Source organism: Heteronotia binoei, chromosome 2 (genome assembly GCF_032191835.1).
Source record: "Heteronotia binoei isolate CCM8104 ecotype False Entrance Well chromosome 2, APGP_CSIRO_Hbin_v1, whole genome shotgun sequence".
NCBI lineage: Eukaryota > Metazoa > Chordata > Lepidosauria > Squamata > Gekkonidae > Heteronotia > Heteronotia binoei.
In genome coordinates, this window is record NC_083224.1 from 187,617,337 (window position 1) to 187,677,885 (window position 60,549).

Here is a 60,549-nt window from a genome sequence, read left to right on the forward strand (position 1 = left end):
TATAAAATGGGGAAACGATGAGGCCCCAGTTATCTTGCAAGCTTATTGGCTGGGTTCTGCACAGAAAAAAAATCTGCAAGGATATAGAGACGTGGTGATTGTTCTACAGGATATTCGCATTAAAAGAAAGATACTAGCCGAAGCTAAAACAAGAGGCTTCTTTTTATACCAGGAACAACAGATCCATGTATTTCCAGATCTCTCACTTGAAGCCTTGCATCTGAGATTCATTCTAAAACCTATCGTTGCACAACTCCAACAAGCGGGTCTTTGATTTTGATGGCTTCCCTCTGGGAAGAATCAAGTCAATCATCAAGGTCATGCCAACTTTGCCAATGATCTCGAGTCGGGACACGTTCTTCTGCAAGCATTAGGAATGGAGAAGACATCGTCAGCATCGGCCACAGACGGAAGCTAGACTTCCCCAACTTGCTGGAGCAAAATCCCCGCACCTGTGAGATCTCTGCCCTGACAAACTTCATAACTAATCTGTTTATTATACCACGACCTAATTGCCTCTTTAGATGGTTTTAATACCTTTTATTTCCTTCACTTGGTCCACTATAGAATTTTTCTATTTTATTGTTTTTAAAGTATCATTGGTGGGTGGGTGGGGGTAACGGCTGGGAGTTAGGTCTACATAGCCTCCGGAACTGAGAAAACTCTACAATCGGGATTTTGTCCCATTGTTTTTTTTTCTTGGGAGTTTTTGTTTGAGTTTAGTAAGGCACTGTCTTTGGAATCCCCCCAATGAAGTAATAGGTGGGACAAAATGGCCTTTGTTTTTGACCGCAAAGTGTGTTTCTGAGAGTTTTTTCTATAGCAATGTTATGCCACAATATTGCCTGTTTTGGGAATTATGGAGAGGGGTGGGGGGTAGTTGGTTAAATAGTTTTCCTTGTTGCAATGCACTATCCCATGGCTGTGGACTATATTATAGAATTAGTAGGGTATTTTTCTCTTTGACAATGTTTCTGAAAATAATTTGCACTGTTCCCATGTCTTATGAGATGTTTTGAGATATAATTTAAAAAAAAATCATTATACAATTCTATATGCATAGTACTTTTCGTTATTTGGGTTATGATATCTTTTGGGGACTGTGTTGCACTTCCCTGTATAATCTTGTAGATTGGCAGCCAGCCTCCAGGTAGTGACTGGAGATCTTCTTGCATTACGACTGATCTCCAGGCAACAGAGATCAGTTCACATGGGGAAAATGGCCACTCTGGAAGGTGGTCTCTCCACTGAAGTCCCTCCCTTCCTCCAGCTGGCAATTCTACCCTGATCAGATTTAGATGCGTGTCGCTGCTTTGTGGCATCCTGCTTCCATTTGGATCAAGCGATGGGATGAAATCTATTTGAAGCTGATCCGAAAGATTCTGGGCCCAGAGATTTGGCCCAAAAAGATGGTTGTTTTTTGGCCCTTAAAAGAAAAAAACTCTTCCAGTTCAGTTGCATCAGACCTGCCACAGTCCTGTCTGGTCCTCTCCCAATTGGCTGTCTCCAACATCTATGCTAAAGAAGGAAACACATGTACCATATAAATCATTGGCCACCATTTGTATCATTATGCAACTCTCTTTGTCTTGGCACCAAGATTAGTAACCACAGCTCCTATAAGGGCTATGAAACTTAAGGGGATCCTTGCATTGCCCACTTTAATTCAGTCCCTCCTTCCAGTGGATCTCTTGGCTCTTGCACTTCCCCCCCCCCCCCACTCTAGGTTTCTGGGCAACCTCTGTAGTGCAAGAGAAGAGCCTACAAGGCTGCCTATTTTCCCCTCCTTCCCCACTTCACCCATGGAGGAAATAGTTGCCTACCTATGGGTCAGTGCTAAGAGACTGACTGAGGTCCCAATGCTAAGCCTGCTTGTTTGAGAATAAGCCTGCATTAAGTTCCTCGACCTCCAGTTGCCACATAATATGTGTGAAAGAGCCGCATGTGGCTCCTGAGCCACAGTTTGGCCACCCCTGTCCTAGGTTCAATCCCTTGCTTCTCCAGTTGAAAGCACCACGCAGTAAGTGACATGAAAGACCTTCGCCTAAGACCCTGGAGGGCCACTCCAGTCCAAGTAGACAATACTGGCCTTGATGGGGACCAATGGTCTGATTAAGGTAATCATGTGCCTGTTCACTGCCTCTGTGCCTGGGGGTTCTGTAGGACTGTCCTAACTAACCGTCACTGATGCTAGTTGGGGGTAGAAAGCTCACTGAATCCAGGGGATTAGAAGCTAGCTACCCTGTAAGCACTTTCTCTGGCTTGCAAGAAGGGAAACAATACTCAACTCAAATCCTATGTCTCACAAGGTGAACTTTGGAGGTACTTTTTAAATGATAGACACTAAGACCTCCTACCCACTGGGAACTATCACTTTTGTACTTCTCTGGCACACAGATATCTCCCCTTCTCCTGCTTCCTTCCTCAAAGGCTATTTCTGTTTGTGTGGGGGGGAGAACCCACCCACGTTACATGGCAAGACGCTGGCTTCATCTATTTAGTATTGACAGGCAATTTGCAAGATTATACACAGCAAAATGATTACATTCATACTATACAGATATTTACAGGAAGTGCAATGTACAGGGAGGTTCCAGATATAACAAATAAGAAGAAGAAGAAGAAGAAGATATTGGATTTATATCCCGCCCTCCACTCCGAAGAGTCTCAGAGCGGCTCACAATCTCCTTTGGTTCACTCACCAAATGGAAATCAAAGTATTTTTTTTTTAAAGTAAGGTCAGTTGCTGGCAGCTTTAGGAATCAAAGAGAATCAAGGAAGAAAGATCTACTGCTTACTCAGGGATCTGGTTTCTGGAGACCTGGGCCCGAAACGAATACACATGTGATATTTTCTCTCCAAAGGGCAGAATAAGGGCAAGGGATGAAGAGTAAAATATGGGATCCTCAAAAAATAAGGACCCAGCCCTGATCTGGATAGACCAGGCAATATGGAGGGTCTAATGATCCAAAGCCATTGATGGTCTCTTAGGAGACTCACCATCCAGCCTCTTCCCTGAGGCTTGGGGTTTGGGGGGGAGGGTAGGATAGGAGAAAAGGAGGGAAGTCTCCCCTCCTAAGGAGTTCAATGACAGCCACAGCTCCCAGCCACCATGTCATCGTACTGCTTCAAGACCACATTTTCATCGTCATCGAAATAGAGCAGATTGATGGAATAGAGTTTATCGGGCACACAGCAGGGCCCACTGACGTCCTGACTGAGCTTCAGCGCATTAATGATGGACTGGACAGTGGCGTGGTTGGTGGGCCGCATGTTCTCCCCTAGTGGGAAGGGGCAGGAACCCCTGCAGTGGAAGGCGTTGTACCCGCGGGGAGAGATGATCCAGCCGTTCCATCCGATCTCCTCAAAGTCTACCAAAAGCGGGCGTAACTGGCAAGGCAGCCGCTGCTCGTCTGCTGAGCGTGGGGCCCGTGTCCTGTTGCTTTGAGGGATTCCTACTTCCACAGGAAGGGCCGGGTTCTGCAGGGCTAAATCTAAGGAAAGGAAAGATCAGAGTTAGAATCAAAGCGAAGATTGTGAACCAGCAAAGGAGTTTTTTAGCCTGGCAAGTTGTTAATGCTCAGATACTGTAATTGTAAAATGTGGTTTTGGCTTATCCATGAGGCCAAAGTGAGGCCAGCTCTGTGGAGTAGAAAGGTAGAGATCCCAGATGTATTGAAACCCCAACCAGTGTTCCCTCTAAGCTGAGTTAGTGTGAGCTAGTTCACAGTTTTTTAGCCTCTGGCTCACACATTTTGTGTCTTAGCTAAGGAAGAATGGCCCCAGAGCAGACTAATTTATGCAGCAGCTCACAACTTTAATGCCAGCAGCTCACAAAGTAGAATTTCTGCTCACAAGACTCCACAGCTTAGAGGGAAATTGGGCCTCGACCCCCCTCAAATGACAGTGTATATTACAGAATGGATTTTGCGCGTGGCCTAATATGCAGAGGAGCTCCTGCTAGAAAAAGAGCCCTGTTCACACCATCCCTAAGAACATTTTAAGCTTGCAATCCCAGAAATATTTCCCTAGGAGTAAGCCTCAGTGAATAAAATAGGACTTACGTCTGAGAAACGTGCCTAGAATCATAGAGTTGGAAAGGGCCGAGGATGACGTAGTAAGCAAGTCCATTGGAAGGATTATTAGCTGGAGAGGGGGAGAGATCTCCAGGAATTACAACTGATCCTAGGATTGCAGAGATCAGTTCCCCTGGAGAAAACGGCTGCTTTGGAGGGTGGGTTCTGTGGCCTTATTCCCCACTGAGGTCCTTGTCCTCCCCAGGCTCCATCCCCAAATGTCCAGGAATTTCCCAGTCGGAATTGGCAACCAAATCCCGAAGGCCAATAAAGATTTCTGCTTTGTCCTCAAACAATAAATGTTGACAAATCTCAGATTGTGCCCTTGATAGTAGAAAACCTTCTGTCCTTTCCTCTGTGGCCCATAGCGAGGATGCACATTCATCCCACATTCCACGTAACGTCTGGTTTTCTGCATTCTCCCCAGTGTTTTTATTTGCTATGTGCTTTTAGAGTAATGTAGCCAGGGCTTTTTTTGAGCAGGAATGCACAGGAACACAGTTCCAGCTGGCTTGGCACCAGGGAGTGTGGCCTAATATGCAAATGAGTTCCTGCTGGGCTTTTTCCACCAAAAAAGAAGCCCTGATTGTAGCAATTCACTCCAGATTTAAAAACAGGTGGCTTCCATTTTGCTGCTAATGGGCAGAGGATTACACCTGAAGATGGACGGCAAAAGACACCCCCCTCACCTGAAAAAGGGCTTGTGGGCAACGCTGCTCCCCGCCGTCCATCATCGGTGAACAAAACCAGCATTGGTTTCTTGCTCTCATGGTGATCTCGTCCAGAAGCAAACTGCACAGCGCCGGGTTCCAGCACTGCTCCGCCAAGACCCTGCACAGTCACCAGCAAGCCCTGGTTGCTGCTTTCCTCTTCTGTCCAGTCGCGAACCTGGAATGCCACAAGAAGCTGGTGATGTTTCCCTAAAAATGACCACTGGCTCAATGATCTTTTTGCGGTCCTTACAACAGCCCTATAAGGCAGGCTATCAATCAACTCACCGCTTGTGTGATGCTGAAGACTTCCCAGCCATATCCATGCACAGCAAGTAATCTGGCAGAGAGCAGTTTCTTTCCCTCCGGGGATTCCAGGTTCTGCTGGTCCAGGACTTGGTACACGCTAACCTAGAAGAGAATGAGTCCAGGGCTAAGTAACCAACATCCCAAATGGACCATTATTGTGATCAATACTCCCTCTAAGCTGTGGGTTAGTTCCCAGATATGCCACTCTCCCTCCAGATAAGCAGCGGGGATGCTTCAAAGCAAAAGCCAGCATAGCATGCACAGCAACACCATTGTATAATTGTTAGCTAATTGGATGCAAATGGAAAGAGGAACAAAGATGGAGTGACTCTTGACATTCTGCCCCCCTTAAGGTCCTTTGCCCCTGGGCTTGTCGGGATGTTGTTGTGTGCTTTACAGTTCGTATCCATGGATTTGACCCATTCTGCTTGACTTATTGGGAAATGAGTCCATTTAATAAGGTAAAAGAGTTCACCATGTTTGAGTCTGGCATCAAGGATTTCCTGCACCTCAGGCTAGATGACTGTGAGGAAAAGCCCCCTTTCCAAACATTGTAGTTGCCAGCCCAGTTGCCAGGGCACCTGGAGAAGTAACTCACACATGTCTGGCCAGAGAGTGTGGGCATACCTATCCAGGTATACAAGGGACTCTTGTTGTACAAACAGCCATCAGTTACATAGACACTCTAAACCGGTACAGAGTGCCTATTAGCAGAATGGACGTCTTCCCGTCGTCTCATATGCCAGCCATGTTCTTATGTTCTTAAGAGACTGCGCCACCAAGGAGCTATCCAGGCGAACGATTATGAAGCCCTGACCATGGAATCCACCGTGGAGGGCTAACACCACACGCAGCCATCTTCCCGCCAGACTGGAACTCCATTTCATCGTAACAGAAGGCTCACGTACACACCAGATGTCACCTTTGGCCTACAAGCAACCCATCCACCTAAAGAATGGGTAATCGTCCAACTGCCACTTCCTTTGTCCAATGGAACCCTGCACAAAGACTAGTGCCCAGGAGAAGACAGAAGAAGAGGAAGACCATCTATAGCAAGAGCCAAGTCCTTTGTCCAAGTCGGGTGTTACCTAGGCCAACATTTGACTCTCTATCGTCACTCTTTTAAATAAGCCCATCTAATCTTAAGTGTCCCCCACCCAGTAGTCACCTCTATTCTTCTTCCCAACTGTCACTTTGGAGCCGCCCCAGGGTCCGTTTCAACCTGAAAGTTCTCTCAGGTACGCAGGATCCAGGCAAGTTCATTGGTCAAGAGCAGGCACCCAATCAGGTGCCACCAAGGAACTTTCTATTGGCTATTGCAGCCGTCCAGCCCTTATGGTCACTGCAGAGCCTCCCCTTTCTCCTCCCTTGTACCTCCCATCCCCTGAGGGCTCAAGAGAGTCCTTATAATCTGTGGACTAGCTACCCACAGTATCCCACCTTCCGCTGCATAGATCCATCCCCGATTCCTGATCAGTTTCGGGTCCCTTACCCGCGCCCTCACTCGTCGCCAATTGGAGCCTTCCTTGAAGACTACGGTAGGTAAATATTACCCTGTGTGTCTACCCTTTTTGTTCCCCTATCCATCTATCTATATTTCCTAGGACTGTATGTGTGATTGAATGAGCATTTTATCTTATATGGAAGTCTATATTTTTCCCAATAAATTATAATTGATTTTACTAAATTAGAGTCCCCATTATTTTAAGCACTACTCTCTGGTTGGTTAATCTTGTATACATTGGGGAAAAGATCCCTAGTGAGCCAGGTGCCCACCTGACTAATTCCGCAACCTCGTTTTGAGGGCATTTTGGCTTACGTGACCACCTGACAACAATGAAGAACCTGTGAATTTAGGGGGAGGTGTTTGTGAGTTTTCTGCATTGTGCAGGGGGTTGGATTAGATAACCCTAGAGGTCCCTTCCAACTCTATGATTCTATGAATCTGACCACAAACCAGAGTCGGGGCCAGCAGTTCCGTCTAGGGGTGCCATGACGGATCTGGATGCATAACTTTATTCATGTGGAATACTGTGTACGGAGGATCAGAACGAAAAGCCACAAGATCACTCGACCGTTTTGCAGATGTTATGGCCACAAGGAAGACTGTTTTCCATTATAAGAGAGGGAGAGGTGTTGTAGCCAGAGGTTCAAATGGTTTTCCCATCAGCTGGGACAGGACTAGTAAGAGGCTCCAGGGTGCCACTGTTGATTTAACTGGAGGATGAAGATGAAGGAATCCCTTTAGAAATTGCTTTGACAGTCTATGGGAGAACAGGGAACTTCCATCTACTTGGTTATGGAAAGCCGAAATTGCTGCCAGATGCACTTTTAATGAAGAAAATCCAAGACCTGAACTCTCTAATGTTACTAAATAAAAAAACGCAAACTGTAAGGGAGTAGATTCAGGAACAAGTCCTTTGTTACTCGCGAATTCAGAGAACTTTTTCCGTTTTGCTAGATAGGTACGCCTTGTACTGGGCTTTCGAGAACTGTCTAGAGCATACTGCACATGCGGTGAAAATGTTAGAGTTGAATGTGCCATGCCGTGAGGCGGAAAAACCCTGGGCTGTGATGGATGATTCTGCCCCCTTGTTGTGTCAGGAGATCTGCAACTGATGGAAATCTGTGAAAAGAGTGGTGAGACAGTCTCAGGAGGACTGGAAACCATGGTTGTCTGGGCCACCATGGTGCAATCAATATGCAGGTTGTCTGATCCTCGATGATTTTCTGAATCACACGAGGTATAAGTGGAAAGGGGGGAAACATGTAATGAAGACCTCTCTTCCACTTGTGTAAAAAGGCATTTCCTAGGGAGCCGTTTCTTGGAGCCCCTCAACTGAAGAAAACTGCACACTTGGTGTTGAGGTGTGTTGCAAATGTGTCTACTTTTGGGTGACCAAAGTGATTGAATAGTCCTGTCAAACAGGTTGGATTTAATGCCCATTCGTGATCGTTGATCTCTGTCCTGCTCAAGAGATCTGCCTTTATGTTGTCTATGCCTGGAACATGCATCGCAGTAAGAAATATCCCGTGTTGGATACACCATTTCCACAGGTTCAGGGCTAGTTTGCACAGCCTTTTTGAGGCAGTACCTCCCTGCCTGTAAGAGTAATTTGTATACTTTTGAAATTAATTTCTCATTATCTCCAAGCAGAACTCTTTCCATTTCTGTTTGCTCTTTCCTTATTCCTTCAGTTTTGATATCATTCTCCACCAAACTTTTTATTTGTTGCATTTGAAACCAATCATATTTGTAACTCAGTTCTTCTGCAGTTTTCAGTTCTATTTTTCCACTTTGTATTTTTAGTAGCTGATTGTATGATAGCCGTCTTTCTTTGGCTGTTTTAGCCATTATCTTTATCACTTCAGCTGCCACTATCCACAAAGGTCTCCTCTCATCACCATATTTCTTATACTTTATCCATGCATTTAGTAGATTACTTCTAATATAATGGTGAGAGAAAAGGCCATCCATCTTCTTTTTTCTGTAATATAAGTATGCATGCCAGCCAAATTTTTTTCCATGGCCTTCCAACACTAAAAGTTTTTTATTTAACAACGTTATCCATTCTTTCATCCATACTAAACAAACTGTTTCATGATACAATTTCAAATCTGGTAATTGGAATCCACCTCTCTCTTTTGCATCTGTCAAGATTTTCATTGTAATCCTTGGTTTCTTCCCAGCCCACACAAATTCTGAAATTTTCCTTCGCCATTTATCGAACTGTTTAGCATTTTTCACAATGGGAATAGTTTGAAACAGATACATTATCCTTGGTAGAATATTCATTTTTATTGCAGCTTTTCTGCCAGCAATGACAAATTGAGCTTGTTCCATTTTAGCACATCTTCCTCTATTCTACGCCATAACTTCTCATAATTATTCTTAAACAAATCAATATTTTTCATTGTTATCTCTACCCCTAAGTACTTTACCTTAGAAGTAACTTCACAGCCCGTTAGTCTTTGTAATTCTTGTTGTCTATTTATCTGCATATTCTTGCACAAAATTTTAGATTTTTCTTTATATAAAGTCCCGCCAACTCCCCAAACTCTTGTATTTTCATTAATAACAAAGGTGTAACTTGTATGGGGTTTTCATTTATAAACATTATGTCATCAGCAAATGCTCTGTACTTGTAGGTATATCCTTTTATTTGTAATCCTAAATTGTTTTTCTTTTCCTCCCTCGTCTACTTATTTGTCTTTCAACTGACTGTGAACTGGTAACTTGGTTTTACAAACAGAAAAAAACCGCAAATAAAAGAGCTTCGGAAAAGAGCGATCAATGAGGTATGCTAATCACGCGGCGGAAAAAACAAAACTGAGCGGGTAGGCACTCTCCTTCAGCCTCAGGCATGCGCACTGCTGCCTGCTCCCCAGGACAGAGTGAGACTGGAGCTTTGGAAACTGTGAGGTGAGCTTCTGCGTGAGCACAGAACCCAAGTGTGGGACTCCACAAAGACCACGAAGAAGATCAAGGGTGCACATGTTTAAGATTCTTTGGTAGTTTCAGTTCTACAGTCACTTTATTTATAATCCATTTGATTGGGAAAGGCCCCAAGTACTTTAGTCCCAACTTTTTACAGTTTTGGGTGTTGGGTAAGAACATAAGAGAAGCCATGTTAGATCAGGCCAATGGCCCATCCAGTCCAACACTCTGTGTCACACAGTGGCAAAATTTTTATATATATATACACACACACACACATACACACACACTGTGGCTAATAGCCACTGATGGACCTCTGCTCCATAGTTTTATCTAAATATGGTAAATGCTTAGTTGAAATATATACTTTATCCCCCACCGCCAAGTCCCATAGCTCAGAGTGTTTCTTGTCATATTGGGCTTTATAGGCCTCTTGTGCCCTCTGGAGTTGTTGCTTGATCACTGCCCACCCCCCTGCCACTTCCTTCCACCACTCCGTAAAGTCTATTGAGCCGAAGAGGGGGCGGCAAGTTCGGGGAAAGGGCTGCCTTCGTAGCCATACACTGCTTTGAACGGGCTTATTTTGGTGGCACTATGCACACTATTATTATAAGCGTATTCCGCAAAAGGTAATAAAGTCACCCAATTGTCCTGTTGAAAAGAGGTGTAACAGCGTAAGAACTGTTCCAGCACCACGTTGGTGCGTTCCATCTGTCCGTCTGTTTGGGGGTGGTAGGCGGAACTAATCCCTTGCTCTATCCCAGCCAATTCACACAGGTGCGACCAGAATTTGGCAAAAAAATTGTGGGCCGCGGTCGAAAATCACCATGCTGGGGAAGGCATGTAGCCAGAACACGTGTTGTATGAACATTTGGACTAGTTGTTTGGCTATGGGCACTTGTTTACAAGTTAGGAAGTGAGCTTGCTTTGAAAAGGTGTCTACCACCACCCAGATTGCTGTCTTCCCCATAGACCAGAGAAGGTCAGTGATAAAGTCCACTGAAATACATTCCCAGGGGCGCAAAGCAGGGGGAGAGGTTGCAGGCGCCCCCTCTTCTTTGCCATGATGCAAGTGGGGCATCCTGCCGTGTATTCCCCCACATCTTTCCTAAGCCCCGGCCACCAAAATTGCCTTTGAACTAGATGCACGGTTTTGACGAATCTGAAGTACCCCCCCAGCTTGGAGTTGTGCGACCTCTGAATCACTTGTTTGCGGAGGGGAGGGGGCACATAAAGTTTCTCTCCCTTCCACCAAAGACTATCTGTGGACTTCTCTAATTGGAGCTTCCCCCCAGGTGGATTGTCTACAACAGCTTGTTTCAGTTCCATCGCTTCCTTCCGGCTCTGCGCACGCGTGGTCACTAGAGCGCTTAGCTGGGAGGGCGTGAACTTTCTCTCTTTTGCTGTCGTGTTGAGGGAGGCGGGACAGGGCATCGGCTTAAAAATTCAACTTCCCTGGAATGTGGCCCAATTAAAATTTGAACCGCCAAAACAAGCCCGCCCAGCTCACTTGTTTGTTGTTGAGGTTGCGGGTGGCAATAAGGACGGCTAGGTTTTTGTGGTCTGTCCACAGTTTGAAAGGTTCCTTCACTCCCTCTAGGTAGTACCTCCACTTTTCTAGGGCTAGTTTAATGGCAGAGGCTTCTTTGCCCCAGACAGACCAATTGCGTTCAGCGGGGCTAAATTTCTGGGATAGATACGCGCAGGGGTGCAGTTGGCCATCCAGCCCTTCTTGGAGCAGTACAGCTGCGCGGGCGACGTCGCTTGCATCACATTGAACTACGAACCTTCCTTAAGGACTTTTATTAGGGACTTGAAAGTTATCATATTTGTCACAATTGTTGTAATATATTAGTTAATTTTTCACTAACCTGAGGGTTGTGTTTAGTTATATTTTCTGGAGTGACACACAACTTTTCCAGTTGGGGAGGGGGATGCGGGCCCCACTTTTTGTCCAAGCGGTGACTTTCGCATACCGGATCTAGGAAGTGGGTCGTGATCGGCCAGCCACTCCAAGCTGAGAACGGCTTGGAACTTGACAGCCGGGACTTTGATGAAGGTGCGGGGCTCCCAGTGTTCTCCCACCCACAGAGCGCACACCTCCGTCCCCGTGCTACATGGTTCCCCCTTCATCGGGCTTCCGTCCATTTGCTCAAATATATAAGATTCTTTAAGGGGCATAGTTCTCAGTCCTAGCGCCTCTACTAAACTAGGCGATAATAAGTCTTTCAAGCACCCCGAGTCCAGTAGGGCCCTAATACAAGTAAACTGTTTTGTGACTGGGTTCACTAAAGTTATGGGCACATAATATAAAGTCCCAGCTAATCTCACCTGTAGTGGTGTGGCCATGGCTTGGACCTGCTGTTGCGTGCTCCTCACAGCAGGTCGCTGTCATTTCCCATCAGCTGGGCCTCTCTGTCCTCCCCGTCGGACTTTTCCAGGATTGGTTCCCGAAACTGTAACACCACAGACTTGGCTTTGACAATCGGGGTCCTCGATCCCTCAGCCGTTTTCTTCGCCTCCAGCTTGATCGGCATGGAGATTCATGGCTCTTTCAACTTGCTAGGACACTTGTTGGCGATGTGGTTCTCCCCTCCACATTTGAAGCATAACTTGGCCTTAGCTCTATAGTCTTGTTCCACTCGGGAGAGTGACTCCGGGGCCTTCTTTGGTAAGCTTAGTTTCGGAGTTTTCTCCCGGCCCTCCTTGGGGGGCCCACCCAGTTGCTTTTTGTGGAGGGCGATTATCTTGTTGCGATCCTGTATCTCACAGGGTAGTTGGATCCAACCAACCAGGTCTCTCAGCTCCCCTGCCTTTAGGGCCTCTCCATAGATGTTGGAATTCAGGCCCCTCTTGAATTGTTCGATTCTTGCCCCTTCGCCTCATCGGTGGAGACTGTTGCTCTGTCAAATGTACTTGCTGGGTTTCTGAGATGAGATTTCTCCACCTGGTGCCTTATTGAAACAGCTGAGATACGTCTAGTCTTGCTTGGGATGCCCTGAACAAGGCAGGAAGAGGCAGAAAGAGCGCTGGCATTGCCAATCCTTCTGGCTCACGATTTCCATCTGCTTGTCCTGGATCTTACAAAAAGGGATTTTTTTTCTTGGCCAGGTTGGACAACATTGTATTTCTATTAGGTATCGCTCAACAATCAAACCTCATCAACAGTACAGTCACAACCAAAAGGGCTAGAGTATCTTCGATGAGGCTAGGGACTAGTAGATTGTGTCATGAGCCCTGACGAGGAGCAGCTGGAAAGGTTTACAGACCTGGAAGAGTTTCCAGTCAGTTCCTCAGCTGAACAAACAGCAGCTACAGCAGCTAGCCCATCAATCACTCTCCAGGCACCAGTGTCAGCTGTTGACAATCAATCTCCTCCAAGCTCTCCTTCTCCCATCTTAAGAGTTCGAAGCAGGCTCTGGAAAGAATTTTCAGAGCGAAGACATGAGGCATGCCGATGCTCCAGATCTCTCAGCCCTGAGTTCTAGCAGAGTCACTGCCACCCAGGGAGCAGGCTGATTAAAACTCCCATATAGCTCCCACCCAGGACCTGGTAACCTTGTGGAAGCAACAAGTCTATTCTCTGGCTTGCATCCACGCTCCTTCCTGATCCTGACCTGCTTGATTTCCTTGGCACCCTGACTTTTGGCTTTTGGACATTGACTTCTGATTCCGGTTTGTGATTCTGCATTGGTGACTTGGCTCCTGCTTGACTTTGACCTTGCACTGGCTTTGGACTCCTGCCTGCCTGCACCCTGAGAACGTGACAGACTGTGGCTATAGACTGATACAACACTACAGTGATCTAGCAATTTCTGACTTTTTAAAAGCTCCCCCCTCACCCTCTGGGAGTGTATATTGTAGGGGAGAATGGTGGCGATTGTACGTTACGCAAGGAAAATGGAGCCAGTCTGGATTATGCCTGAAAAAAATGTGCATCTTTCCATCCACACAGTGTTCAAAGGTGCTTTGGTTGCAATCTTTCCAAAAGATCGTTCCAAATCAAGTCTGGGATAGAGCCCAGCAAAATGAGATCACACTCACTAATAAATCTGGTTTGGCACCCCATGGCAGCTGTACAGTCTGTTTGCATTACATCTAGCCAGGGCTTTTTTGGTGGGAAAAGCCCAACAGGAGCTCATTTGCATGTTAGGCCACACCCCATGACACCAAGCCAGCTGGAACTGCGTTCCTGTGCATTCCTGCTCAAACCCCCCCCCCCCCCCCAAACCCCCTGCATTAAGCCCTTTTCTTTCCCCTTGAGGATACAAGTAGCAACCCAACATGAGCAAGTAATTGTTGGAGGCAGCAATCAGGGACTCTCTCCAACCGACCACACAGCTGGGTGCAGTAAGGGGGTATGGTTTTTTAGTCAAGCACAGTCATTTACATCTGCCTCTTCACAGAGGCAGCTCCAAGGCTTTTTCTGAGCAGGAACACAGTTCCAGCTGGCTTGGTGTCTAATATGTGAATGAGTTCCTGCTGGGCTTATTTGTAGGATAAAGCCCTGTGTGAAACAATGGTGACATTGGAGGTGTGGCCTAATGTGCAAATGAGTTCCTACTTTACAAAAAAAGCCCTGGGCAGCTCTGCCACTGAGCCACAGCCCCTTCACCGTATTACTGTGTTAGTGTCAGATTAGAATCTGGAAGACCTGGGTTTGAACCCCCACAATTCACAGAAGCTCACTGTGTGACCTTGGGCCAATCACATGCTCTCAGGTTAAGCTACCTCCTAGGGTTGTTGTGAGACTAAAACTGAAGGAGAACAATATCAGCTGCTTCGGGGCCCCACTGGTGAGGAAAGGCAGAGAAAGGAACGGAAGTGAGTAAATACAAAAGCTGACTTGAGCACCAGCCCGTCAAAGCATTTAAAATTATCCTCTTTCTAACTGAATAGATGGCAATGGCAAAGCTAACATCTTACTCGCACAACAGACCAGAATCTAAATTTCAAGAAAAATGGAATGTATTTTTTACATAAATGGATCAAACTTAGGTTGGAAAGCTTTAAAGATTAAAATACGAATAAAATGATAAAATCCTGAAGGATCGAGAGACAGAATTGAGCAACGTATGTTTAAAATGCTTATGTTTACAATGACCCAAGGTCAAAAATGTTAGAATTGTTGGGAATGAAAATGAATGTAGACCAGATCAATACATGTTAGTTAATAATCAGGGCTTTTTGTTAGAAAAAGTGCATTAGGAATTCATTCGCATCTTAGGCCACACCAAGCCAGTCGGAACTACATTCCTGCTCAAAAAAAGCCCCGTCAATAAGTATTTTGTACATAACTAAGATCTGTTCAACGACTTTACAGACATGTGAAGGCTTTGCTCCTGACCAATTTTCTAACTAACTCACTGGTGGACAGCAGAAATATCAGGAATTGATCTTCTGGATATGGGCCAAAATAACAGACATAAGCCTCAACCAAAAGACGCAAATTTGCAGAGCATTCAACCTCCTACACTGTCCGAAAATACCACGGCTTCCTCTGTGGCGCACAACAAGGCCCAAAACAACATGGCGACCGACATGGAGCATTCTTCTTCCTCTGATAATCTAGAGACAAAAGAAGACCTTGCCACACTCAATAAAGACCTTTCAGATACCATCACGGCAGGACAAAAACCAGTAAGTGACCAACTAGCAGCCATACAAATCACACTTTGTGAGGTCTCGCAAATGGCAGAATCCGCTGCCGAAATGGGATTAATGGCCCAAGAAGATATAAAGCATTTTTATCAACAAGAAGACTGGACTGGAGAAAAAAATCTTTACTTTAGAGCACTCTATTCAGCAACCGCACCTGAAACTATGTGGGATCCCAGAACAAGCTGAAGGGGACACTGAACTAGAAACATATATCTCTTCGTGGCTGACTAGCGTTATAAAATGGGGAAACGATGAGGCCCCAGTTATCTTGCAAACTTATCGGCTGGGTTCTGCACAGAAAAAAAATCCGCGAGTACCTAGAGACGTGGTGATTGTTCTACAGGATATTTGCATTAAAAGAAAGATATTAGCCGAAGCTAAAACAAGAGGCTTCTTTTTATACCAGGAACAACAGATCCATGTATTTCCAGATCTCTCACTTGAAGCCTTGCATCTGAGATTCATTCTAAAACCTATCGTTGCACAACTCCAACAAGCGGATGGCTTCCCTCAGGAAAGATTCAAGTCAATCATCAGGGGTCATGCCTACTTCACCAATGATCTGGAGTCGGGACATGTTCTTCTGCAAGCATCAGGACTGGAGAAGATGTTGTCAGCAACGGCCAAGAAGTCTCACAAACGGAAGCTAGACTTCCTCAACTCATCATCGCGCTGGAGCAAAATCCTGGCTCCAGTCAGATCTCTGCTCTGACAAACTTCATAACTAATCTCTGTTTATTATACCACAACCTAGTTGCCTGTTTAGATGGTTTTAATACCTTTTATTTCCATCACTTGGTCCACTATAGAATTTTTCTATTTTATTGTTTTTAAAGCATCGTTGGTGGGTGGGTTAGCGGATAACAGCTGGGAGTTAGGTCTACATAAGTTTCCGAAACTGAGAAAACTCTAGTCGGGATCTTCTCCCGTTGCTTTTTTTTCCTTTGGAATTTTTGTTTGAGTTTAGTAAGGCACTATCTTTGGAATCTCCCCTATGAAGTAATAGGTGGGACGAAATGGCCTTTGTTTTTGACTGCAAAGTTTGTTTCCGAGAGTTTTTTCCTATTGCGATGTTATGACGCAATATTGCCTGTTACAGAAACCGGAGAACAATTATGCACAAATAGACAAAGAGGGTCTGGCGATAGTGGCGGGGGTAAACAAATTCCATGATTACCTATATGGCCAGCCCTTCACCATCTTAACAGACCATAAGCCCTTGCTGGGGCTATTTGCCCCCGACCAAACGCCCCAGATGCTCTTGTCCCGGGTTTTGCGATGGTCTATTTTCCTTGCGAAATACCAATATGCCCTCCAGTACCGCCCAGGAAAGGTGATGGGCCATGCTGACGCCTGAGTTGCCTGCTTTTACCATCAGGGGACCCGGATCCAGCTCCAGCACACCAGATCCTGCTTTTCAAGTCTCTACCGAACTGCCCTGTGCACGCTAAGGACATTGCCCGCCTTTCAGCCAAGGACAAGATCCTCGCCCGCATTCTGGACTGGGTGTGGTGGCGATGGCCCACCAGTTGGGTGGGCCTCGATTTTACAGCTTATGCTTCCTGCTGGGATGAGCTCTCGGTGCATAAAGGGTGCTTGTTGGGGGGGAGTAGGGTGGTAGTGCCCCCAGCGCTGCATCAGCGAGTCCTCACCGTGTTGCATGAAACCCACCAGGGGATTGTGTGTATGAAGGCACTCACTCGCAGATATGTTTGGTGGCCCAGGATTGATGATATGATCGAATCTTGGGTCGCCCGTTACCAACCCTCCAGGAGTCCTGACCTGTACCACCCTGCGCTCCAGTGCAGCAGTGGGAGTCCACGTGCAACCCCTGGTCCCATTTGCATCTGGACTTTGCAGAGCCCTTCCAGGGACAAACTTTCTTCCTTATTGTGGACTCTTACTTGAAGTGGCTGGAGGCAGCCCCTGTGTTGTCAACCTCCTCCTGGGCCGCCATCAGCACCCTCCATCGGGCCTTTGCTACATACGGCCTGCCAGACACCCTTGTATCTTACAATGGGACTGCATTTATGTCGGGTGAGTTTCAGGACTTTTGCGTCCGCAACTTAATCTGGCACATTAGGTCAGCCCCTTTCTACCCGGCCACTAACAGCCAAGCAGAAAGGATGGTGCGGACGACTAAAGAATCCCTCCGCTGCATCATCCATGGGGAGTGGGAGTCCCACCTACCGAGTTCCTATTAGCCCTGCACTCTATCCCCTGCACTGCCACCAGCCGCAGCCCAGCAGAGCTCTTTTTTTTTATTTTTAAAAATTTATTATTCCAAACATAACATACATACATTACCACGTAATTCTAGCATACTATACAACATACATCTTCTAACTCTTGCACCCACACCTACCACCCTTCCACCCATCCATACAAGGAGTTTAAAGGGTATTGCTATTATACAGTTTCTATTTTCTCATATCAATTCCAAAGTTTCTGGCCCAGACATATATTGGTTCCCATGTCTTTCTACATTCTTGTAAATTTCCATCTCTTAACCTTGTGGTCAGTGTCTCCATTTCAGCGGCTTCAAATAATTTTAATAAAAATTCTTCTCTATCAGGTATTTTAGCGACTTTCCAGTATTTTGCATATAGAATTCTAGCGACCATAATTATATGGAGTAATAGTTTTTTCTCTGTTTTGGGAATACTCTCTTTACAAATACTCAATAAATACAGTTCCGGGTAATAGCACAAAAATATTAATTTTATTGTTTTTAGAATTTTAATGGATTTTAATTAATTGTAGTTAAAATGTTATATTATACAATGTATGTATTGAATTCTTGTTGTTAGCTGCCAAGCCTGCTTCTGCGGGGAGGGCGGGATACAAATAAAATGTGATGATGATCATGTTGGAATCTTATTTTTAACATTTATTGGCTCCAGATATTAATCTGAGTCCAGTATTTTTTGGCATGTTCGCACTGCCACCATATGTGGTATAGTGACCCCTTAATTTTTCTACATTTCCAGCATTTGTTTGAGTAGTTTGGATATATTTTAGCCAACCTTTCTGGGGTAAGATACCAGCGGTACATCATTTTGTATAAATTTTCTTTGAAAACCGAGAATTTTGTCAACTTTACATTTTGTTTCCAAAGTTTTTCCCATTCCGCCAAATCAATAGAAAATCCATAGTCTTCTAACCATTTTATCCAACTCTCTTTCACTGTTTCATCTTGCATTTTAATTTGGAGTAGCCAATTATATATTTTTGAGATAAGTTTCTGATTATCTTGAATTAATGTATCAAATTCGTTTAGAGTTTTGGAAAAACCTAATTCTTTATCCAATTGATATCTTGACTTAACCTGACATCTAACCCACCAGTCCAATTTTACGTTGTCATCTAATTTGAAGTTATTCTCCTTATCCAGCAATAGGCCACAATTATAATTAGTTCCCCAATCGTATAAATTTAGATGCGTAGAAGCCTCTACCGGAGATAACCAAGCTGGTGTATAAGTATAAAGCACATTTTTAACCTCTATCCACGCTCTGTATATCGACTTCCTTATCTCATGTTTTAAAAAAATATTGTTTCTCTAAGGAGTCTTATACCAAATATAATCATGCCAACCTTTTACTAATCCTGCCCCTTCAAGTATTAACAATCTTTTATTTTCCAATACAAGCCAATCTTTTACCCATACTAAACAGCACGCTTTGTAGTATAGTCTCCATTCAGGTAATGCAAACCCTCCTCTTAGTTTGCTTTCTTGCAAAACTTTTAATTTTATTCTCGGTTTTTTATTCTGCCAGATAAATGGCATAACCATTTTGTTGAGTTGTTGAAAAATGGTTCTTGGTAAGATAATTGGAACCATCTGAAACAGAAATAAAACTCTAGGTAATACATTCATTTTGATTGTTGCCACTCACCCCAAGAGTGAGATTTGCAGGTCTTTTCATTTCATTCCTAAACCCCGATCTCCTTTCTAATTGCTCAATTTGCTCCTTACTCATAGTTTTGGTCAAAAATTTGGTTTTTTGTACATTAACTTTGAATCCCGATACCTCTCCGTATTGTTTTAATTTTTCCTTCAGATGTCCAATAGAAGAATTGGGGTCTTCTAATATAAATAATAAATCATCTGCAAAGGCCTGAATTTTAAACTCTTCATTTTTAATTTTTGCCCAGCAGAGCTCTTAATGGGCCGGCGATTGTCCACCCTCCTCAACAGGATGCACCCAAACCGAGCCCTAGACCTACAGGAGATGGTGGAGGAGCTCTGGGCAGCCCGCGGATTTGATACGGGGGACCTGGTATTTGCTAAAAACTTTGGGGATGGCCCAAATTGGATCCCTGCCAGGGTCATCCGGGCCCTGAGGTCAGTCATGTGACCACAGAAAGCAGGTCCACCATTAGGCAGCACATTGACCGGTTACAGTTCTGAGCAAGCCCAGAGGTCAAAGGCTACAGTCTGGGTTACCAGCCAGTTGTCACCCCCTCCAACTGAGCAAGCCGAACCAGAGGCCCCGGCTCCAGCCCTCTGGGCTGAGCTGGTGGCCACCGAGGACTCCGCTATCCTGGCTGATATCCCTGCATCGATGGCTCCTCCACCTGCTGCACCGGAAGCTACAACCGCTCCCCCGCCAGCTCCAGCGCTCAGGTGGACCACAAGGGAACATCGCAAGCCAGCCTACTTGAAGGACTGTTTGCCAGGCTTGCGAACTAGGGAGAGAGGGATATTGTGTATATAAACTAATGTCATGACTTTGTAATGAGGATCCTGCCTGGCTCATTGGAGCCTTTACGCTTGAGCTTGGGGAGTGAGGAACAATGGGCAGCAGGATCCAAATCCTCACTGCCCCACTTCAATCACGCCCACCCTGCTGGTTTGAATGATCCTGTCATGGACTCTGTGGGTTGCTGCCTTACACTGCCACCACTCTGGACTGATGGTCCCTTGGGAAGGTCCAGAGTACCCTCCCAAGCCTAACCAAAATGCCCCTTTAAGCCGAGGAAAAAAAAAAACCAGGCGTGATGACCAGGCAGAAAACACTAAAAAGATAAAGGTTTATTAATACAGGGATGGGTATTTAAACAAGCCAAGGTGCTTAATAGATATAACAGTGTATAAAGGAAAATGAAAATAAACCCTAATGCGGATGCCTGTACTTCCCCTAGCCTGTTAGTCATCAGGGCCCACAGCCCTTTCCCCCCGGCTGACTGCCTGTGACTCAGTCTGTGACTTCTGAGTGAGGGAGCTTTCCCTCAGCCACAGCCCAGCCTGACTCTGTGTGAGAAAAGAATGCAGTTCCACAGCCCACAAAGTTTATGTATCAATCCCCTCACACAATCCCTGACACTGATTGGTTACAGCGGGTGCCAAGCATTGTGGGGATTGTAGGCTGTGTCTGCTTTCTACTCCCACACTGGTTTTTAGGCCCAGGCCTCCCTGGGAAGCTGGGTTTTCAGGTAGCCGGCTCGAGGATGACTCAGCCTTCCATCCTTCCGAGGTCGGTAAAATGAGTATCCAGCTTGCTGGGCGGGAAGCGTAGATGACTGGGGGAGGCAATGGCAAACCACCCCGCAAAAAGTCTGCCGTGAAAACGTTATGAAAGCAACGTCACCCTATAGTCGGAAACGACTGGTGCTTGCACAGGGGACCTTTCCTTTTCCCTCCCTAGGGCTTGTCTCCCAGTCCTGCACAGACCATGACAGATCCAATGGCAGGCTTGTGCGGGAACTTGAATGTATACGTATAGTTGGCCCCTGTGGAGACCTGTATTATGGTGTACCTAATAAAGGAGCTATGATCACTACTTCCACATCTCCTCCATGCGTTGAACCCACTGTATCGGCGTTTCCCATCCACAGTGTTGCGACCCGGCCTCATGCCACGGATATCTGGACACCGGGTCGTGGGGAGACAGCTAAGGCAGCTCCTGGGTTCCCCTCCCAACGGGGTGTTTCAATGTGGGGTGGGTGGGGAGGCAAATCATCTGCCTTTGCAGGCTCCCCATGAGGCGGGAAGACGGCAAAGGCAATTCCCGGACTTCCCTCCCAATTTAAACACCCACCGGGGTGTTAAAATGCGGCGGAGAGGGAGAAGCCTGGGAACTGCCTTTGCCCTCTCCCCACCTGGCGGGGAGATCACAAAGGCAGGCGATTCCGCCCCCCCCCCCCTTTTAAACACCCTGCTGGTGTGTTTAAAGGGGGGGGGAGCCCGGGAGCTCACTTTGCCTTCTCCCCGCCTGGCGGGGAGATCGCAAAGGCAGACCCTTTGCCTTCTCCCCAGGGAGAGGACAAAAGGAGCTCCCTGGCTCCCCCCCCCCCTTTAAACACTCCAGTGGTCACCTGCCTTTGCCCTCTCCCTGCCAGTCGGGGGGGGGGGGGCAGCAAAGGCAGTTCCTGGGCTTCCCTCCCCATTTAAACACCCCCAGCAAGGTGTTTAAATGGGGGGGGGGGCAGATCACCTGCCTTTGCAGTATCCCCGCCAGGTGGGGAGCCATCATTTCCTGTCTCCCGGCTCCACCCCCAAATTTTAGTGGGTCAGGAAAGAGCAGTGTAAACATAAACATAACCGGGCCACGGGGGGGGGGCGGGGTGGAGTTTGGGAAACCCTGCACTATATTATAGGTAGGATGCATCCGCAGGAAAGTGGGAGAAGGAGATCAAGGAGAGAAGCCAAGAGGGCAGTCCAGCCTTTCTTACCCCAATCTCAGAAACGGACAGAAAACGTTTTCCAAGTTCTGATGGAACAAGCTCCAAGAGGACCTCCACAAACTTGGGAGAGTGGGCGGCAAAGTGACACTTTAAGGTCATTCTTGGAAAGTGCGGCCTAATGCACATTGGGGGTGGGAATCCCAATTTTACCCTATCCCACTGAACTTAAACTTCTTTGTTCTTTTAGACATAGTTTCAAACATTCCATATAAACCCATGGGGGCAGGTCCTGAATTAGAGTAATAAACACTACACAGCCTAATAAAAGTCAGCATTTAAAAACCCAGCAGCAAAAAGAAGCTTCGATACTTCACAGCCAGCGCTTCAACTATAACCCTCAAAGCTGGTGCGCGGACAAAAGTGCTTTCCTCATTTCCGCTGTCAATCAATGCGTTTAACCAATCAATGGAGTCAAGTGAAGGAGAGGGTGGCAACGTTGTGCCCTCTTAGCCAATCGCTGCACCGATATCGTTTCCCAGCGAATCACGTTGTAGCTGAATGAGACGTCCCGGACTGGGACCGGGCGGGAACCTTCAAACATTGTAAACAAGATGGCGCCGTCGTTGCGGCCGTACTGCAGAGCCAGGTTGATCGGATTTTCTTGGACCTTCGCGTTGTGACGGGAGCGGCGCTCGGCCACCCGGATGCGGCTTCGCAAGGCCAAGCGCCGGCTCCTTTGTTGCACGGGGATTGGCTGAGGCCGAGTCCATATTTATCGTCACCGACTGCAAGAAGAATGCGCACGCGCAGACGGGCAGCGTGCGCGCAGATGTCTCGTGTCTCTCTACTCGCGATCGCCCCCTAATGGGAAAATGAGGCCAAGCATTTTACAGCTCTCCGCTAGCCTGTGCGAAGCGCTGCGGGGCGAGGAAACCGAGTGAGTGCGTGGGGATGTGTCTTCACGTATCTGCGCGGGGGGGGAGGGGGAACTCATTTTTCTTGCAGGTTTTTTTTTTGTGTATGATAAAGCCATTGTTCCCATCTAAAACCCCACCAAAGATTTTTAAAAAGAATATAGATATGATGACTTTTCCTCGTTTTTCATTTTGGGGGTCTTATTATAATAATTATTTTGTAAAGGAAACCTACAACTACAACTGCAAAATAAAAAAGCGCCACCCTCCCCCCATTTTTTTAGATTGCCTATTGTAGCTCTAGGGTTGCCAAGTCCAATTCAAGAAACATTGGGGACTTTGGGGGTGGAGCCAGGAGACTTTGGGGGTGGAGCCAGAAGCAAGGTTCTGACAAGCGTAACTGAACTCCAAAGGAAGGTCTGGCCATCACATTTAAGGGACCGCACACTTTTTAAATGTCTTCCCTCCATTGGATATAATGGATAGGGGCACCTTCTTTTGGGGCTCATAATCTTTTGAAAACTTAGAGGGTGTTTTGGGGAGAGGCACTGGATGCTGTGTTGCAAATTTGGTACCTCTATCTTAAAACACACACCCCCTGGAGCCCCAGATACCCACAGAACAGTTCTCCATGATATCCTATGGGAATCAGTCACCATAGGGAATAATAGAGTGCCCAGCAGACATTTCCCTCCCCCCCTGCTTTCTGATGACCCTGAAGTAGGGGGGAGGGCTTCCAAACTGGGGGATCCCCTGCCCCTACCTGCAGATTGGCAACCCTATGTATAATCCTGTGGTAGTGATTTTGAGTTGCAGAAGTGAACATTTTATTATTTTAAGAGTAAAAGTGAGATCTACATGGAGTCCAGTCCCCCTCTTCTGCAAACAGACACACACGACCCCTGCAAAGTTTGCAAAAATAAGTATTTGGGAACAACAAACTTGTTTTGCCCAAATAGTTTTCGTTTTTACATTTCTTGTGTTTTGGAGACTGAGCAAGCCCAAGCATTTCCGCTACAGTCGCCTAAACCTAAAGCCTTGGGATTCCTTTACCAGCGCAATTGGCTTGATGCACCCTGGCTCCACCCCCAGATATTTCTTGAGTCAGACCTGGCAACCCTATCTATAGTTGTTCTGTGACCAAAGCAAGTATAAAGGTAAAGGTAGTCCCCTGTGCAAGCAGCAGTCGTTTCCAACTCTGGGGTGACGTTGCTTTCACTGTTTTCATGGCAGACTTTTTATGGGGTGGTTTGCCATTGCCTTCCCCAGTCATCTATACTCCCCCCCCAGCAAGCTGGGTACTCATTTGACCGACCTCGGAAGGATGGAAGGCTGAGTCAACCTCGAGGCGGCTACCTGAACCCAGCTTCCGCCGGGATCAAACTCAAGCAAGACCTTGCCTTTGCATTCTGATTCATATCCTAAGGTGGTCTCTTTTCTTTCTTTTTTTCCGCTTGCACTGAGGCATGTCTGGGCCTGCAGGGAAAGATGTGGTTGCAGGAACGTGTCTTTTGGGGCCTGCTTGGCTTTCATTTTCAGTGTCTGGAACTTAGGCAGCTGCCATGTTTTGCCCAAATGTTACGAAAATCTAAAAATTATCTAGCAAAGTTTACAGGACTCTTTACCAAAGCCTAGAATGGAGTCCAGTTTAAGTCCATTTGGACTTGTTGAGACTGTAGGATTTAGAGAAGTGAACGTGAGGCAGAGATAAAGAATTACAGAATCATAAGATCCCTTGGGGACCAAAAGACCAGTTACCTAAATTCGGACTAGTGCAACTCTTCCTTCATCTGGCTCATTTCCCTCTATTTATTTATTTAAAATATCTGTTGGCTGCCTTCCTCCCTTGCAGAACTCAAGGCGGACTCTAATCAGGAGAACCAGGTTCGATTTCCTCCGCATGAAACCTGCTGGGTAATCTTGGGTCAGTCACAGTTCTCTCAGCCCAAAAAAACCAAACCTAGCTTGCCAGAAAAAAATCTAGAGTTTCAGGCTGCCAGACAATCTTTGGATCCCCTGACTGTTATACACCTACTGCCATTGGATGATAATTATTATTAGAACGTTATTGTCAAGCGCGCTCATTTCTGGACCACATTTTGCTATGTAGAGAGCATGTCATTAGCTCTCCAGCTCTCCCCCATTATTTACAACCCAGGGGCATGTAGCAAAAACATCTGGCCCTGGGATGTTTATACTAGAGGCTGGCTGCTGGTACTTCGAAGCCCCCCCCCCTTTGATGTGAGAAGGTTTGATGCTTTCAATTGCTTAAAATTCCTTAGTAATAAAATAGATAGTTGCTTAGTAACCTTTGAACCTGTGACTCAAGTATGCATTTGTAATGTAACCTTTGATGATATCCTGTGTAACTGTTTGAACCCCATTACTACCAAGGCTTGTGTCCTTGGCAAAGCTCCTGAGTTTCTTGCAATAAACCTATCTTTTGATTCAAAACAAAAGAACTCTGTTATTGGGAAATATCGGTGCTTGACAGTTATGAAAAACACAAGTAAAAATCTATCCCAGAACTTCCTCTTTTATGGAAAAATGGTACCCATTTCTGGATTTCAGCTTTAACACTCTGCGCTACAGGGCTCTTCCGCAAACATGATGTATCATCAATTTCTCTCCTTATAATTTGCTGGTCTATCTTCTGAACTAGCTTCAGTCTCACTCCCTTTACTTTACTATTTCTTTTCTTTTCTTTCCCTTTAAATTTTGTTTTCTTTCTGGGCTTGGGATGGCTGGGTTTTTTTAAAATCAGTTTTCTATCTAGTCAGTACAATAACTTTTGCTATTTCACTTTTCTGTTGATTATATATTTAAGTTTACGGGAAGCATAAACCTTTTGATCATTTAGACTATTGACTTCTCACCATACAATGTCTTATTTTTGCATGAGTTTCACCGGTCCTGCATGTTATTTATATGTTTCCATTTATTTATTTTGTGAATGCTTTTATTATTTAATAAAATCTTTGAAATATGGGGGGAAACCACAATTTAAAACAACAGCTATGAAACCTCTAAAAATCACAGATTAAAAGTGTGAATTAGGTCTGCTTATAATAAAAGCTAAATGAATCCAAATGCAGTCCTAAATAAAGCCGTCCTACGGGGGGGGGGGGTTGTAGTAGGAACTCCTTTGCGTATTAGACCACACCCCCTAAAGTAGCCAGTCCTCCTGTAGCTCTCATGTACCCACCAAACAAGTGTCTTTAATTGACAGGATGGTCAGGTGGGTATCTCCTGTGAGCTTGATTCCCAAGCAGGGACATATGGGGAAAAACGGCCCTTCAGAGACTCCCATCCCAAGCCATGTAGGGCTTTGAAGGACCAAGCCAATGCCTTGAATTAAGCACAGAAGCAGATCAGTAGCTGATGTTATTGCTGTAGTATAAATACATTTCTGTTGGAGTTAGAAAAGCTGTTTACCAGTGTAAACTCCTTGGGACAGGGATCTGTCTGTATAAAACGATCTATAAATTAGTGCCCAATTAATCACAGTAACTGAGATTCAGAATCACCCTCCTTTGGAGGATTTTCAGAAAACTTCCATTGAACCCCTGAAAAAGCCGATGCTCTGCAATGCTAAGCAGGGCTTTTTTGGTAGCAGGAACTCCTTTGCATATTAGGCCACACCCCCTGATGTAGCCAATCCTCCAAGAGTTTACAGGGCTCTTCTTACATGGCCTACTGTAAGCTCAGAGGATTGGCTGCATCAGGGGGGTGTAGCCTAATATGCAAAGGAGTCGCTGCTACAAAAAAAGCCCTGATGCTAAGAACTCTTCCTTGGGAGTCAGCACAGATTTACTTCTAAGTAGACCTACTCTTGATCGCTCCCTGTGTCTCAGCAAGAGGACTCACCAGTCTCTCTTGACTTCTTCCGATTCTCTCAGCTGTGCTCTTGATTTCCAGGATGGTGGAAGTTCTCCTGAAAAGGGGCGCAGACCCTAACCTGGTTCTGCCCGAGGGGATTGCTGCTGTCCACTTGGCTGCCGGCATGGAGCAGGAGAGCGGGGTTCGGTGTCTCGGCCTCATCCTGCAGTATGGCGGGGACCCCAATGTCAGGTACTCTGGAGGGGTTGCGTCTTTTGTGGGGAGAGGAGGCTCCTTTTAAATAGGCATCCGCATCACAATGTGATTCAAATTTATGTTCCACTGATAACAGGAGATGGTGGGTGCTAGTATATGCAGGGTGTTTTTTGTAGAAGGAACTCCTTTTCATATCAGGCCACACCCCCACAATGTAGCCAATCCTCCTGTAGGCCGTGTACTAAGAGCCCTGTAAGCTCTTGGAGGATTGGCTACATCAGGGGTGTGTGGCTTAATATGCAAAGGAGTTCCTGCTACAAAAAGAAGCCCTGAGTACATGGGGGAGCGGCAGCAGCAGCGAGGGCAGGGGCGGGTTAGCCATTATTGCAGGACTTTTAAAGCCAGACCTGGGGTGAGACATGAGGATTTTTGTGTTTGTGTGTGTGTGCACCTGGAAGTCATGGCGACCTCTGGTGACTGACCCCCACTAGGGGCCTGGAGGATATTCAGGGAGGTAGCTGAATCACGCCTTCCCCTGCCCTCCCGACTGCTGGTATTCCAAGGAGGTCTCCCCTCCAAGGACTTGCCAGAGTCAGCCCTGTTTGAGATCTGATGAGATCAGGCTTTCCTGGGGTATCCTGAGCCTGTCGGGGAAGGGCAGGACATAAATCTGATGAATAAATAAAATATCCAGGACAGGGTGGTCATGTGTGTGTATCTGCATCTGGAAGCCATGGCAACCTCTGGTGACTGACCCCTACTGAGGGGCTTGGAGGATATCCAGGGAGGCGGCTGAATCAAACCTGCCCCTGCCCTCCGGGCTGCTGGTATTCCAAGGAGGTCTCCCATCCATGTACTTCCCAAAGTCAGCCCTGCTTAGCTTCTGAGATCTAACAAGATTAGATTTGCCTGGGCTATTAAGGGTGGGGCATTATTGCTGGGATTTTAAAGCTAGACCTGGGTTGAGAGATGAGGATTTGTTGGGCTCTTAAGTTTTGAAGACAAGAGATGGCTCAGGATTCTCCTTTTTTTATATAGTCAGTTGGTCAGAAGACTGTAAGGTTCATTTAAGCAGGTGTCAGGCTAGCCCGAGCAAGGTCAGACCTCAGAAGCTAAGCATTAGGACACCCAGAACCCCTTTGAACTGAATTGATACCCAAGCATCCTGGCTGCTGAGTTGTGTCTGGATCGTCTTAAGCTTCTACAGAACCCAGGGGTGGGGGAGGGTGGGGAGGCTGCACTGATTTGCAGTGCTAAAGCCAGGGATCCTGCCTGCCTGAGCAGCTTAGAGCGATGTAGGTTGTAGGCTGTTACAAGCGAAAGGCTTCAGTTGGTAGCACCATTTAAAGAGGGTCTCGATCCAGTGTTGGGCATGTTTGTATATCTGCCAGGGGTTGGCTAAATGTCATCCTGAATCTTAACAGCTGTTGGGGACAAAAGGAAGGGGGGGTATGTTGCTTTTGTGCTTGTCTGTGCACTTCCCCGTAACTTCTGGCTCTGGTATTTTTTGTATTTTTGTGTGTGTGTGAGTGTGTGTGCACGCACCTGGGCATCATGACAATCTCCGGTGGCTGACCTCTACTGTGAGCACGGAGGATATTTAGAGAGGTGGCTGAATCAAGCCTGCCCCTGTCGCCTGGAACTGGGATTCCAAGGGGGTCTCCCATCCATGTACTTCCCAAAGTCAGCCCTGCTTAGCTTCTGAGATCTAACAAGATTAGATTTGCCTGGGCTATTAAGGGTGGGCGTTATTGCTGGGATTTTAAAGCTAGACCTGGGTTGAGAGATGAGGATTTGTTGGGCTTCATTTGGCAGCACCATTTAAAGAGGGTCTTGATTCAGTGTGAGTGTGTGTGCACGCACCTGGGCATCATGACAATCTCCGGTGGCTGACCTCTGCTGTGGGCACGGAGGATATTTAGAGAGGTGGCTGAATCAAGCCTGCCCCTGCCTCCCGGATGTGGGATTCCCATCCAGGTACTGTGCAGAGTTGACCCTGCTTAACTTCTGAGATCTGACAAGATCGGGCTTGCCTGGGCTATCCAGGTCAGGGCTTGGCTGACCGCACTGGATAGGAGAATGCCAGACTAGACTGGCCCTTGGTCCAACCCAGCAGGACGCTGCTTCTGAAGTGCTTCAGTGTACTGGGATTAGTTTTCTTTGATGCTCTTTTCCTGTACCCCTGTTATTTCAGGTCCATGGACGAGCTGACCCCCTTGCACGTCGCAGCTTCTTGGGGGTGCTGTACCTGCTTAAAGCTCCTGCTGATGGAAGGGGGAGACCCCAGTCTGGAAGACCAGGTGAGTTACAGTGTCTTTGGGGGTGCTGGATGTGATGGGCAGAAGGCCATCTTGCCCCTGAGAGGGAAAATTACTACTCAGCTGTGCTGAAACCTGAGCTTGTGGACGTGTTGCTCCAGCACCCAGTCTCCTTCAGAGGGAGGTCAAGGGCTGTCTGAGGGAGAGCGCAGACAGAAAAAGTAGCATTGGCTAAGCAAGCGAGTGGACAATTTTGTGCATACCTCGGCTCACAGGAGTTGAGCTCCAGAACCTCTAAATCAGGGGCATAACACATTTGTTATGAGGGCCGGATCTGACATAAATAAGACCACGTTGGGTTGGGCAATGTGTGTCATAAAATGCAATGTCAGGTAGCAGAGATATAAACTGTATAAAGGATACAGAAAAACACAATTAAGAATTTTTTGAAAGCTTAAACTAAAACATGCATAAAATAGTAGCACACGTTGGTCTTAGAATCATAGAGTTGAAAGGGACCTCTAGGGTCATCTAGTCCAACCCTCTGCACAATGCAGGAAACGCACAAACACCTCCCCCTAAATTCACAGGATCTTCATTGCTGTCAGATGGCCATCTAGCCTCTGTTTAAAAACCTCCAAGGAAAGAGAGCCCACCACCTCCCGAAGAAGCCTGTTCCACTGAGGAATCATTCTAACGGTCAGGAAGTTCTTCCTAATGTTGAGCCGGAAACTCTTTTGATTTAATTTCAACCCATTGGTTCTGGTCCAACCTTCCGGGGCCACAGAAAACAATTCCACACCATCCTCTAGATGACAGCCCTTCAAGTACTTGAAGATGGTGATCATATCACCTCTCAGCTGCCTCCTCTCCAGGCTAAACATCCCCAGCTCCTTCAACCTTTCCTCATAGGACTTGGTCTCCAGACCTCTCACCATCTTCGTCACCCTCCTTTGGTCCCGTTCCAGCTTGTCTATATCCTTCTTAAAATATGGTGCCTAAAACTGAACACAATACTCCAGGTGAGATCTTACCAGAGCAGAGTAAAGCGATATCATCACATCACGTGATCTGGACACTATACTTCGGTTGATACAGCCCAAAATTGCATTTGCCTTTTCAGCCACCGCATCACACTGTTGACTCATGTTCAGCTTATGATCCACTAAAACCCCTAGATCCTTTTCGCACATACTACTGCTAAGACAAATCTCCCCCTTTTTATAACCATGCATCGGTGAGCCAGTTTGGTGTAGTGGTTAAGTGTGCGGACTTTTATCTGGGAGAACTGGGTTTGATCCCCCACTCCTCCACTTGCACCTGCTGGCATGGCCTTGGGTCAGCCATAGCTCTGGCAGAGGTTGTCCTTGAAAGGGCAGCTGCTGGGAGAGCCCTCTCCAGCCCCACCCACCTCACAGGGTGTTTGTTGTGGGGGAGGAAGGTTAAGGAGATTGTGAGCCGCTCTGAGACTCTTCGGAGTGGAGGGCGGGATATAAATCCAATATCTTCTTCTTCATCATCTTCTTTTTCCTACCTAAATGCAGAACTTTACATTTATCCCTGTTAAAATTCATTTTATTGATTTTAGCCCAATTTTCCAGCCTGTCAAGGTGATCCTGTATCCTGTTTCTGTCTTCTTCTGTGTTTGCAACCCCTCCCAATTTAGTATCATCTGCAAATTTAATAAGCATTCCCTCTATTCCTTCATCTAAATCATTGATAAAGATGTTGAACAAAACAAGTCCCAGGACAGATCCTTGAGGCACTCCACTTGTCACTCTTCTCCAAGAGGATGAGGAATCATTCACAAGCACTCTTTGAGTGCGATCTGTCAGTCAGTTACAGATCCACATAACGGTAACAAGATCCAAACCACATTTTACCAACTTGTCAACAAGGATAGTATGTGAAACCTTATCAAAAGCCTTACTGAAATCAAGATAAACAATGTCTACAGCATTCCCCTGATCCAGCAAGGTAGTCACTTTCTCAAAAAAAAGAGATCAGGTTAGTCTGACATGACTTGTTCTTGAGAAAACCATGCTGGCTCTTAGTAATCACATCCATTCTTTCTAAATGTTCCAGGACTGACTGTTTGATGGTGCCTAAAACTGTAGTAGATGACAGCCAGTTGCTCAGGGGCCTGATAGGATGATTTGTTCTAAAACTTTTCCAGGTATAGACATCAAGCTGATGGGTCGGTAGTTATCCGGATCGTCTTTTTTCCCCTTCTTGAAGATGGGGACAACATTTGCCCACCTCCAATCTTCCAGCACCTCTCCTGTTCTCCAAGAATTCTCAAAAATAATAGCCAGAAGCTCAGAAATTAAATCTGCAAGCTCTTTTAGAACCCTTGGATGCAGTTCATCTAGCCCTGAGGACTTAGTTTCATTTTAATAAACTAGGTGTTTATGTACTACCTCTATGCTGATCCTAGATTGGAACTTCATACCCTCCTTATATGTTCTGTTTTTGCCATGTTGAGCACCGTTTCCCTCAGAACAGAAGACAGAGGAAAAGTAGGAATTGAGCAGTTCCGCCCTCTCCTCATTACCTGTTACAATTTCACTTTCTTGCCCTTGCAATGGACCTACCATGTCCTTGCTCTTTTTCTTACTCTGAACATAAAAAAAGAACCCTTTTTGTTGTTTTTAGCATCTTTGGCCAGCCTAAGCTCATACTGAGCTTTAGCTTCCCTAATCTTTTCTCTTCAAGCACTGGTGATTTTTTTTATATTCATCCTTGGTTATAAGGCCCTCCTTCCAATTCCTAAAGGAGTCTTTTTTATTTCTCAGGTCTATAGGGAGCTGTTTATGGAGTCACTTCGGCTTCTTTAGGCTTTTTCCATTTTTTCTTCTCATAGGAATTGTCTGTGATTGCGCTTTCAGTATTTCGCTTTTAAGAAACTTCCACCCCTCCTGAACCCCCTTTCTCCTAAGTATTTCTGACCATGGGATTTTACCCAGCATAGTTCTAAGTTTATTGAAGTTTGCCTTTCTGAAGTTCAACCTATAAGTCTGACTATGTATAGCTTTTCCCTTCCCTAAGACTGAAAATTCCAAAATCACATGGTCACTACTGCCCAGGGTGCCCACTATTTCCACTTCTTCAATCAATTGTTCCTTGTTGGTGAGAATCAAATCCAAGATAGCAGATCCCCTTGTTTCCTTCTTCACTTTCTGGAAAAGGAAGTTGTCAGCAAGACAAGTCAGGAATCTATATGACTTTTCATTTTTAGCAGAGTTAGACTTCCAACACATGCCCGGGTAATTGAAATCTCCCATGATCACTGTATCCCTTCTCTTGGACAACTTTGCAATCTGCGGAGGGGCGGGGCGTCGAGGCAGATGGCAGACGCCTGAACGAGCTGCTCCTTCCACAATCCAACTAAATCACCCCCCATCCGGTCCCCGGACCACTCGCTGCCACCAAGAGATGGTCAAACGGAACCAGGGTAAGTCCACTGCGAAAAAGAATTCCCAGGACTTGACCCAATACCTCAGGACAGAGGAAAGAAGTCGTCTTTCCCCCAAGGCCCGAGAAGCCTCAGAAGAAATGGCGGAGGAAAACCCCTCTCTGAGCGAGGTGAACGACGCCCTTTCCAGCAAAACCTTTCTCGAAACCATCTCTACGCTTAAAACTACTCTCCTGGCCTGCATCACCCAAGCTATCTCTCCTATTCATGAGGAACTCAAAAAAATGAACGAAACTATCTCTGAAGTGGCACAGACAGCGGACTTAGCTTATGAAATTGCCTCTCTAGCTCAAAACGACATTAAAGCCTTATCAAGAGAAGGAGCCTGGGCCAAAGAAAAAATTATGACCCTGGAAAACAAAATGCGGGAACGGAACCTCAAATTTCGCGGGATTGAAGAAAAAGCGGAAGAAAACCAGGGTGCACGTACCTTCCTGATGAACTGGTTGGCTTCAACTCTCAACAAAGAGAATGGGGTGGCCCCAAACATTGAATCAGCGTTTCGCCTGGGCCCCCCTAAACAACGCTCAACAGAATTCCCTCGAGACATCATAGCCACCTTCCCAGACGCCGGCACCAGGCAAAGCATTTTAGCCAAAGCCCGCTCTGAAAATGGACTGCTATTCAATAACAAGAGGATCGCTGTTCTCCTGGATCTGTCCCCAGAGACGCTGCAACACTGCAAAGAACTGCACCCGATCGTCTCCCGCCTGATTGAAAACAAAATCCGCTTCAGATGGTCTACTCCAGTCCAACTTCTCGTGGTGCACCAGGACCAGCGCCTGACTGCCTCCGACCTGGCTACCGGACGGGAGCTCCTTGCCGCCCTTCATCTCGAAAGGCCTGCCTTCGCCTCGCCGCCAGCGCGATTCTCTCCCGAACGGACAGACCCGGCCAGCTGGCCTGAGAGAGAACGATCGTCTCCAAGTCAACGAGGGAAACGTTAAGCCTTTTGTTCTTTAATCTCTATAGCTTCTAGCGGAACTCCTCCACTCAAATGTGTAAACACGCCGAGTTGAAATAAAGGGTGGGGTGGGGGTCTAGCACAGAGACTATTACTGGGTTGGATTGTGGGGGAGATGCTTTCCCCCTTAAGTTAAGTGTACTTAGCTGTGTAATTGATACCAACCTTCTGCTGCAGCAGCAGAAAATGATGGAAAAATTGGGATACTGGTTTTGTATGGGGTGGGAGAGGGGGGGTGGGGGAGGGAGGGGTGTGGGGGGGGGGGTAGGATGGGAGAGGGAGGGGGGGAGGGGTTCTTGGGGTGTTCTGTCACTGTTTTTGCACTACTTTTTGTTTCTTTCTTCATACTCTGCATACCCAAAATCACACTAGCTGGCATGCCTTATTTACTCTTCTTTCCCGGTGCTACCCGAGCAGCCAAAGGAAAGCCTATTTTTAAAAGACGCTACAACTCTGCCCCTAATCTGATAGGCTATCCGTTGCAGCCAATGGCGAACCGCACACCGAGCCTTTTACAGGACCGAAGTGCCTCATATTACGAGCAATCCAAAAGACAAGCCCCTGTAATTAAACTACAGCGCAGCACTGCCACCTACAGGTCTCTTGAATGTAATGCATCTTCCCAGATGGGTGTTCCCTGTAAGAACCTACAATTGCCAAGCATCTCACATGGAGATTCCCTGTAACAAAATAACGACTATACCGGCACGGGCATGGCAACAAGGCATCTCTATCCTAAAACTTTCAACCCTTCTCTCCCAGCCAAAGAACCATGCCCTTAAGACTCCAAGTCGGACCCCCACCACCAGCCCACCAGGGAAATTCAAAAGTGGAGCTCTTGCAGTCACCATACTGGGTCACATTGTCACCCGCAGGCCCTCCATGAGAAACGCGTTCCACCTAGCCAGTCCCAAGATCTTACCACAGATCTGCTCTCCTGATGTGACACACTGGACCATGCCAAAGCTACACATAAGACCACCTCAAGGAGCACCGCGTAGCATCCAAGCAAATCATGTGGTGATCCCCTGCACTAATACCACTAATCCAGCATCGCACCTAATTGATAAATTCTTTTGCACCGCAACACTCCCTAAAAAGGCTATATGTCTGGACTGCAATGTACAACGCCCCTCCACTCACCCCACCCCCCTACATTCAGTACCATGACAGGCGACATTAAGCTAATTTCTTTAAACTGTCGTGGTCTCAACAACATTATATAAAAAAAGAAAACTCAGTCAGCTCTCCTTAAACTCTCACCAGACATTCTTTTTCTACAAGAGACCCACTTGAAGAATACGGATCATCCAGTCTTCCGGACCAAACGCTTCCCCCTCCAATTCCAAGCAACAGGAACATCCAAATCCCGTGGGGTAGCTATTCTCATCTCCAATAAGGTACGCTTCTCTCCATTAGCTCAAGAAGTAGACCAAATGGGGCGCTACCTATTCATCAAAGGCCTGCTAGAAGGCTCCGTGTATACTTTTGCATGCATATATGCCCCAAACAACAACCAGTTCACATTCATGCAGGAAACTCTTGCCAAACTGTCCTCATTCCAAGAGGGACAAATAGTAATAGGAGGGGACCTTAACTGTATAATGAACAACTCCTGGGATAGATCACACCCCCCAACGAAATCACCCAAGGAAACGTACACTTCCCTTCACTCCCTAATAAATCAACATCACTTATGCGACATTTGGCGACTTCAACACGAGGGAGTAAAAGACTACACTTATTTTTCACCATATCACAACATTTTCACCCGCATAGACTATTTCCTGACCTCAAACTCACTGATCCCTCAGCTCAGTTACTCAGACATTGGCCTTAGAACCTTATCTGACCACGCCTGGGTAGAATGTCACATAAACATAAACACAAGAGAACCTCACACACGGTCCTGGTCTTTCAATAAGGCCCTCCTAATGGACTCTAAAGCGTGCGAAGAGATTGAGAAGGAAATTAAAAACTTTTTCGAACTAAACGCAGACTGTGGGGTTTCAAAACCAGTAATCTGGGACGCGTTCAAGGCAGTCCTCCGGGGCAAATGCATTTCACTAAATGCGGCCTATAATAAGAGAAGACAAGAGGCTATAATAACCCTGCAAAAATCTATCCAAGAGTTGGAAGCCCTACATAAACGTACTTGTGCCAAGAAGGCCTACAAAAAATTACTACTTGAACGCAAAAAATTGGAATTATTAGAATCCAACACTATCAAGAAAAACCTCCTGTTCACCAAACAAAAATATTGGTTCAGCCACCCCAGATCCTTAAAGATCCTCTCATGGAAACTCAGATCGGAATTAGCAGATCGACCAATCCACCTATTAAGAGATGCAACAGGGAAAACCCACTCTTCCCCTCCCAAAATTAGACAAATTTTCCAGGAATTTTTTCAAAAACTATATACCTCTAAAAACCCAGACCCAGGACTTATAAAAAACTTTCTCAATAAACCCGAAATCCTCCCAAAATTAGACCCAGATCATCAAAGCTGCATGGACTCTCCAATTACACCGTTGGAAGTCCAAACAGCAATTAAGAACGCCAAAATCAACAAGACCCCAGGGAGGGATGGCTTCCAATCTGAGTTCTACAAGAAATTCTCTCAAAACATTCTCAAACCTTACACAGAAATCTGCAACCACGTCCTGGACTCCGGAACAATCCCCGAAAGCTGGAAACTAGCAAAAATAATTTTAATACCTAAAAAGGAAAGGGACCTACTAGACCCAAAAGCGTTCCGCCCAATTTCCCTTCTCAACACCGACTATAAAATTCTAACTTCTATTCTAACCGCCCGTCTAAACTCCTTCATTGGCCAATACATCCATGAAGACCAGACAGGCTTTATCCCAAAACGTCAAATCACAGATAACATTCGCCAAACCATTAACATCATCCAATATGGCAAATTCCAACCCTACGAGTCGTGTATTCTGGCTCTGGACATTGAGAAAGCCTTTGATAGTGTGGAACCCACATACTTACTCCTAGTGTTGAAAACAATGGGGTTCGGTCCTAAATTTTTATCAACTATAGAGTCTCTTTACTCTTCCCCGAAAGCCCTGCTGCATATCAATGGGGTTTCAACCCCAGACTTCTCCCTCTCTAGGGGGACCCGCCAAGGGTGCCCTCTTTCCCCACTGTTATTCGCTATAGCAATTGAACCACTAGCAAACTACATAAGGCAATCCTCCTCCATCAAAGGCATCAGCATTAACAACGCTACCTACAAAATCAGCTTATTTGCAGACGACATGGCCCTTTACCTAAAAAACCCTTTGGAATCCTTGGCGGTACTGTCTCCCTTCCTCCTGGAATTTGGAAGGTACTCAGGGCTATCTACTAACCTATCTAAATCCCTCATTTTCCCAATAAATATCTCCTCTGATACCCAATCATCAATTAAAGCCTTGTACCCTTACCAATGGGTTAACTCATCCTGGTCCTACTTAGGAGTAAAGATCCCGGTCGACCTCAAAGACCTTCTCAAATTAAACTACTCAGCAGTACACCAACAAACAACAACAGCTCTACAATCATGGAACCCCCTAGCTCTGTCGTGGATAGAACGGATTAACACAATTAAGTCATTTATTTTTCCAAAATACCTCTACCTATTTCGAGCCCTCCCCATTAACATTCCAGCAACACTATTCAAGAAGTGGCAGGCCCTACTGACAAATTTTATATGGGGCAATAAACCTCCCAGAACCCGCTTTACCACAATCAGAAGACCCAAAAACAAAGGAGGAGTAGCCTTCCCGGACCTGTACCTCTACTATAAAGCCTCTGTAGTATCGTCCATGGTCAATATACTATACATAAGACCGTGCCCAGCATGGGTCTACATAGAGGAGACTCACATATCCCCTTACAAATACCATGAATTTCTATGGCTAAAGAAAAAAGACCGCCCTTCCTGGACTATTCTCAATACTTTTAGTCAGGCTTTAATCACAATTTGGGACCAGGTCCGGAAGGACCTGGCCCCGGACCTATCTATTCTCTCCTCATTTCTAAAACAGCCTTGGTTCCCCCCAGCTCTCCAGTTTCCCTCATTCTGCTCTTGGGAATCTGCTTCAACGGTCTTTCTATTCCAACTCTTCAGCAAAAACAGAATAAAAACGAAAGCTCAGTTAGAGGAATCCACAACCGTTAAGATCCCCTGGTTTGAATACTTACAAATCTGCCACTTCCTTAACAGCTCTTTCTCAAAATTGGCTACCACTAGGCCCAAAACGGACTTTGAATATCTGATTTCTCAACCCTCTCTAAAAACCAAGGGCCTTATCTCTAAAATCTACCACATTCTAATACAGCAGGTCTGTAGCAGTCTACCATCCTACTGCGAAAAATGGCACAAAGAATGCAAACTCACACTTACCAACACACAATGGGAAGCCATATGGGACTCAGAAGTCTGCAAGACCAAATCAATAGCAACTTTTCAACAGAACTACAAAATTATGTCAAGATGGTACCGCACCCCTTTGCACTTCGCCAGTATTGACAATAACTACTCCCCACTTTGTTGGCGTAATTGTGGCATGCAAGCCTCATCACTACACTGTTGGTGGGACTGTCCGATTGTCAACTCTTTTTGGCAAAAGGTTATTACCCAGGTAGAAAAAATTTCCGGAACTACAATCCCAAGACAAGTTGAGACCATCATTCTAAACGATTGGCACTCAGTAAAGGCTACAAGTTCTAAACTATCCCTTATTATCTCGCTTATAACTGCAGCTAAAAACATAATAGCCCTGAACTGGAAATCTAAGCTCAATCTGTCCATAGATAATTGGATCCTCAAAATTTGGGACTTTATCACGATGGAAAAAATCACAGCCAACATAGACACCATAGATCCGATAAAGGCAGCCAACGATTTCTATGCAAAATGGTACCCAATTCTGGATAAGGTAGAGGTGGACACCACTCTCTCTTCCTCACTTAACCAACGGGTTATCCACAAGAGTATTCTTTTCTCGTGATCACTTTATTGCTGTACAACTTTATTTTATATAACGGTATGTATGAAGAATGAAAACCATGACATCACTGTAGCAATGTTATTCGCTGTTTACAAACATATTCAAAATAAAAATTGTTTGGAAAAAAAAAAAACTTTGCAATCTGCTGTAGAAGTATCTCATCCAAGTCCTCTGCCTGACTTGGTGGTCTATAGTAAACCCCCACAATAATATCACTGTTGTTTCTTACTCCTTTTAGTTTTACCCAGAGACTCTCAACTGAGCTGCCATTCTCAGATTCGCATATTTCCTCAAAAGTCTTAATGGTGCTTTCTTATGCAATCCAGGGAACTGGGCAAAGGAAGTTCTAGCTCTTTCCTTCCTTCCCCAGGGGGACCAGGAGGGGGAGGAGCCTCAACCAATAGAAGAAAAAAAGAGGTTTAGCTCAGTAGCTCCGGCTGTGTGATTGAGCAAGCCTGGCAAAGCTAGCTTTGATGCAAAAGGAAGCAAGAGAGGGAGAAGGAAGCAGATGACAGCCAGTTGGGAAGTTGTGGGCCCAGACGCTGAGGTGCCCTCGCACCGTCACAATGAAATAGGCCAGTTCAGATGGATCCTCGTCGAATCTTGCCTCACTTGGGGACCCCTGGCACCAGTGTTGGTTCCTCTGGCCCCGGTTGAGGTTGGGGCACCGGGTCGCCCCCCACAGGCGGGTCACCTCTTGCAGGGGCTCCCCACGGGTGGTAGGAGTGTTGCAGCCCCAAGAGTCGGTGATACTGTGGGGGGTCCTTTCTCAGATCTCCGATAATACTCTCCCGGATATCCATGGAGCCCCAGTCCTTTCTCTGCACCGTCACGGTGAATGGGGTGACCCACTGCCCTTCGGGCTTTGGTTCTTCCTCCCCGTCCTTCTTGGTAATCCCTGTAGCCTTGTCCTGTTCTCCAGCCATCGTGAGTCTGGGATTAGGCTAGGCCAGGGTAATAGTGAGTTCCAACAAAATGTCAGACTCAGAGCCCAAGTAAAAGACAAGTAGAGTTCAAGATCTTTATTCCACGCGTTGTTGGAACTGACTTTCCCACCAGTCCCTCCAACTTATAAATCTTTGCCCTGACCGTTATAATTCCAGCCAAAGCACGCCACGCTAAAGCGGGGTTTTTGCACGGGGTTTCTAATAAGCTCTCATCACCACAGGTGTCGTTGTCAGTTCCCGGGTCACATCTCCTCCAGTCCTCGGCCTTGGTTACTTAGCAACTAACTAGCTCCCAGACATACTATCCTCCCTTCAGATGAGCAGCAAGCAACGAGCTACATCAAAGCAGCATAACTAGCACAAGCATAGCATTGGATAATTGGATACATATGACGAGGAACAAAATGGGGTGACTCTTGACAGTGAAGAGCAGACCTGGCGACTACATGCCTTGAAGAGAAATCACCTCATGATCTGTACATAAATAAACCTTCTTGGTTTATTTCATTGGTTGTTTCATTAAACCTTCATTATTCTTGGTTGTTTCATTAAACCTCCTGCTTCAATTATCAGTGTTCTCCTCAGGCGCGCTACACAAAACTTACCTCATAGCAGTTACTTTTGAACTGCATCTATGTTGGGGTTTTTTGGGTGGAGGGGAGAGGATATGTGAATGTATATTAATATACTTTTGAATTCTGAACCTGAAGCTGTACTGGCATATTACTTATTCATGTTTCTGTATTACTATATTCCTTGTATCCCCCCATGTTTGCAATAAATTGTTGAAATTGAGAATAAATAAATAAATAAATAAAAATTAAAAAGTGCCTTTAAGAAAGTAGGTGGGACTAAGTGAAGCTTTTGCCCAGCAAGTCTTCTGTTTGGTCATTAGAGATTTGATTGGCTGTGCAGATTTTTAAGACTCCGGGATAGGGGTTCATAGCCTTTTTGAGCCTGCAGGCGTATTTGGAATTCTGATACAGGATGGTGGGCCCAGCCACAAAATGGCGGCCACAGGAGGTGGAGCCAGCCACCAAATGACTGCCACAGCTTAGCTTTAGGGTAGATCCTTGTGCTGTGGTGGCAGCTGTTGCCAAATCAACATTTTTTAAAAAATAAAATTGCATAACCAATCAAATCTCCAGTAGTAGTGGCCCTACCCACTTCCTAAAAACCTGACATGCTCAAGAACCCTCCCCTCGGATCTTCATTGTTTGAATGGATGTAAGCCAGAGCAACCATTTTGTGGCTGGCCTCATCCTCTGCAGCAGCCATTTTGTGGCTGCACCCATCACAGTGTCAGTTCCAAAGGCTGAAAAGGGCTGGGGACTGCTGGGCTGTAGGAAGGAAAAATGAGGACGCCCTTAATTGCTTTTCATTGTCAGAATATAAATGAAGATCTGTGTGTTTAACTAGCAAGAATGAAAACGGATTCTTGGTCGAGGTGGCCAGACGGTGAGCTTGCAAGCCAGATGGTGAATTCGCCGTTGATCTTTGGGAGAATGTCGAGCTTCCCATTCTCCGCTTTTGTTTTTCAGGATGGGAACAGAGCCATCGATCTCGCCATGGAGCAAGGGAACGAAATGTGTGTCCATATTCTCCAGCAGTTCCCGGGAGATTCAAGACAGGAGCAGAGCCCCTGGATGTGTGAGTTCTGTGCTGAACAGGGGGTGTGGGTGTGGGTGTGAAACGAACCCCCCTCCCCATCGTTGTCTGGATCTGATGCCTGAGACATGTAACCCGTGTTTTCTTTGCTCCTTCCTGTCTTTTGTCAGCCTACAGACAAAGGGAGAGCTACCTCTCCACGGACACTGAACACTTCTCCGAATTTGGCAGTTGGCTGTCTGAAGATGAGACCTTGGACAGCAGGTTCAACAACACCCTGAAAGAGAGTTTGGAAGATGCGGGACCAGGCAGCTCCGTGCATTACCTTGTTGCAGCTGCTCCGACTGGCCATCCAAGGAACTGTGACCCAGAAGATGAAGCGTGTCGCTTTGGGGATTGTCCGTCTACCTCATGGCTGACTGAGGATTCTCAGCAACATGGTGCATTTCACAGTTGCTGCGATCCGCACGCTCGGTTGGCGGCCTCGTCTAGCACTTTGCTCTCGTGTAGCAACATGCCAAGAAACCAAGCCCCGAGTCTGTCTACAGTACGGGTTCCTGATGTCAACTCTCCATGCCCCAAATTGGAACTGCCAGTTGGGATGCCCCAGGATCCCTGCTTCAAAAATACCACAGACAAAGGGCAGCAGTCGTCTCCGGATTTAGCAGCTTTTCAAGATAGCATCTCTCCTAACTCTTCAGTCGATTCGCATTCAGGGACTCCTAAATCGAGCCCAGAAGTCTTGACAGCTATGGGATCCTGGGGAAATCTCCAGGCCTCTCCCATTTGTGCAATTCAGGATGAATGTGAAGCGGATGTCCTCGACACACAGGACGCTGATGCCACCGTCAACCTTTCTCAGTACAAGAGCTTTCTTGATCCGGATCTCGTGGTGAAGATCACTGGCCAGGAAGGGCTGGATGTCACCTCACCAGATCACAACTACCTTTTCTGCCAGTTAAATTCCACGGCCACGCTGGACTTGGAAAAGACTGTGGTTGACCCGGCATTTCTGACCAGAGCGTGTGGGAAATGGGACGGATGCCAAGGGGAGGGGAAGTCTTTCAGCGAGAGCTCAGACGATGGCAGCAGCAACCAGTATGCCTCATGCGACAGCGAATATCTCGAGAGCTCCTTAAAAGCGCCATTCTGCGACAAGGTTCAGAAATACGAGGAGGGGAAAGCAGGCCTTGCCGGTTCTCCGGGCAGCTTGGATAATGTACAAAGAAATTGTTTGTCATCCCATGCTTCCCAGGACCCACATTCCAGTGCATCCATGTGCTGTTCAGGAGAGCATGCGGACACACCATCAGTACCAGTGGCTGGCAGAGACGTGGCCTCTCCCACCAAATCCGAGGGCACGAGGCACTCGCGTGACAGATCTCATTTTAGAGAGACATTTCCCAAGATATGTGCTGGAAAGAGATCTTTGGATCCTCAGAACACTGGACAGAGTGAGTGTATGGAGAACATCAGGGAGCCGAGTCTTTCCCAAATGTCCCAGAGTGACCTTCTTGTCAAGGATCCTACAGAGAACTGGGACTTTTGCACACTGCCGTTGAGGAAATCACAGCATCTGAGTGTTCCCAAAGACCCTGGGAAAGAGGACACCGCTCCTGTGGAGGCTTTGGCAGCTGTGACCGGGAAACAAAACACTATTGCTAAAAAGCAAAGGGGATCAAACAGAGCCACCTCTGCTGAAGCATCGGTCGAGTTGAATGGGGACCGAGGGAGAAGGCCCATGGGGACCGAGGGAGAAGGTCTCTCTCAGAGCACCCAGAATGTGGCGGAAAGAGGAGGGGATTCATGGGCCAAAGACACAGTGCTTATCCAGAGGGGAACAGAAGAGACGCAGCCTTTACCAGTTGGCGAGAGCTCCGCCATGCCTGCAGAGGGCACAGTGGCTGTCCCGCACCCCACTCTGAACATTGGAGAGAACGAGACCCCAGAACTGAACATGAGGCTGAGGACCATGATGCTTGCAACCAAGGCCTCCCACTCGCCATTGCTCCCGCAAGACCAACGACCCTGCCACATTACACCCCGCTCCAAAAGCCGCATGGCTGCCTCTGCGGACCACACCAGCAGCAGCGCCTCCCTCTTCGATGAAACCCTGGAGATGCCGAGGCGCCCCAGGAGAGTGAGAAGTCCCGACAGGATGCCGCCGACGGCCAGCGAAGCAAGGAAGCAGGATGGAGGCCTGAGTAGCGAGAGCTCATCTTGCCGGGTGGAAGATGAAGCCAGTAATCTGGAGGACACTGTGTTAATTGCAGGTAGCCCCTGGAGCTGCCAGCAGGCCAGCGGGCAGCCGCTTCGTCCTTCAGGGGCACCAACAAACTCTGGGAGAAAAATCACAAATGGTACCAGGCCCAGCACAGATGGAGATGTAAAACTTGGAGTCAATTGCTGTGCAAGCTTAGAGGTGAAGCCTCCCTTAATGGCGAGCTCATGGCTACCGAAGGAAGAAGAGGAGGAAGGCACAGCCCAAGAAGGGGTTGACCCTGTGGCTTCTTGTGTGGACCTTGGGAAATCGTGTGAGCCGCATAGCGGCTCCCAAAGGCTGCCCAGTCGGTTGAGGGTTAGTTTCAGCCGACTTTCCTCCAGAGGTCCGTCGGGCATGCTGGGACGCATCAGCCCTCTGCCTGAAAGACTGAGCCCCAGTCCTGACTCCTGCAACCTAGACGTCCCGCTGTCACCCGGAGGCCGACCTGTGAATCTTAGCGCCAGGGAACCCGTGGAGTACCTCTATATGGATGAAGACGAAGGGCACGCTCTCGTTGAGCTGCACGTTCCAAGCACGGACCATTCGGTGGCCAACACTACGAGTTCTGAAGACACTATTATCTACGACTGGCGGGCGTACACTAAGAGCCAAACGGCAGGGGAGTCGGACAAGGAGAACAGTCCCCTGCGGGCTCTCCCGGATCTGGACTGCCTCTCCGATGAGGCTCTGGTCAGGAAGCTGCGAGACTTTGGTGTCAGTCCAGGGCCTGTGACAGGGCTCACCCGGAAGGTTTATGTGCAGCTGTTGGAGAAGCTGATGAGTGACCCGAAAAGCAAGGCCCGGAAGGGTTCCACAGGTGGGTGGGTGTTCCCGCTGGGCATCAGATCTTGGTGGAACCCTTTAAATCTCCAGATGGTGCTCCTTCATGCAAGGCATCTGCATGTGCGAGAATCAAAAATTCAGCGTCCATGCGACTGGCCTGCCGCTCTTGGGCTGTGTTCCAAACTGTGCCCCCGTTGCAATGGAATTTATTAACTCCTAGCTGTTAGATTCTCAGATCCACAGTGGGGCACACGAGTTGGGGGGGGGGATGCATTCAGGGACAGACAGTCTCCCTTTATCTCAACTTTACATTCTAGTGTAGGAACTTGTCTCTGTTCATCGTGCCAAAAAAGGTCACATGGAACCAAGCTCAGACTTGAGAATCCTGGAATTCTAAAGCAGAGAATACTGAGGGGGAGGCCCAGGCTACCTCTCTCTCTCTTTTTAAAATTTATTTATTTATTGTAATTTCTAGTCTGCCCTATCCCGCAAGTGGGCTCAGGGCAGATTGTAGCAAATTTAAACAGTAACAATAGGCAATACAATTAGAAATAAATTTAAACAGTTAAAGCAATAAAACAGTAACATTACTGCTTTTCTGGTGGAATACAACTAATCAGGCTATCGTGTGCACAGAGCTTGAACTGATGATAGCTCAATAGACCCGATAAATGGTGGAATACTGCGACAAGGGAGAGCAGACTTGATGTACTGTGGGCATCTGCTGCCTCGCTCAAAGGCCTGGCGGATACTTGAGTTTTGATGGCTTTGGGTTAGGGTAGCGATGTTGTTTTGCTGTAGAAGGGCTAGATTTGAGCCCAGTAGCACCTTAGAGAACAAAACTTTCAAGGCTTTCAAGAACCAGAGCTCTATTTATCCTAGTTGTTTCTGATGAAGGGAATGTTGACTCTTGGAGGTTTATGCCACAAAAATCATATCGGTCTTTAAGGTTTTACTGGACTTGAACCTAACTTGACTTTCAAATGTGATTAATGCCTTGTACAACCAAGATTGGGAGGGGGGGCGGGTTGTGTAAACAGGGCTTTTAAAAGTTGTTTTCTTGGGCAGTCTCGGAGAGACACTTCGCAGTCTGGTTGGCTTCTCGACATGGAATCTCGTGGTGTTTTGCCAGGCGAGGGTAACACTCTCTTCTGCTCATGCCCCAGGGTACAGCCTGGAGCTTTCTGCTGCCCTGGAAATGTATCAAATCCCAGATGGCAAAGATGATGAGATGACTCTGTCCCGGCAGTTTGACCAGCCGGACAAGAGCCGGAAGTGGCGGGAGGGGGTGCTCAAGTCCAGCTTCAATTACCTGCTGTTGGATCCCAGGTGAGAAATCCTTTCTTCGGGCTTGCCAAAAGTGGACCGTCCCTAACTTTTCAAGCACTGATATATGTTTTTTCCCAATTTATAATTTTTATTGTTTTTTGTCTAATTACAACAATAGTTGCCAGCAATAAAAACAATTTTTTTTAAACAGAAGTAATAATAAAATAACATACCTACGACAGTAAGCGTTTATAAAGTAAATCTTATCCTGCTTTATGGCAGCTTCAACTTAAAAATATATCAGGGAGTGATATAACAAGTTAAATGGAAGAATCTCATGTTGAATTAAAAAGGTAGTTACTGGGAGCTAAGGTATTATGATTTTTTTTCACATAAGATTGCGGTGGTGAGGAATAATGACTAACACAGGCTAATTTACTATAAATGAAATAATCCCAGATTTCGGTAAACCAACTTTGTAGTGAAGGTGATTGTACATTTTTCCATTTTTTTTTGCTATTAAAGTCTTAGCAGTAGATAACAGCAATACAACCATATCTTTTTTATATCTATAATTTTTGTAACCCAGTGGTTTAATAATATGGTTCCTGGAACCCTAGGGATATCTAATGATAACATTGCCTGATTTTTTTTCTGTATTTGTCACCAAAATTCCTGTATGAAGGGGCAAGACCAGCAACAATGTAAATCCCATTGCATCCCATAGTTTTTGTAGCATTGTCTAGAACTCTTCGAGCACTGATGAGGAGCTGGAAATGGGATCCCCGTGGTGGTGTTTGTGGGGTGGGATTGCTTGAAGGCCAATTCCCCCAATTGAACATATGAACATATGAAGCTGCCTTATACTGAATCAGACCCTTTGTCCATTAAAGTCAGTATTGTCTTCTCAGACTGGCAGCGGCTCTCCAGGGTCTCAAGCTGAGGTTTTTCACACCTACTTGCCTGGATCCTTTTTAGTTGGAGATGCCAGGGATTGAACATGGGACCTTCTGCTTACCAAGCAGATGCTCTACCACTGAGCCACCATCCCTCACCTGACTGGCAGCGGCTCTCCAGGGTCTCAAGCTGAGGTTTTTCACACCTATTTGCCTGGACCCTTTTTTGGAGATGCCAGGGATTGAACCTGGGACCTTCTGCTTCCCAAGCACATGCTCTACCACTGAGCCACCGTCCCTCCCCATATCTCAGGCAGAGGTCTTTCCCATCACCTACTGCCAGGTCTTTTAACTGGAGATGCTGCCAGGGATTGAAGCCAGGACCTTCTGCATGCAAAGTTCAGGCTCTTCCACTGAGTCACGGCCCCTCCTGGTCATGTTGCAGTCTTAAAAACAATCTTGTAAAGTAGGTCAGGATTATTATTCCTCAGGTTGCCGATGGTGTGGCTGAGACTAAGCCCGAGGGGCTTCCTCGAAGCCTCCTGGTGAATTCTGGGCAAAGTTGAGACTCGAACTGGTAACTTCCTGAATTGCATCACTGCCTCTTTACAATCCCCCCCCCCCGATCAAAACATTGAAAATAAACTTTGAACCGGTTTAGTGAATGATGGTGCACTACTCAGTGGGCTGGGCCCTGTGGGTCTACCCTGCTGCTCCGCTGAAAGAGAATCCAATGAGCATCCAGATATAGGCTCATTTCATTAAAAAAAACCGTCCTCAGGAGTATTCCCCTTCCCTGCAAGGTTATCAGTTTGGTGCCAGTTTGGTGTAGTGGTTAAGTGTGCGGACTCTTATCTGGGAGAACCGGGTTTGATTCCCCACTCCTCCACTTGCACCTGCTGGCATGGCCTTGGGTCAGCCATAGCTCTGGCAGAGGTTGTCCTTGAAAGGGCAGCTGCTGTGAGAGCCCTCTCCAGCCCCACCCACCTCACAGGGTGTCTGTTGTGGGGGAGGAAGGTAAAGGAGATTGTGAGCCGCTCTGAGACTCTTCGGAGTGGAGGGCGGGATATACATCCAATATCTTCTTCTATCTTCTTCTTATCAATGTTATCTTAAACCAGACAGAACGCCATCTGAATTGAACTGGAGAGCCAGTTTGGTGTAGTGGTTAAGTGTGCGGACTCTTATCTGGGAGAACCGGGTTCGATTCCCCACTCCTCCACTTGCACCTGCTAGCATGGCCTTGGGTCAGCCATAGCTCTGGCAGAGGTTGTCCTTGAAAGGGCAGCTGCTGTGAGAGCCCTCTCAGCCCCACCCACCTCACAGGGTGTCTGTCGTGGGGGAAGAAGGTAGAGGAGATTGTGAGCCGCTCTGAGACTCTTCGGAGTGGAGGGCAGGATATAAATCTAATATCTTATCCAATATCTTATCTTATCAGCCTCTTGTTACAATTCAGAGTTAATGCTCTCTGCAGTGTCTTCCTTTTCTTCAAAATCTCTTACCCCTCTCAATACCACCTGTTTATATTTATATTAGGAGCTTAAGCCAGTCCTGAACTTTTTCTCTAACCAGATGCAAAAGCCTTCTGGATTATGCTGGCAAATGCTTTCTGGGCCATGGGGAGGGCTCCTTGCACACGAATAAAGCACTACCACTAGCGCAGCAGATTTACAGGATCTGTTGGGTGTTGCCTCTCTCGGTCACCTTGCAGGGCAAATGCAAGAGAAGCTCGCCCTTAAGATGGAGTCCTCCTTCAGCTTTGCGGCCCTGTCTGGAGAGAGAACTGAAGTGGGAGCTCAGCAAAGGAGCACATGATGGTGGTGGGGAGGATGTACATGCGCATGAAGAATCTTCCAAGCCTGGCCTTATTCTGATCGATGCAGCGAAATCCTAGGCTTGGTAGATCGTTCCTACATGTCACGGGGCGTGGCTCATCTACAAGAGCTGTGTCCCTCCCAGTTGATATGGCCTGTGAACATATCTCTGTCTCTTGCTGTTCCCAGGGTCACTCAGAACTTGCCCTTCCGCTCGCAGTACGTGAGCCAGGCAGAATGCTTCCGGACGTTCATCAGCGCCATCTTCTATGTGGGGAAGGGGAAGCGGTCCAGGCCTTATTGTCACCTCTACGAAGCCTTGACACACCACAAGAAGAGCCGAAGAAAGCAAGGGGCCAAGGTCGGGATTCGTTTGTCTGTTCTTCTAAAAAAAGTTATAAGAAAGGAGACAGCGGGCGTCACTAGTCCTCCTGGCTGGAAGAAAGTTCAGCCTCGAAACGGTTAGCACAGCTTAGGGAGAACAGGTCTCTGGGTTTGCACCCCCACATGCATTCTATGGGTTTTGGTTTTCTTTTGGGGTTGCCAAGGAATAGTTATACTTAACAAATGTACAAAGAGCTGAGATCCATCTAGGGCAGCATACACTTTCCCACAAAAGCCAGGAAGTGTGTAAACAGGGCATGGAGGGGCTAAAACCTCCCTCCAGGGTGTTTCCCCACAGCGTCTGCTCTTCAGAGGTAATCTGGTTCTAACTACGGCTAAGAGTCACTGGAAGACTTTGGCTTAATTCCTTCTTAAAAGACCAAACTAAATGTAGGGAGCAGGGTAGTGTTGGGTGGAGGAATCCATGTATATTTAAAGAGATGTCCACCCATTTCTGTCTGAAGTGAATCAGGGGGTCATTTTACTGAAATTGGGCACAGGTGGGGTTGCCAGGTCAACTTACCTGGCTAGCAGGGGTCTCCTGACACCCTTCTGGGAAACTGAAAGATGGTGTACTGGAAGGGATGTTGGGCATTTTCAGGCCTGCTTTCTGTTTCAGGCCTTCTTCTGGTCAGAGGTTTTTGGGCAAAACTCTGATAAATTTGCTTTCAAATAGAGTTTTGCCCCCCCAAAACCAGATCATCTTCCCCAACCAGGAGTAGGCCTGAAACCAGTAGTAGGCCCAAAAGGGACAGTTGGGGGCGGGATACCCTCCTGACTGGCAGCATGCAAGAGCCTGTGAAGCCGGGGTGACCCTGCTCCCACAGGGTGGGAGGGCTGGTAACCCTGGGCACAGGTGATGCTAAATTTTTATCCTTCTCTCACTGGGCTTGACTGGATCCCTGCTTTTGGCACTTTTCTTCCAGCTCCAAGGCAGAAGAATCCATGGTTGATTTTGGAAGTCACCAACTGTTGCTTCCTGTTGGGGAGAGTTGGCCAAGTTTCTTTCTTTCTTTCTTTCTTTATTCTTCTTTCTTTCTTTCTTTCTTTCTTTCTTTCTTTCTTTCTTTCTTTCTTTCTTTCTTTCTTTCTTTCTTTCTTTCTTTCTTTCTTTCTTTCTTTCTTTCTTTCTTTCTTTCTTCCTTCCTTCCTTCCTTCCTTCCTTCCTTCCTTCCTTCCTTCCTTCCTTCCTTCCTTCCTTCCTTCCTTCCTTCCTTCCTTCCTTCCTTCCTTCCTTCCTTTCTTTCTTTCTTTCTTTCTTTCTTTCTTTCTTTCTTTCTTTCTTTCTTTCTTTCTTCCTTTTTTTCCTTCCTTCCTTCCTTTTTTCTTTTCTTTCCCTCCTCTTCCTTTTTCTGTGTGTTTTTGCATTTTGTGTGTATATGTGTGTAAATATTTTTTTGCCCCCAGGCCTGGAAGTCATGGCAACCCCTGATAGCTCCTACTGGGGCATGGAGCTTGTACAGCCTGTCTCTGCCTCCTGACTCTGGCATTCTTTAGAGGTCTCCGGTACCAAATACTGAGAGCCAGTTTGTATAGTGGTTAAGTGTCTGGACTCATCTGGGAGAACCTGGTTTGATTCCCCACTCCTCCACTTGCACCTGCTGGAATGGCCTTGGGTCAGACATAGCTCTCGCAGAGTTCTCTTTGAAAGTGCAGCTTCTGGGAGAGCTCTCTCAGCCCCACCTACCTCACAGGGTGTCTGTTGTAGGGGAGGAAGGTAAAGGAGATTGTAGACCACTCTGAGACTCTCAAATTCAGAGTGAAGGGTGGGATATAAATCCAATATCTTCTTCATCTTCTTCTTACTTGCCAGGGTCAGCCCGGCTTAGCTTCTGAGATCTGACGAGGTCGAGCTTGCCTGGGCTATCCAGGTCAGGTCGTTTCTTTGTGCTCCTGTCTGCTTTTGCACTCCCTGTGTTCAAGTTCTAAGACGGGGGTGGTTAGTAGTCCTGTGATCCACTCCAGCCTCAAGGGTTCCTGCAGCCCCTAAGTTCCCTCTCTATTTGCTCCCTGCAGGCCTACACACGAGAGGCCAGTATGGTGGACGCCAATGGTAAGGACTAGCCTAGTGAGGCAAAGCACCTCTGACCCCTTCAAGGGTTAATGTACATAGTAACAGGGGAATGTATCACGTTGAGCACAAGGTCCTGTACTGTCAGGGCCCTGTGTTCAAGGTTCTCTACTTACACTCCGGAGTCTTCCAAGCAGAGCTGGTTCCTGTTGCCTCCTCGCCGGTCCGAGATTAGGCCATCGGTCAAAGGTCAACTGAAGACAGGGTGGGCCAAAAGGACAGTCGGCCAAAAGGAAAGGCCGGGAGCGCTCCTACCGTGGATCTGGTCCCCCCCCCCGCCAACAGCAGCACTCGGCCGGGCTAATCATCAGGGGCTAAAGGCCCAGTCCCATCTGGGGTGCCAAATTTATGTAGCAGGTAAATTCCTGTGTTGTCCAATTAATAGTAAATCATACTTACAAACGAGGTCTGAGGCAAGATCAGGAAAACAGCTTCTTCATTTAACGTGCACGGGCCCTAGGTACACGGGCTTCAGAGAAACTCTGAGCAATGACTGTAGTTACCTGCCGTCCTTTATAGGGTGCCTCCACCCACTCACTATCTTAAAACAGCTCAGCTTCCCAGGTCCCTGGGACACTGACAAAAACATGCATCGACCACAATTTATGTGATGTCCTAGTCCGCTGCTTCATCTTCCTGGGCTTGTTTACCGTATATGGGCCTTCTCTCCCTGCCAGCTGTCCCTTGTTTCCTTATTGAGAATATTACCAAACACATTCCTTATTGCTAAATTGCTTTTATCTTGCATATATGTTCTACCTGCAGAAAGAGGAAGTTCTTCTTAAGCTCGCTGCTGGGGCTCCAGCTGTCCTGTGGTTTTTCTCAAAAGGTCACTAACCTTTCGTCACCTCTCTGGTTTCCTGACTCCTCAGCAAGTTGATTTCTCCTTTCCTTAAACTGCCACTAAAAACTATTTCTGTTATTTCCCTTCATTCCAAGCACTGCTAAGCCATACATATTGATTAGATATTGATATAATTCTTGTTCTTATTGATCCACTGCTATATCTGCTTTTGCACTCCCTGTGTTCAAGTTCTAAGACGGGGATGGTTAGTAGTCCTGTGATCCACTCCAGCCTCAAGGGTTCCTGCAGCCCCTAAGTTCCCTCTCTATTTACTCCCTGCAGGCATGCCCCAAAGTCCAGCACATTTTGGATATCTGGGAGAGCGGAGAAGGTGTCATTTCCATGCACTGTTTCCAGAACGTCATCCCCGTGGAGGCCTACACACGAGAGGCCAGTATGGTGGACGCCATTGGTAAGGACTAGCCTAGTGAGGCAAAGCACCTCTGACCCCTTCAAGGGTTAATGTACATAGTAACAGGCTTGTTCTGTCCTGCAGGGGGTGCTATTTGAGCTTCTGGCCTACTCAGCCCTGGTCATCTTCAAGGCCAGAGTTGGAGTTGTGGTAATTGACTTCTGGTGAGAACCTGCGGCCCACAGGACAGGGAGGGGAAGAAATCAAGGGGGTGAAGCAGGGCTTTTTTGGTAGAAAAAGCTTAGCAGGCGCTCATTTGCATATTAGGCCACACCCCCTGACATCACCATTGTTTCACACAGGGATTTTCTCAGCAGGAACTTGTTTGTATATTAGGCCACATCCTTGACACCAAGCCAGCCAGAACTGCGTTCTTGCTCAAAAGAAGCTCTGGGTGTGAGGTTATCTTCTAGAGGGTTCCAGCAAGGATGTGTCCTGATTGGGTGTGGTGTGGTCATCACCTGCTGCTGATTGGCTAAAAAACTATAATTGAGCTAAGAACCTGGAGAAGGGGACTAGCTTGATTCTGACAGACTGAAGGGCCGGACTTCAATAGACAGCAACATGGAGAATACATAAGCTGTGGCCTTTGACTCTTGGACTTTAGGTTTGCACCCTCTATTCCAGGTATTGGAAAATGTGCTTGACAGTCAAGCTGGTTTTCTTGTTTTTTTCTGCTTCATGATTTTAGAGCAGGGGTGGCCAAACTACAACTCGGGAGCCACATGTGGTTCTTTCACACATATTGTGGGGGTCTTGAAGCCCCCGCTTTGGAGAATGCGTTTAGAGTTAAAAGTTGCTTTCTTTCCGCCTCCCTTCTGCCATCTATTTGCCTCCCTCCCTCCCAGCTCTCAAACATCTGCCATTCATGTCTTGCAGCTTTCAAACATCTGACTTTTATTCTGTGTGGCTCTTGCGTCAAGCAAGTTTGGCCACCCCTGTTTTTAGAGTGTTTTGTCTCCTGTCGAATTAGACCTTTTGTTTTTGTCAGGAATTACATAGAACCTCGTAGAGGTTTTTTAAATAAATAAATAAAGGTTTCGCTACCTGTGTGCGACAGCGTTGACAATCCATAGGGTTCAGATTTGGACGCCTTGAGAGAGCAAAGGCCAGAAGCCTGCCATTCTCCGTCGCATGAGACGCGGCTCCTCTTGATCCTTCTTTTCCTCTCTGCCTTCAGGCCTGAAGATGCTGACCAATCAGAAGAGGGGGAACTACTACGGCGTTGTGGCGGGCTGGCCCATGAAGCGGCGCCGGCAGTTGGGCATCTACCTCTTGCACAGGGCCATGCAGATCTTCCTGGCCGAGGGGGAGCGGCAGCTGCGTCCCCCAGACATCCGCACGGGCCAGTGACGGGCTGGTTGTTGGCCTGGCCAGCAGCCACTGACGCTGCACACCAGTCTTGCTGGCGCCCAGTCGACAGGACCACTGGAATCCTCTCGGTAGCAGCCAAGGACTTGGGACTTAACTGTGATATAGGCCTTGGCAATCTGCTGATTCCTAGAGACCGAAGAGGGAATTTGTTGGTACTGTGGAACTGGTTGCGGCTGTATCTCCCAAGGCCAGGATTGCAAGGAATCACACTTAAAAGTCTAGATGGACGGTTGCAGGCCTGGTGTGATGCCTGCCTTCGGAGAGATCCAGTCTCCCTGGAAAGACACGTTTGGAATGCTGTGTTGCTTCCCCCCTTCCACGCTGTGAATCGTTCCCCTACCCCCCACCCTTAGTTGCTAAACTGCCTCCTTTTTCATATTGCTAGGGATTATGTACAATTCATAAGCATCAAGCAATAAGGTTACTTTTTAGAAACACTGGAAGATAGCATTTTTCTTGCATTCCAGCCCGCTTGTGAAGGGTGCCGGAATTCTTCCTTTGTGGGTTTTTTCTCAGGAAATTTCCTTTTGGAAATGAAATCACTACTGGAAGTAGACAGATGAAATGTTCATTTTCTTTAATAAAAAAAGAATCAGGCTATCTTTTTCTACGAGGCAAGTGAGAGCCAGTTTTGAGAACACTTTTCTATGTTGTTGTGACTGGTAGGGATGGGCACGAACCAGTTCATGAGACAGAATTCGGCAGGCACTTAGCCCAGTTAAGAGCCCCCGAACCAGGCACCTTGCCCAAACATTTACCAGAGTTTAGTCTTGTTCAGCTGCTTGGACCATTTAAACCTAACACAGCTGAGCGGAGCAGGTCTGTGCTGCAAGGCATTTCACCGGTCTGTTTCGTTTCCCCCTGCTTCAAAACAGTCATCTTTTTCTACGGGGCAAGCAGGGCCGGCTCTCCCACTAGGCAAACTAGGCGACTGCCTAGGGCGCCAAGAGGCGGGAGGCAGCAAATCAGGGTCTTGCCCCCCTGGTGCCCCAGGCAAGCACTTAGCTTGCCTCCCTCCCCCCCCCTCCCTGCCGCTAGCCCCCTCTGGGTTGCCAGTGCAGCATCCCACCCGCCTCCCCCCCCCCCGGTGCAGCATCCCACCTGCCCCCCACCCAGGCGCTCCACTCACTGCCTTCCCCCTGCTCGCCGGCTAAAAGTAAGCTTATCCGGCTTTGCAGCTCGCACCTGCGCATTTTGTCTCTTAACAAAACGCGCAGGCGCGGGCTGCTTGCCGGCTAAACTTACTTTTAGCCAGCGAGCCCCAGGGGGAAGAGAGCGAGCAGAGTGCTGCCGCTTAGCAGCAGTGGGCAGGCAAGCGGAGCACCGGGGGCGGGGGGGGGGGCGGGAAGGGGGCGCAGAGCTGCAGAGGGGGGAGCCATGAGGGGCGCTTTGGGGTGGGCACCAGGCAGCAAGTCTGCCTAGGGCGCCCCAGGGCGTCGGGCCGGCCCTGGGGGCAAGTGAGAGACAGTTTTGAGAACACACTTTTATGTAGTGACTGGTAGGGATGTGCATGAACCAGTTCATAGCCCCTAAACCAGGCACTTTCCCCAAACATTTACTGTACTTTGGTCTGGTTCAGCTGTTTGGGCCATTTAAACCTAACAGCTGAGCAGCGTGGGTCTGTGCTGCAAGCCATTTCACCAGTCTTGGTCATCCCCCCCGCCCCCTCTTCAAAGCAGGGGAAACCAAAACTGACCACTGAAATGACTGGCAGCCATTTCGGACTAACAGTGGGGCAGGTCCCCACTGCAAGCCATTAAAGTCATCAATTTCACTCCCTCCTGCACTTCGAAACTATCAGCCATTTAACTGTTCCCAGGCGATTCCCCGCTACCCTACCCTTGTGGCCAGAAAAAAGGGAGATCTGACCTGGCCAGTTTGGTTCGGGGTATTTTTTGCTTGACTGAACTGGAATTTTTAGGTTTGTGTCTATCCCTAGTGGCCAGTTTTAGACTACCATAAATGCTTTTATAGTTTTGCAGGTTTTATACTTTTTTGATACTTCTTTGACCATGGCAGCATTAAATGATATTGCTTAAAATTGGGCTCTGGATGTTGACTATTTCATTCTCGCCGATGCTCGCTGTGGACTTCTGGCCCTGTTCTTACCTTTTGTGTTCTTCTTTTCACAGCATCAAAAGTAAAAGTTAACAAACATGAAATCTGCTTTTGACCAAGTGAGGCAACTTGATCTGTCCAGCCCACAGTCTCAGAAGGAGGAAGGAGCTCTTTAATGAACTGATTTGCTTTCTCGGGATCTCTGGAAATCAGTGCACAAAATGAATGGACTCCTTTTTAAAATGTCCTTTTGAAGAGAGCCAGCATAGTGCATTGGTAAAGAGCAATGAATCTGGAGAACTGGATTTGATTCCCCACTCCTCCTCCACATGAACCCTGCTGGATGACCCTGGGCCAGTCACTGTTCTCTCAGAACTCTCTCAGTCCCACCAACTCACAAGGTATCTGTTGTGGGGAGAGGAAGAGAATGTGATCATAATCTGCTTTAAGTGGAAAAGCAGAGTATACAAACCTACTCCTTCTGCACACTGAGTGTCGGCTGAAACAGGACCAGGCAACTTCGAGCATCTAAACACGCAACCCCTCGGTGCAGGTTCTGCACAATTGCAGGAAAGCTTTGCCAATCTATATGAGCTCTGTTTCTCTTTTTATCCTGTGGATGAATGGCACTCAGTTCTACCTCTTCTTGATATTCAGGGGTAGATGATTTCTGAACACAGAGGTTCCATTTAGGTATTGATAGCTAACAGCACGAGCTCTTCCATGGATATATCACCTGAAGTCTCTTTTGCTCTGACATTCTGATATCTTCTTACTTAGCTCCTAGAAAAAGTCATCTAGCTCAGGGGTGTCAAACATGCGGCTCAGGGGCTGAATCAGGCTAACAAGCAACTGGCTGTCATCTGCTTTCTTCTCCCTCTCTCTGGCTTCCTTCTATATAACAGCTTGCTTTGCAAGGCTTGCTCAATCGCACAGGAGCAAAAGAGCAAAACCTCTATTTTCTCCATTAACTGAGGCTCCTCCCTTGGGGAGGAAGCGGGGGAGGGATAGCTTGCTTTGCCAGACTTTCTCAATCACGCAGCAGAGTTACTGAGCCAAGGCCTCTCTTCCTTCTATTGGCTGAGGCTCCTCCCCATCCTCATTCCCTGGAGAAGGAAGGAAAGAGCCAGAGCTTCCTTTGCCCAGTTCCCTGGATCCCATAGGACAGATACAAAGAAAGCACTTTTAAGACCAATGAGTGTTAATGTTTTAAGCATGTTTTAAGGTTTTTTTTTAAAAAAAATCTTTAATTGCAACCATCTGTGTCCTTTATAAGGTTTACGTCTCCACTACCTAATCTTAAATAGGTACACACATGGCCCGGCCCGACAAGATCCAATTTATGTCAGATTTGGCCTTCATAACGAATGAGTTTGACACCCCTGAATGCTATTGTTGCCTCATGTCATTTCAACTACTCTTTGAATCGCATCACCCCACCTCCTTTTGAGGAACTCAAGGCACAGTGCCTATTGGTTGTTCCCAAAAATCTTGATATTGGATGCACCATTTAGATATCAATAGAAGAAGAAGAAGATGATGATGATGATATTGGATTTATATCCCGCCCTCCACTCCGAAGAGTCTCAGAGTGGCTCACAATCTCCTTTACCTTCCTCCCCCACAACAGACACCCTGTGAGGTGGGTGGGGCTGGAGAGGGCTCTCACAGCAGCTGCCCTTTCAAGGACAGAGTCTCAGAGCGGCTCACAACCTCCTTTACCTTCCTCCCCCACAACAGACACCCTGTGAGGTGGGTGGGGCTGGAGAGGGCTCTCACAGCAGCTGCCCTTTCAAGGGCAACCTTTGCCAGAGCTACGGCTGACCCAAGGCCATGCCGGCAGGTGCAAGTGGAGGAGTGGGGAATCAAACCCGGTTCTCCCAGATAAGAGTCCGCACACTTAACCACTACACCAAACTAGCTGGATTGAACTTGTTGAGCGGTTCTGCCTCTATGAATACAGTACTTTTCTTGCCTTTGGAGCGAAACAACCGGACCACGCGAGGGCAGCAGAGTGTGTCTATACTTCCCCTTTTCCCATTCTCATAAACCCTAAATTCTGTGTACAAATCATTGCCCCTCCAGCATCGAAGTGATGGGGCAAAGCTTGTGTGACCTGCCCAACCATGACAATCTCACTTTTTCCTGGAGTCAAAAAGGATCCATGCCAGTTGAGAATATAATACTTTATTTGAGAGTCTGGAATAACACTATTGTGCAGTCCTATTCATTGTCCAGATGGTGAGTTTGTGTACAACATTCTCTGCTCCGAAAGCAGAGGGGATTTCAGAGTTCCCGAGAGTGAACTTCAACAGACACCATGGTGAGAGAACGGCAGTTAACAGTCCCCAAAGAACACAGTGTAAAAACATCTTTTAAACGACTTTTTCCATTGCTCCTAACCAGGATCAAAAATCTGCTCTTCCATCATGATTTGTGGGGTTACGAGACTTGGTCGCTGCATTTGCCACCCAAAGCTTGTAACCTTACAGTGAGCTGAACAAAATTTGGGGAGGGACGGTGGCTCAGTGATAGAGCATCTGCTTGGGAAGCAGAAGGTCCTAGGTTCAATCCCTGGCATCTCCAAAAAAGGGTCCAGGCAAATAGGTGTGAAAAACCTCAGCTTGAGACCCTGAAGAGCCGCTGCCAGTCTGAGAAGACAATACTGACTTTGATGGACCGAGGGTCTGATTCAGTATAAGGCAGTTTCATATGTTCTTAAGTGAATGATGGAAGACGGAACTTGGTCTCATGGAGGGATTTGATGCGGCTTTGATTTCTGGCATACCAAGGTGCCTCTGAATATGGAGTTTCTTGAGCTAGATTTAGCCAGGAAAGAGCCTGCTTAGGGTTCTCCAAGCGAACTGTATTAATACTTCAAGTGGGGCAAGTATTGGATTTATGAAATCAGAGATGCCTTTTCCTTAAAGCTGCTTCAAATATTACTTAATTTTTTTTGGGGGGGGGGGATGACGGGTATTTTTAGAGATTTATATTTTGGAGATTCTTAAGATAGATTCATGGAGGATAGGTCTATCAGCGGCTTCTAGCCATGATGACTTGAGGGAAACCTCCGCATTCAGAGGTGCAGAGCCTCTGAATCCTGGAACCAGGAACAACATTAGGGGAAGGCCTTGGCCTCTGTGCCCTGTTGCTGGCCATCCGGAGGAACTGGTTAGCCACTGTGTGAGGATGCTGGATTAGAGGGATCACTCGTCTGATCTAGCAAGGCTCTTATGAGGGAAGGCCTTGGCCTCTATTCCCTGTTGCTGGCTGTCCAGAACTGCTTGGCGACTGCATAAGACAGGATGCTGGACTAGATGGACCAGTGGTCTGATCCAGCAGGGCTCTTCTTACATTCTTATCAGGGAAGACCTTGGCATCTTTGCCCTGTTGTTGGCCCTCCAGAGGAACTGGCTAGACATTGTGTGAGACAGGATGCTGGACAAGATGGACCTCTGGTCTGTTCCAACAGGGCTCTTACATTCTTCTTCTACATGTGGGCTGGGCATGTTTCATCCTTAAACTGATTACATCTGCAAGGTCTGATAGGCTGAACTAGCCCTGTAGGAATGGCTCATGCCCAAGGTACCTAAAGCCTTTTGGCAATATACCCTTTTAGGTTCTGGAGATATCATGAAGCAGTTACCCATGAGTGGCACAAGACTCTCCAAGAAATGGCACATCTGTCCCAATGTATGACAGATGTGTTTGTGCCAGTGTCTTGAGTGTAAAAGGCCTCTGCTTTGATCTGGATTTTCCACTTGGATCCAGATCGAGAGGTTCCTTTAACAACCAGCGAAGTGCAGTTCTGCTCAAAGGGGATGCTTCACTTCCAAAACTAGTAACATCTGCTTTGCAGTTTTTGCTGAAGGTGTCAGTGAAATGGATGCAAACATGACCTGACCCTAACAGTTGAAGGCTGGTTTATACCAGCTTCAGAGGAGACAGCAGTGAAGTGGAGGGTGTCCGTTGGTTAAGTTTAGGATTTTCTTTTTTAGCTCTGACTGAAAATAACAGTGGAAGTGATTGAGCCCAAATGAAGTACCTTAAAGCCCCCCAAAAGAGTTCAACGTGTGCTTAGTTGTTTGCCTTTCAAGTCAATTGGATTTAAGAGCGCCTAACTTGCACTGGATTGTGTCCAGCACACATTCAATAGGGCAGGGGTGGCCAACGGTAGCTCTCCAAATGTTTTATAGCCTACAACTCCCATCAGCCCCAGCCAGCATGGCTGATGGATAGGGCTGGTGGGAGTTGTAGGCAAAAACATCTGGAGAGCTAACTTTGGCCACCCCTGTAATAGAGGGAGTGCCAAGATGGCAGAATGCAAGTCAGTGCAGCAGCATAGAATTTGGGTATGGCTGTGACTAACCAAAGCCTCCCAGACTCAACATAATTCAAAGTGCAGCAGCTTATCCTGGGAAGCAGGGCTTTTTTTGTAGCAGGAACTCCTTTGCATATTAGGCCAGACACCCCCAATGTAGCCAATCCTCCAGGAGCTTACACGGCTCTTCTTACAGGGCCTACTGTAAGCTCCAGGATTGGCTACATCAGGGGGTGCGGCCTAATATGCAAAGGAGTTCCTGTTACAAAAAAAGCCCTGCTGGGAAGAAATGCTTGGTTCTCCAAAGTACTCTGAGCACTAATGTTCCAGTGAAGTTTCTCTCTTCACAGAGCTAATCCCTGCCTCACACGTGCTCCTGGATAACACTTGGCTTTTGGTTGGCATCAACAAGTACATCATGTTCACTTGGATGAACAGAAGAGGAATCCAAAAAGCAGCTTTCTTGGCTGACGAAAAGGCCTTTGAGAGCAGATTCTGCCCTTCCAATGCATCTCCAATGAAGGGCCAAGATGCCCTGTGCAGTGAGCCATGATGGGCAGAGGGAAGTCATTCAGACTTAAATGTAGTATAAAAACCAACCAAGCATGTCGGTATATTTATTTTGTGGTCTACAGGGACTGGACAAGGCTGAGGCCGAATATTTTACCCAGTAGGTGTTTAACATGTGTTCTACCATATAGGAAGTTCTTCCACACTACCCGAAGCAGTAAGGATGTGTCCCTCCTGGCTTTTCATAAGCCCTTGCGCTCAGGCGCCATTAGGAATGTTATTCATGGAGACTCAACGTCCAAAGAGGAGGAGGATCTGAAAATTAACCTTGCACAGGGACTGTGAGATCAGGCCACGACTCTTTGGTTACTCCAAGAGCAAACAAAAAGGGGATGGAGGAAAAACATATGAACATATGAAGTTGCCTTCTACTGAATGAGACCCTCGGTCCATCAAAGTCAGTATTGTCTTCTCAGACTGGCAGCGGCTCTCCAGGGTCTCAAGCTGAGGTTT

At 47.0% G+C, this 60,549-nt stretch overlaps 2 protein-coding genes across 2 annotated transcripts; one reads left to right on the top strand and one right to left on the bottom strand.

Annotated features, from left to right (window-relative positions):
* Positions 1 to 3,084: 3,084 nt before the first annotated feature.
* Positions 3,085 to 11,714, bottom strand: LOC132567412 (bone morphogenetic protein 7-like). The gene is made up of 5 exons (XM_060233087.1): positions 11,510 to 11,714; positions 11,044 to 11,177; positions 5,075 to 5,197; positions 4,766 to 4,964; positions 3,085 to 3,494 (listed from the first exon to the last, which is right to left on the bottom strand). The coding sequence occupies exons 1-5, from the start codon at positions 11,712 to 11,714 to the stop codon at positions 3,085 to 3,087; spliced, it is 1,071 nt and encodes a 356-aa protein (XP_060089070.1).
* A 10,928-nt stretch (positions 11,715 to 22,642) lies between these two features.
* ANKLE1 (ankyrin repeat and LEM domain containing 1) lies at positions 22,643 to 53,131 on the top strand. Its single transcript, XM_060233088.1, has 9 exons — positions 22,643 to 22,761; positions 26,657 to 26,809; positions 28,968 to 29,073; positions 40,968 to 41,076; positions 41,205 to 44,114; positions 45,247 to 45,409; positions 48,249 to 48,420; positions 51,641 to 51,770; positions 52,951 to 53,131. The coding sequence occupies exons 1-9, from the start codon at positions 22,697 to 22,699 to the stop codon at positions 53,121 to 53,123; spliced, it is 3,981 nt and encodes a 1,326-aa protein (XP_060089071.1). The 5' UTR covers positions 22,643 to 22,696; the 3' UTR covers positions 53,124 to 53,131.
* Positions 53,132 to 60,549: the final 7,418 nt, after the last annotated feature.

Excerpts from the sequence above, each read along its gene's own strand:
- LOC132567412 (XM_060233087.1), bottom strand. The coding sequence starts at position 11,714 with ATGCCCCTTAAAGAATCTTATATATTTGAGCAAATGGACGGAAGCCCG. Across the intron at positions 5,198-11,043 it reads GCAACCTCAACAACAAACAA|GTTAGCGTGTACCAAGTCCT; the intron begins GTGAGCTGGGCG and ends ATTCTCTTCTAG. Across the intron at positions 3,495-4,765 it reads GCCCACAAGCCCTTTTTCAG|ATTTAGCCCTGCAGAACCCG; the intron begins GTGAGGGGGGTG and ends TCCTTTCCTTAG.
- ANKLE1 (XM_060233088.1), top strand. The coding sequence starts at position 22,697 with ATGAGGCCAAGCATTTTACAGCTCTCCGCTAGCCTGTGCGAAGCGCTG. Across the intron at positions 29,074-40,967 it reads ACCCCAGTCTGGAAGACCAG|GATGGGAACAGAGCCATCGA; the intron begins GTGAGTTACAGT and ends TTTGTTTTTCAG. Across the intron at positions 45,410-48,248 it reads TACCTGCTGTTGGATCCCAG|GGTCACTCAGAACTTGCCCT; the intron begins GTGAGAAATCCT and ends TGCTGTTCCCAG.